The sequence below is a fragment of the Oncorhynchus nerka genome, linkage group LG4, assembly GCF_034236695.1.
Source record: "Oncorhynchus nerka isolate Pitt River linkage group LG4, Oner_Uvic_2.0, whole genome shotgun sequence".
Taxonomy (NCBI): Eukaryota; Metazoa; Chordata; class Actinopteri; order Salmoniformes; family Salmonidae; genus Oncorhynchus; species Oncorhynchus nerka.
Window position 1 is genome coordinate 40948794 of NC_088399.1, and position 72089 is coordinate 41020882.

The 72089-nt window shown below is 42.0% G+C and overlaps 4 protein-coding genes and 1 long non-coding RNA gene across 7 annotated transcripts in view; 2 read left to right on the plus strand and 3 right to left on the minus strand.

The window, feature by feature from the left end:
- LOC115124605 (calcium-binding protein 1-like) overlaps nucleotides 1-14356 on the minus strand; it is a 24049-nt gene extending 9693 nt beyond the window's left edge. For 2 of the 3 annotated variants that reach the window (XM_065017530.1, XM_065017529.1), the window contains exon 1: nucleotides 13429-14356. In XM_065017530.1, the coding sequence (XP_064873602.1) occupies nucleotides 13429-14112 (684 nt within the window). In that variant the 5' untranslated portion in view covers nucleotides 14113-14356. Of the gene's footprint in view, nucleotides 1-2287; nucleotides 2751-13428 lie in introns of those variants that run through there. The other variant, XM_065017531.1, reaches the window with a different exon arrangement.
- On the minus strand, nucleotides 11622-13418 carry LOC135571403 (uncharacterized). Its single transcript, XR_010463775.1, has 3 exons — nucleotides 12896-13418; nucleotides 12652-12764; nucleotides 11622-11974 (listed from the first exon to the last, which is right to left on the minus strand). It is a non-coding gene; the product is annotated as an uncharacterized LOC135571403 (long non-coding RNA).
- A 12700-nt stretch (nucleotides 14357-27056) lies between the features above and the next one.
- Nucleotides 27057-36593, plus strand: ggt5b (gamma-glutamyltransferase 5b). Its single transcript, XM_029654047.2, has 12 exons — nucleotides 27057-27327; nucleotides 31236-31363; nucleotides 31481-31576; nucleotides 31858-32053; nucleotides 32784-32944; nucleotides 33104-33250; nucleotides 33378-33508; nucleotides 34195-34379; nucleotides 34594-34685; nucleotides 34823-34935; nucleotides 35105-35215; nucleotides 35568-36593. Exons 1-12 carry the CDS (start codon nucleotides 27149-27151, stop codon nucleotides 35712-35714), a joined length of 1686 nt encoding a protein of 561 aa, XP_029509907.1. The 5' UTR covers nucleotides 27057-27148; the 3' UTR covers nucleotides 35715-36593.
- Nucleotides 36594-39058: 2465 nt separating this feature from the next.
- ggt1b (gamma-glutamyltransferase 1b) lies at nucleotides 39059-50958 on the minus strand. Its single transcript, XM_029654058.2, has 13 exons — nucleotides 50872-50958; nucleotides 44912-45082; nucleotides 44423-44553; nucleotides 44193-44282; nucleotides 43851-44043; nucleotides 43508-43668; nucleotides 43228-43377; nucleotides 42017-42153; nucleotides 40851-41038; nucleotides 40636-40763; nucleotides 40401-40516; nucleotides 40176-40289; nucleotides 39059-40090 (listed from the first exon to the last, which is right to left on the minus strand). Exons 2-13 carry the CDS (start codon nucleotides 45076-45078, stop codon nucleotides 39944-39946), a joined length of 1722 nt encoding a protein of 573 aa, XP_029509918.1. The 5' UTR covers nucleotides 45079-45082; nucleotides 50872-50958; the 3' UTR covers nucleotides 39059-39943.
- Nucleotides 50959-57193: 6235 nt separating this feature from the next.
- lrrc75bb (leucine rich repeat containing 75Bb) overlaps nucleotides 57194-72089 on the plus strand; it is a 65330-nt gene continuing 50434 nt past the window's right edge. The window contains exon 1 of the mRNA XM_029654069.2: nucleotides 57194-57815. Coding sequence (XP_029509929.1) covers nucleotides 57522-57815 — 294 coding nt within the window. The 5' untranslated portion in view covers nucleotides 57194-57521. The remainder of the gene's footprint in view (nucleotides 57816-72089) is intronic.

Here is a 72089-nt window from a genome sequence, read left to right on the forward strand (position 1 = left end):
ATAATGACCAATTAGTCTGTGGACCACGGGCAGCGGCAGGCCACACAATGCCCAGCCCCAATTACAGACAGAGCCTCAGGTTAATTAAAGAGGGGAACATCAGCCACCCTTGAAACCTTTACAAATATTAATCTGCACCAAGGCAAATAAGGGCCAACCTTTCTGCAGTCGAATGACAGACCAACAGAAAAGTGGCATCAGTGGACAGAGCTGAGCTGTGTTTAGAGACCGGAACGCTGACAGGCTTATGACAAAAGTGTCACTATACAAGGAACACTGAGCTGGCAACTTAAGAAGGACATGCTTCTATTTCCCTCCATTGTTTGTTTCCCCCCCAAAATAACCTTTCTCAGCAGCGAGACAGCTCTCTCTCTATCCCTGCCCCACTATCCTTCCTTCCCTCCCTTGGTGGGATTTGAATTAGCTTGGTGGGATATTTTGGGTGACCTTCATACTCCATCTGTTGCTGTGGAACTTCTAATGCCAGCTCCTGCCATGCTACAGTGCACCCCATCGCACTGTCCACTGGGTAATGTGAGCAAGTGATGCATGAAGCAGTGCAGATTTTCTTAAGGTCCAGTGTGTCACCAAAACCACTACTAACGCGGAGACGTTAAAAATGATGACGTTGAAATGGCAGCTAGAACCATATTGGAATGTGAGAAGCAGTCGAGAAGTAACTTCCTATTTACCAGAAGGCTTCAACTGTTGCTTGTCATATTGTACTGTACACGCTCAAGGATATACAGCTGCCGAAGGGGATTTAAATCCCTGATGCATGGTGTCCCAGCGCTCCCACTGAACATGGAATCCTGTCTTTATTGTGCAGTTATCATTGCACTAGATAGCTAAAGAACTGTGGCTGTCATTGTTGTACGCAGACTAAGCATGTCGCGCTGGCAGATACTGTAAAACTAAGTCAAATGTATCCATTCTATAGATACATGCCGCTCAGTCAAATCCAGTTTGTAGTCCACGTATGGAACAATGAACATCAGCCGGTTGCAAAAACAACCTGCGTCAACAAGGTTTCTGCTAAGATCAGGTTATGGTTTGTGGCGCTCCTGCAGGCAGGGTTAAACAGGATAGCGCCACCTGTTGGTTTGTCCGCGCCACTGTATCCCCTCTGAAGGGGTGAAGTGGTGATGCTGGTTTGGGGCTAAGTCCTTTGACTCATGTGGTTGATCTTGACATGAACCTGCTCATTGACACCACTCATCCCAGCGAGCGGGTTCCAGGACACCACTGGACACTGTCGACTACAGTTGAGTGACGGTTAAGCATCATTGGCTACACTGAGGACTCCAACACAGTCACTTCAGCTCAACTGACATTCAGTAGGGAAAAACAGTTATATGTCCATCTGGTATATATCTATGACAAAGAAATATGGAAAAACAGACACAATACAGTCCTAATGTGTGGTGGAGTGGTACTGTCGTCATCCAGTCCACAAATGATTTCAAGCATCACAGTCGGTATTCTATTCTGGTCAGCGGACTATTTTTAGTTACAGTGGTTCAGTGGGGTGGATGAGACAACAGCATGACACACTAGGTTGTCCTGTCTCCTCTAATATTCACAACTAGCCTATAAGAGCGGGAACACTGCTCCTCGGACCAGAAGTCTGACTGAGATGTCCCACAGTCAATACAGCAGTGTGCACTAAAACCGAGTCTCCCACAGTCAATACAGCAGTGTGCTCTAAAACCGAGTCTCCCACAGTCAATACAGCAGTGTGCTCTAAAACCGAGTCTCCCACAGTCAATACAGCAGTGTGCTCTAAAACCGAGTCTCCCACAGTCAACACAGCAGTGTGCTCTAAAACCGAGTCTCCCACAGTCAATACAGCAGTGTGCTCTAAAACCGAGTCTCACACAGTCAATACAGCAGTGTGCTCTAAAACCGAGTCTCCCACAGTCAACACAGCAGTGTGCTCTAAAACCGAGTCTCACACAGTCCAACACTACTGTAAACATTCCAGTAGAGTCTGCTGAGGGGAGAAGGCTCATAATAATGTCTGGAACGAAGCTAATGGAATGGCATCAAACACCAGGAAACCATGTGTTTGATGTATTTGATACCATTCCACTGATTCCGCTCCAGTCATTACCACGAGCCTGTTCTCCACAGTGAAGGTGCCACCAACCTCCCATGACACAATCCCAGGGTCAAAAAGGTCCAGTGTGGTCCAATAACCTCCAGTCAAGTTAAGGACACATAGTGAGACATGCACCACAGACAGTCAGGGGTTCAGGTGGACCACAGCCAGTACACAAAACCTTACCTTCTTGGAGAAGTGAGATTTGACAGAGTTCCCCATGGTGAAGTCCCTCTCAGTGTGTGGTGCGTCTCTAAACGTGTCTGTGTTAGTATGCCTGTGTGGTGTGTGTGCATGTGTTTGCGTGTGCATGTGCATGTGTTCCTGTGCATGGGATAAAGAGAAAGGGGATCCAGTGGGTCAGAAACCAAGACGAGGGAATTTAGGGGGAGAGAGAGACGCACAGAGAAAGAGTGGGAGAGTGAGGTTGCACAGGATCAACATAGGACCTAGAGGGAAGGACACTGGGAGTCACAGGAAGAGAGGGAAGAGGGGAGGTAAACCTAAATGGAGGAAAGCAAAGAAATACTACAAAGAATGAAAGATCAAAGTGACAAAGACATGAGAGGGAGAGGAGGCAGGCATGTCTTAGCGAGATGCATGCGCTCAAAGCAGAAAATGCAAGATTGCTTTATTCATTGGCTGACCGTCCTCTCTCTCTCTCCCTGTCTCTCCCTCTTCTCCCCCCCCTCTCCCGTCTCTCTCTCTCCCTCTTCCCCCCCTCTCCCTCTCCCATCTCTCTCTCTCCCTCTTTCCCCTCCTCCCTCTCCCATCTCTCTCTCTCCCTCAGTCTCTCCCTCTTTCCCCCCTCCCTCTCCCATCTCTCTGTCTCCCTCAGTCTCTCCCTCTTTCCCCACCTCCCTCTCCCGTCTCTCTCTCCCTCACTCTGTTGCACTGTTTCAAACCATCTCTGCAAAGAGAAAGTGGTGAAAAAGCTCAATAACATATTACCTTCCCCCGAACAACACACTGGAGACACTAATCCAAATACACACACATGCATACACTGGATTAAACCCACACATGCATACACTGGATTAAACACACACATGCATACACTGGATTAAACACACACATGCATACACTGGATTAAACCCACACATGCATACACTGGATTAAACCCACACATGCATACACTGGATTAAACCCACACATGCATACACTGGATTAAACCCACACATGAATACACTGGATTAAACCCACACATGCATACACTGGATTAAACACACACATGCATACACTGTATTAATCACACACATGCATACACTGGATTAAACCCACACATGCATACACTGGATTAATCACACACATGCATACACTGGATTAAACCCACACATGCATACACTGGATTAAACCCACACATGCATACACTGGATTAAACCCACAGATGCATACACTGGATTAAACACACACATGCATACACTGGATTAAACCCACACATGCATACACTGGATTAAACACACACATGCATACACTGGATTAAACCCACACATGCATACACTGGATTAAACCCACAGATGCATACACTGGATTAAACACACACATGCATACACTGGATTAAACACACACAGATGTGGGGCTATGGAGCTAAAAATACAACACACGCTCTCTCTTCCCCCTCTCTTTTTCTCCTCCCTCTCTCTCCTCGCTCTCTCCCTCTTCTTTCTCTCTTCATGTACATTTTAGTCATTTGTCAGATGCACTTTTCCAGTGCAATTTACAGGAGCAATAAGGTTAAGTGCCTTGCTCAAGGGCACATTGACTGATTTTTCACCTAGTTAGCTTGGGGATTCTAACCAGTGACCTTTCGGTTACTGGCCCAACGTTCTTAACCAATAGGCTACCTCCCCCTCTCTCGTACACACACATGTACACACACAGAAGAGTGCGCTCATCACAAAGGCATGCTAAACTAGAAGGGACAGTATTGAGATCAACGTCAAAGCTCTACAAAATATGCACGAAATGAACATAAAAGGCATGTGAATTATGGACCGACCACACACACACACACACACACACACACACACACACACACACACACACACACACACGTACATGTACTACACACACGCGCAAACACACACCACAAATCACTGCATATACTTGCTAGACAGCTACAGGGGTCTCAGCTTTTAGACAGCAAGCACCACAGGGATGCTGATGCTGATAGCAATCCTTGCAATCCCCTGCAGTGGCTGCCACTGGTCACATAATCAACGACATCATTTCCTGTTTGACTTTGTCAATTGTTTCCCATAGTTACACACACCAAGGTCCTATCTCTCGTCTATCCTCTCTCTTCCATTAATTTATTCTCACTCTGCCTCTCCTCTCACAATGAGCCCCCACGGAGGCTCATTGTGAACATCAGAACACATTAGAAATCAGACTCAGGAGCCGTCGGCTCTCATAATGTCAGTGCAAAGACACAGCACACACACACACAGCTTATTAAACCTACATAATGGTGACAATTCACATAAACAATAATGCTCACTGCATTCACACACCTCCTGATGTAGACTCATCCATACAAAAATCCCTCTTATAATGTGTGCTAATAACAATGAACACTCACAGTCATCACACAAAGGAAAGCATGCATTGGTATTTCAAGAAGCCGCACACATGCAGACACACTTGCACACACGCATACAGTTTGTCACGGGAGAGACAGGCAGCTAATTCCAATAGGAAATATCATGTTAATAATTGCATTCGCAGTTTAAGGAAGATTTGAGCTGGGAGAGAAGGGAGAGGGGTCTGGGACTGGGAGGGCTGATAACGTCATCTCTCATGATGCCGTCATGGTATGCCTTTTCTCATTCCATGTTTGTACTATACCCCATGTACTATACTATGGTACTGTATGTGAGTGTGGGCTCATTCTGTAACCCCTATACAACAATGAACATATTAGTCTCACAGTAAAAAGGTTGTACCTCCTCCAATGACCTATAATTATTACTGTACATTATAACGCTACATTGCCTCACATAACTATTCACATACAGATGTTCTTCTGAGAAAATAGATTCATAATGTGCTTTATTCTTTGTATTTTTGTTTCATCTGGGGGGTAAATACTGAAGAATGGATAAGCCTTAACTCTGTCTCTTTATGGAGGAGAGCTGAGCTTGAAAAAAACAGTTGAATCGGGACGATGACCTTGTAGCATGTTCGCAGCCTCACAGCTCTGTATGTGAAGATCACCAGAGGAGCATTCATTCAGTGACCTATAAAAGCGCCCCAGGCAGAGAGAGGCTACGGTGACCTTCATGGTGACAGGTCATCTCCTGAGGTAAAATATAACAGTCGTTTTAATTCAAGTGTGAATAATTGATTAGGTTGAATTGGTTGTTATTTTATGGCAAGGAAACTATCATCTTTCATTTGAGACTGATTCATTCCGTGCTAGGGATAGTGAAGAGAGAAGCTCGTGAAAAAAGGAGAATGGAGGGGGAGTAGTTTGCTGTCAACGTTTCAAATAGCAAAGCACATAGTATTTCATACAACCCCAGCCAATATTACACTTCTCTTTTTCTTCTGCATCTAATCTGCTTTAACCTCTGTGTCCCCTCTCTCTCTCTCTCTCTCTCTCTCTCTCTCTCTCTCTCTCTCTCTCCTCTCTCTCTCTCCCTCTCTCTCTCTCTCTCTCTCTCTCTCCCTCTCTCCCTCTCTCCCTCTCTCCCTCTCTCCCTCTCTCTCTCTCTCTCTCTCTCTCTCTCTCTCTCTCTCTCTCTCTCTCCTCTCTCTCTCTCTCTCTCTCTCTCTCTCTCTCTCTGATTTCCTCTTTCACTGGCTACAGACAGCATCAGGTTACGATGAATATTAATAATTAATATTCACACACAAACACACGCGTGCACGCACATGCGCACGGACACAGACGTCATTACACAGTCTCTTGAATTTCACGGTCTAATCCTTCCCATTTCAATGAGGATTTAACTGAATAGTGAAAACATCTAGCTCCTTCACAACCATCCGTTAATGGACTGTATAAATACCCATCCGTGGCTATAAATAGTCTTTGGGCTATAAACATATTGAAAACTGAAATGACATGGTTCATACGACAATACCTACATCATAACAGCTTATCCACATCTCCTTTCCCTTCCCCCTTTCTCTCTATTTTCTGTCATCCATGATCTCTCTCCATTTTCTCTGCCCCCCTCTATTCTCTTTCCCTTTCAGACCTCATCAAGGTCAGTATGACCCTGGCGGGAGAGAGGGAAGGGGGGAGGGAGGTAAAAAGGGAGGGATGGAAAGATGGTCAGAGAACCAATAAAAAAGGGAAAGGAAGGAGACTGACAAAGGAGAGAGAGAGAGAGAGAGAGAGAGAAAGTGAGGGAGGGGGAGAGAGAGAGAGAGAGAGAGAGAGAGAGAGATGTTGATTCAGTGGAAGAGTGACAAGGGAAGGTAGGGAGGAGGGAGAGAGAGAGAGAGAGAGAGAGAGAGAGAGAGAAAGAAAAGATGTTGATTCAGTGGAAGAGTGACAAGGGAAGGTAGGGAGGAGGAAGAGAGAGAGAGAGAGAGAGAGAGAGAGAGAGAAAATATGTTGATTCAGTGGAAGAGTGACAAGGGAAGGTAGGGAGGAGGGAGAGAGAGAGAGAGAGAGAGAGAGAGAGAGAGAGAGAGAGAGAGAGAGAGAGAGAAAATATGTTGATTCAGTGGAAGAGTGACAATGGAAGGTAGGGAGGAGGGAGAGAGAGCAACAGCAGGAAAAGGGAGCAAGGGAAAAGGAAGCCTCAGCTGTGATTTTACCAGAGAGCTGTCAGATGCTGTGACAACAGGGAGCTGAAGAGGAAAAATAGAGTCCTGTGTTTTTCTTACATAACCCAGGTCTATTAGCATGCCCGTCCGTCCACCTAGCTCAGATCCCTCCTCCTATTTATCCAATTCCTTAAATACCTGCTTATATGACTTGGTTTGACAACTGTGGATTTGCTCATGTGTGATTGTCAAAATCGTTAACACACAACACGGTTTAATAATGAGTAACTTATTAGCTCAAGCTGGATAAACTGCAGAACCAACACACGGATGTACACACAAATACACCACTCTGAATACATTGAAAATGCGTTGTGTTTGTATCCACGGTTTATAGTAATACACATCCTTGACACATATCTTACAAACAAACGCACACTCTCTGTTTGAAAAATTGTAAGCAGTCACCTCCATCTGGTGGTGTCATCTCAGAGGTGTTTTCTCATTGTTGAGAAACTATCGTCTATTTACTTCTTTTCGAAGACTTCCAATGAATATTTTCCTTTCCTCAGAACAGGTCTCTTTAGGTCAAATAAAGTACTCAATAAAGCAGTGAAAGCTGCAAATAGACTGAAAGAAGAGTTTGGCCCAGTCGTGGCTAAGAAGCGAGGCAGAAGGTCATTGGTGTTAATTCCAGGTGGGACACAGACACACTGCTGTTCTGTCCATGTCCAAGGTGCTGCTGCTACCTGGATTGGTCTATAAACGAATAGCGACGGAAAATGTAGCCTATATACTGTAATTAATGTGTGACGACATCGACATACAGTCTTGCTAGGTACAACACAGATGAATTGAAAGTATGAAAACAGTTACGTGTGCGATAATTATGTTCCCCATGAACTGAGAGTGTGAGTGTGAGGATGACGTTATTATGACTGACCAAAATGTGTGCTGTTTTATTTATTCATGCGTCTAGACCGCGATGTTGTTCTTAGATCAAGATGTTCCTCTACTGATTGGAATCATTCCTCATTAAACACTCATTAGTCTCATGACCTCATCGCCCCCCTAATTCAGTCATTCCTTCTGATGAAAATGAAAACCTGCTATTTATACGGATGCTTGAGATACTACGTTTGCTTATGCAGGAATCCCTGCTTAAGTCGCCAACTTGCAAACGGGCTTTGTCAGGTAGCGCATTAGCCAAAGGATTTGAATATTTTTACTACCACCATAAAAGGCTGCTCTCCTCTACTCTCTTATAATCAGGTCTTGGGAATGCTATATTTAGCTTCCACTGGCAGAAAATAAGTTCTGTAAGGATTGTATGCAGACCTTGATGGAAATATGAAATGTAGAATCTCAGTGGGTATAATTCTCACTCCGTATCAAAATATGTATTCAAAGTCTACTTGTACCAGTGCCAATAAAAAAAACACCATCAGATGTGACATATACATGTGGAAGGCAGAGTCCTCTAATAGAGTATCACAACCAAAGACCCAAACATGCACATTAGTGCAAACACACACAGAGAAGTACAAACCCACGCGCGCGCACACACACGCGCGCACACAGACGACCTTTGTATCAGACAAACAGAACATCTTGCAATATCTAGGCACCCAACTCTCAGGTGCATTGAAACTTTGCAACGACTTAATTGGACTCAACCATACTGCATATCCAGTTAGAGGTGTGATACCACTGAAAGAGTCTGAGAGCATTGTGACAAGTCTCTGATTTTCGGTCACTAGCATCAAGTGACACAGTCACCTTGCACACTTTTTCTACTTGAAAACTCCTCCAGCTGAGCAACTTCACAGACATGCGAGTGTTAACAGATATTGTCATTAGAGGTCCTTCTGTATTCCCATTTCAAGGCATAATGATTGGATAGAGTGATAGAGGGCTACTGTCTCACTACGGAGCAGATTGAGATAGGCAGTATAGAGCACAGTGGTGCTGCATAGATTGGGGTTTGCTGCCTGGAACTCCTGTGACTGATTAGAGCTCTGGCCTAGATTGAGTGGTTATTTCTGGCACAAATTAACACATGGGGAAAGTATTGCCTCCTGAGATTTACATCTTCTTCAGCACTGAGACAAATATGTCAAAGCACAGAAAGGAAAACTGGATATCCTATATGAAGAGCAACAGAGGCACAGTAGGAATGAGACTATTGTTTGAGGACTTTGAGGAGGGCTCTGGTATTTGTAGATGGTAGAGGAGATGGGATGGGATGCAGGAATGAAGAGATGGAGAAGCACCCTCCTTTTACCATCCACCCTCACCTCTCCATCTGCAGGTGTACATCCCCAAAGTATAGCGTAGATTATGCCTTTACCTTCCCCAATTTCTCACAGTGTTATCACTGTTCAATGTCACTTTCTTTTTTAAACACTTGATGTGAGTGTGACTTACCACAAATAGCTGTGTGTGTGTGTGTGTGTGTGTGTGTGTGTGTGTGTGTGTGTGTGTGTGTGTGTGCGTGCATGTTGGTGTGCGCAGTCGGGTGTTCAGCACAGCTACAATTTCCACAGGATTGGAAAGTTTATCCACCTGACAGACATGATGAGAGTATCCTTATTCATACCGCTATGCATGGTGGTCTGCCAACCCCTCCATCAAACTAATTATCAGATACACGGAAGTTCAATTTGGACTCAAAATGTGCATACATTTTTAATATGGTCAGCAGGGGTGAATGGGTGTCCGGTCACATTTTGGCTTGGGTTGCTGCTCTACCTGTCCCTCACCTTTGACCCTACCAGACCAACCTGACACTGTGAAGCATTACATTTTTCTCTAGGTGTGTATATCACGCATGTCTGAGCTGTCTGAGCCATATCATCTAACTTATAGGCTACTATTCATATGTCTCAAACTGTCTTGTTTCAAATATAGTAAGGCATTGGAATATTGGGGGCAAGTTCGAGACATTGTGTAGTGCACTGTGCAGTTGGAAAAATCCATAATACCTTCTCTGTTGTCATGCGTTCTACATTTCTGTATCATGAATTACTGTTAAAAAATCATTCAAAAACATGATTTCCTGTGATTATATATATATTTCCACCCTATGAGGTTGAAACAATACTGTGAAATTGTGAACATTATGATAAATAATTTTAGGTGTAAGAGAAAATAACACGTGAAATTTCATCCTGTTTTGGTGGGATGCAGTTTTGGCTTGCCTAGTGACATCACGGTAAATGTGTCAATAGACCAATAAGAAAGATAGTTCCAAACCTCTCTGCCAATAACAGCTAGTTTTCCGTTTTCCCCTCCCAACTCAGAACACTCCCAGACAGTCCAAACAAAATTCTTGCTGGAAAATTGCTCTTTGCTAAGAAGCTATTTTTTGTTTATTTTACCATTTTAATTGAAAACAATCACAGTAAGGTACTTATTTGTCACCCATAAATGATTTGATATTGAGATGAAAAAACAACAACAGCTGCATTGGACCTTTAAACGTGTTTTTTCCCCCCATCTCTTTGTTACACAACAAACACCTACGCGTTTATTCGTAAGATTAACGGGACAACGGTGTAAATTAAGTTGAATATTTTTGCATTTTGTTAGAGACAAACAGTTTTACAGTATAGTGATGGTGTAGCCTATGAGGGTTGTCTAAAATGACAATTAGAAATTACCCTTGAATTAAAACAATACATAAATTCCTATTGAATAAAAAGGAAACTTCTGTCACGTTTTTTGGTAATGGGCTTATGTATTGATAATGACTATTAATCCCCAGTCTAATTTACTTGATGAATCCTTGTGCTGACTTTGAATGTTTGTTCGATAGTAATCATGTGTTGTAGGTCTGTCTAGCCCTTTCACACGTACCATCACACGGGTGTGATCGTTCTACAGTGGTCCCTGAAGCGTACGATCACACCTGTGTGTTTAGAACACTCATTTAGAATGCTCTTTTAGAACGGCAGTTTCGGAATGACGCAACAATCAGCGTTTGAGCTGGCCACACTTTTTTCAGAAACTATTTACACAAACACAGTCCTTACAAAGTTATGTCCAGAATGTCAGCAGTTTATTTTTGGATGGATTGTTCAGATATTCACAGAAGATATAGCATAACACAATCATCCTAACCGGAAAAATGTAGGCTACATTTGTCCTAGCGCTGAGGAAAGATTGACCCAACACAAGCAGTCATATTTTCTAACTCTCGGCTGACGTAAACTACAATATGAATTAGCTAATAGCAATTACTGTATATAATTAATCACATCACGGGTGAGTGAGCTCACCATTGATCGAAATAACTAGGTAAAACACTTTATAGAAATCGAAAGTAATCCGACATTAGTTTCAGTGCGCAGCCATGCATTTTTTCCTCACAGAAACCGAAGATAATAAGAGAAGACGAGATGAGTTTGGTCTGTTTGTAGTATGCATGTTGAAGGGGTGTGTCATCTACCGTCGTTCACATTCCACCATGAATTTCCGGAAGTCCTCAAAAATTAGTGAACTCTTACTCACCTCATTTTGTTATAACATCTTTGGTCAAACAGACGTGAATCCCAGAATGCATTGTATGTCAACAAACATGGATACACAGCTGGAATTAGCGTAGCTCATCATAATCAGTACAACCTTCAAAAAGGTATTTTACACACATAATATGTGCCCATTACAATCTGTGCAAGAATCGGAATGCATGATTTGTCACCTAGAATTGAAAACATGTGAATAAAATCGTAAATACACAAATAATTACCACACAAAACATTTTCTGATAGTGATTTATTGATACAAGTAGCGTGCCGGCAGTCAACCACGTAACCTCCCACTCTGCGCCATTCAGTGTTGTTGCAGCCATGATACTATGCCTTAGAGATGGGGGTGGAAATGCAGTTGTTGTTCAGTCACTGCATGGATATTAAATATGGGTTATGCATATTCAGTTTTTGTCCTCTAGTAAAACAAGTTGTTGAACCAACTACCAGTACTGCAATAAAATAGATTAATATTACATATTGGCATATGTGTTTTCTTGCTGTGTTTTCATCCAGTACAACTGTTAAGGAGTGTACGTTAGCATACAAAAGCTGTCCTCATTCTTCAGCTCCAAAGATGTCCAGCTCCAGTTATGATATTGACAAATAATGTTTCTGGTTTCTGAAAGTACAGAATAAAGAGGAATTATTCATTAGAATACAATATAAGGATATAGCAATAAAACAATACTACAAAGAAGTAACATAATAAACACTGCTATAAAAAAAATAGTTTATTGCATTGACAAAATCACAGATTTGAGTTATAACAGTAAGAAATTAACTTTTGAGCTCCACAAGGGGCAAGGCAGGGCAGAACAGAGCTATGCTGAATAGACCAAATAAACAAACCATGGTCATATCTTTTATTTATTTAACTAGGCAAGTAATTTAAGAACAAATTAGTATTTACAATGATGGCCTACACCGGCCAAACTCGGACAACGCTGGGCCAATTGTGCGCTGCAATATGGGACGCCCAATCACAGCCAGTTGTGATACAGCCTGGATTTGAACCAGGGTGTCTGTAGTGCCATAGACCGCTGCGCCACTTGGAAGTCATAAGGCCAGGGTAGCTTCAAAATACAACACAAGCTAATAGTTTTCTGACGCAACTAGCATCGTTTTACAGAGCTAATAGAATAATGTAGCTAGGTAAGCATGATTGACAATAACACCATAAAGGTTATAACATGTGTAACGTTACCTCACGTGTCCGCAGTTATAAGGAATATATTATGATCTACAGCTACAGCAGAAACTATTATTATAACTATTATAACGTAATAAGGCACTTACTTTGATGGAAACGCAGCCTGGATTTGAACCAGGGAGTCTGTAGTGACGCCTCTAGTACTGATGTGCTGTGCCTTTGACCGCTGCACCACTTGAGAGTCATAAGGCCATGGTAGCTTCAAAATGCAACACAAGATAATACTTCTCTGACGCATTTAGCATTGTTTTACAGAGCTAATAGAAGAATGTGGCTACGTAAGCACGATTGACTATAACACCATAAAGGTTATAAAATGAGTAACGTTACCTCACGTGTCCGCGGTGATAAAGAATATACACAAATATATTATGCTCCATACATACAGTACGCTACAATAGAAATGTGGAATAGAAAATGTGAACACGTGTGCAGATCCTGTTCTGACGGGAGATGAGCAAATGTCTGCAGACGTGAACTGCACAAACAATTGGGTAGTGCTTGGGGAATTTTGTCCGTGTCAGAAATGTCCCAAAAATGTAATTATCCGCAAAAGTAAAAATGACTATTTTTATGTGAATGAATGAGGAGGCGTAACACACCTAAATTCAAACTGTTTTTAGAAAATAAAAACTTGTTTGAAAATCATTTGAAATTGAAGTTAAAACAACCTATAAATATAAACAGGCTGCGTGCTTTAGTTTGAGGGCAGCGCGGATAAAATGTACTGTTACGTATCAATCACATTCTGGAATGGAGAGAACATTCTAACATCACGTGCATAAAAAAACTCACGCTGGGGCGACCGTTAGAGATATTTGGAACTCACGCATGAAAGGGCTAGACACCGGACTACTACGTACCTGTCCGAAGACTGATTTCACTATCGGGTGCAGATTGGAGTCATGTTCAGGTGGAGCTGTGCTGAGTCTTTTGGAGGTGCGGCTGGTAGCGGGGCCGGTAACTGGCGTGGACGTTGCGGGTGGGACCGAGTTTAAACTCGTGGACGACCCAGTATTTATTCTGTCCTTCGATTCAAAAAAGTACGCAGTATCGTCGGATTGTTTAGTATAGGATGGAGTTGGCGAGGACCTCCGCCCCGGATGTGCGTTGCCGTGGTGATGAGCTGGCGGCAGGTCACCTCTTGAGGTGTGGTGGTGGTGGTGGTGGTGTGGGTGTGGGTGTCTAGACGACTTACTGCGGTCTTTCCCGCTCCGATCCACCCGCTCTCTAACTTCTTCCTGGCTGTAGCCGTCATTGTAGTGGCTGCTTTGTTGGTGGGAATGTCCCCGTTTATCACATCCATTCCTGTCTGTCCTGCCACCAGCATGCCTCGGTTGACAAAGGGGTCTGCGCGCGCTTGCCTCGCACTCATCGGTCCAACACGGCTCGTCAGGTACATCTTTACCTCCGTCGGGTTGATGGATGTGACTACAGTGGCTGCGCGACCCATAATGCTCAGAATGTTCGGACCTCCGACTCACCCGCACGGCCGGAGCTCTCAGCAGAGAGGTGGTAGATTCGCTTTTGGGAAGAGAGGAGCTCATTGTCCTATGCCGTTCCCTTAATGTATTACTGTGTGCAGATACCAGGACTAGACAGGAGGTCGTTAAGACAGATGCACCTGTGTGGTCGTGCTGAGCATTTAGCCAATGTGTAGTCAGGGCAGCCTGTTGGATCACCTCTGAGTAGCCTATTCGCGCGTCTCTAGCCTAGGCTACAATTCAAACTAGGAACACACACCTACACTCTCACTTGTGAAATTATAAAGTTCTGAATGCTACCTGCTCGCGCAATTGTAAATATGTCCAGGCGAAGTGAGGAATCAGTCGCTTATATAGTAGGGGACTAGGGGGTAACTACCCCCCCCCCCCCCGGCTAAGAACAATGTCTAATTGCTGACACAAAAAAAGCTAGTTTTGAAAAAAATTGGTATGTGGATGAAGATCATGCTTAGGCGAATACAATATCAGTGTTTACACTTTTTTTTGTTATTTCATGAAATGTTGTTTTTAAGAGAAGCGGCGTTACCCTGGTAGAATAATATGGCATAGAGTTTCACACAAAAGTGTGTTAAAATCCATTTGATCAGTTTTATTTAGAAATGGTTTGGTAAGTAATACTGAAAAGCTGTCTAGTTGTCTTATTTGAATGATTTACATACCATACGGGGAGGGGGTTAATGGTGTTGCACGTCACCATTAATATCCTCACTATGAGGATATTTGATGTAAAGTCCCTCTTTTTAACTCGCCTGCACATTCACTTTCTTTGTTCTTTCTTTGTTGTTCCTTTTCCATACAATCCATTATGTCCAATTGCACTAAATATCATTTGAATAATGCAAGATTTTAAATTCCAGCAGTCTTTAAAATTACATTCAGGAGCAAAAGGTTTTGAATAGTTGTTTTTAATTCATATAAAATATATTATATTGGAATGGAATGAAAATAATAACGCTGGAATATAACATTTAATTACAATAACTAATTACTCAGTGTAACATTGATGTGGAAACTCTATTATGCTATGCTATTGCACGATTCTAATTTTAAAGACAGGTGGTAAGGGTAGGTAACAACTTGAGGTCGACCGATTAAGATTTTTCAACGCCGACACTGATTATTGGAGGACAAAAAAAAAGTGGATACAGATTAATCGGCCGAATTTATTTATTTATTTGTAATAATGACAATTACAACAATATTGAATGAACACTTATTTTAACTTAATATAATACAGCATTAAAATCAATTTAGCCTCAAATAAATAATGAAACATCTTCAATTTGGTTTAAATAATGCAAAAACAAAGTGTTGGAGAAGAAAGTAAAAGTGCAATATGTGCCATGTAAAAAAGCTAATGTTTAAGTTCCTTGCTCAGAACATGAGAACATATGAAAGCTGGTGGTTCCTTTTAACATGAGTCTTCAATATTCCCAGGTAAATTTTAGGTTGTAGTTCTTATAAGAATTATAGGACTATTTCTCTCTATACCATTTGTATTTCATATATTGGATGTTCTTATAGGCACTATTGAGTATTGCCAGTGTAACAGTATAGATTATGTCCCTCTCCTCACCCCTACCTGGGCTCGAACCAGGAACACATCGACAACAGCCACCCTCGAAGCATCATTACCCATCGCTCCACAAAATCCGCGGCCCCTTGCAGAGCAAGGGGAACAACTACTTCAAGGTCTCAGAGCGAGTGACGTCACCGATTGAAACGCTATTAGCGCGCACCCCGCTAACTAGCTAGCCATTTCACATCGGTTACACCATCCTAATCTCGGGAGTTGATAGGCTTGAAGTCATAAACAGCTCAATGCTTGAAGCACAACGAAGAGCTGCTGGCAAACGCACAAAAGTGCTGTTTGAATGAATGCTTACGAGCCTGCTGGTGCCTACCACCGCTCAGTCAGACTGCTCTATCAAATATCAAATCATAGACTTAATTATAACATAATAACACACAGAAATACAAGCCTTAGGTCAATAATATGGTCAAATCCAGAAACTATAATTTTGAAAACAAAACGTTTATTCGTTCAGTGAAATAGGGAACTGTTCTGTATTTTATCTAACGGGTGGCATCCCTAAGTTTAAATATTGCTGTTACATTGTACAATCTTCAATGTTATGTCATAATTATGTACAATTTTGGCAAATTAATTACGGTCTTTGTTAGGAATAAATGGTCTTCACACAGTTCGCAACGAGCCAGGCGACCCAAACTGCTGCATATACCCTGACTCTGCTTGCACGAACGCAGGAGAAGTGACACAATTTCCCTAGTTAAAAGAAATTCATGCAGGCAATATTAACTAAATATGCAGGTTTAAAAATATATACTTGTGTATTGATTTTAAAGAAAGGCATTGATGTTTATGGTTAGGTACACATTGGTGCAACGACAGTGCTTTTTTCATGAATGTGCTTGTTAAATCATCACCCGTTTGGCGAAGTAGGCTGTGATTCGATGAGAAATTAACATTTACATTTACATTTAAGTCATTTAGCAGACGCTCTTATCCAGAGCGACTTATAACAGGCACCGCATCGATTATATGCAACGCAGGACACGCTAGATAAACTAGTAATATCATCAACCATGTGTATGTAGTTAACTAGTCATTATGTTAAGATTGATTTTTTTTTATAAGATAAGTTTAATGCTAGCTAGCAACTTATCTTGGCTTCTTGCTGCACTCGCGTAACAGGTAGTCAGCCTGCCACACAGGCTCCTCGTGGAGTGCAATGTAAGGCAGGTGGTTAGAGCATTGGACTAGTAACCGGAAGGTTGCAAGAACGAATCCCCGAGCTGACAAGGTAAAAATCTGTTGTTCTGCCCCTGAACAAGGCAGTTAACCCAATGTTCCTAGGCCGTCATTGAAATTAAGAATGTGTTCTTAACTGACTTGCCTAGTTAAATAAAATGTTTTAAAAAACCGGCCACAATCAGTGTCCAAAAATGCTGATTACCGATTGTTATGAAAACTTGAAATCGGACCTAATTAATCGGCCATTCCGATTAATCGGTTGACCTCTAGTAACAACACATCCGCCACGCTGATCCTAAGCACGGGGGCCCCTTAGGGGGGTGTGCTCAGTTCCCTTCTGTACACCCGGTTCATTCATGACTGCATGAGACAGCCTATAGGGAGGAGAACAGAGACCTGGCCATGTGGTGCCAGGACAACAACCTCTCACTCAACATGATCAAGACATAGGAGATGATTGTGGACTACAGAAAAAGGAGGAACGAGTACGCCCCAATTCTCATCAACGAGGCTGTAGTGAAGTAGGTTGAGAGCTGCTTTGGTATCCACATCACCAACAAACTATCCTGGTCCAAACATACCAAGACAATCATGAAGAGGGCACGACAAAGGCATGGGTCCTCAGATCCTCAAAAAGTTCTACAGCTGCACCATCGAGAGCACTGGTTGCATCACTGCATGGTATGGCAACTGCTCGCCCTCTGACCACAAGGCACCACAGAGGGTAGTGCGTATGGCCCAGTACATCACTGTGGCCAAGCTTCCTGCCATCCAGGACCTCTATACCACGCAGTGTCAGAAGAAGGCCCTAAAAATTGTCAAAGACTCCAGCCACCCTAGACATAGACTCTTCTCTCTGGTACCACACGGCAAGCTGTACCGGAGCACCATGTCTAGGTCCAAAAGGCTTCTTAACAGCTTCTACCCCCAAGCCATAAGACTCCTGAACAGCTAATCAAATGACTACCCAGACTATTTGCATTGCCCACCCCTTTTACACTGTTGCTACTCTCTGTTTATTATCTGTGCATAGTCACTTTAAATATTACCTCAATTACCTCGACTAACCAGTGCCCCCGCACATTGACTCTGTATTGGTACCCCCTGTATATAGCCTCGCTATTGTTATTTTACTGCTGCTCTTTAATTATTTGTTACTTTTATTTTTTTATATTTTACTTATCTATTTTTTACTTAAAACTTACTTTTCTTAAAACTGCATTGTTGGTTAAGGGCTTGTAAGTAAGCATTTCACTGTAAGGTCTACACCTGTTTTATTCAGCACATGTGACAAATAACATTTGATTTGATTTGACCTGTAGGTCACAATTAAAGCTATCCCCAGTACAATTGGAGCTCATGAGCTCACCTCCTGCACTGCTCACACCTAATCCAGTAGCCACCTGTGACTGAAAACAGGGGGTGAGATACCAATTGAAAAGCTCTCTCTTAAAAATGTAGATAGCTATCTAGCTATATTATATAACATGCTGTGTAAAATAGCTAAATGGCTATACATTTGCATTAACTGTAAAGCTATCAGTCACTAGTGGAATCGTTTGCAACTGAAATTAAGTTACTTTATCTTTTTTTAAATGTATTTTACCACAGACGATTGCTAGCTAGTACTCCTAGCAGCTTATGCTAACTAGCTAGCTGGCTAGCTTTTTACTTCTGTTGAAGATGCTAGCTAGCAAGTTAGCATAAACAAGCACTAACTGAGCTAGTCATTGTCTAAATGACAGGTAGAAACACTTTCATAACCTTAAGGGGGCAACTGGTCCCCAACACACTCATCCAACATATTACTACTTTACAAAAAAATTCTCAAAATGTTTCTCTTTTAACAAGTCGATTATTTATCTTAAGGCTTTTTTTTACTTGTATATTTAAAATATATATATATATATATATATAGATCTAACTTCATTGGAATATTTATATCGAAAACTTTCTCAAAATTGCATTTTTTTAATCAACTTAACACAAAATAATTTTGTTGAAATATCTCAAAAAGTTGTGATGACACAAAGCACATTTTTTGCTCAGCAAGAACAGTGACAGTCAGGGAAAGTTTTGGGTTGACCGTGATTGGTCAGTGGCAGAACACTGACCAATCACTGTGCAAGTATTTTGGTCAGTTATTGATTATAGGCAACCTAAGTGGGACTGCATCTCTTGGACAAATACATAAGGCCTATTCATGTCAAACGAAAATATACTGAACAAAAATATGAACACAACATATAAAGTGTTGGTCCCGTGTTTCATGAGCTGAAGTAAAAAATCCCAGACATTTTCCATATGCACAAAAAGCTTATTTCTCTCAAATTTTGTGCACACATTTGTGCACATCCCATTTAGTGAGCATTTCTCCTTTGTCAAGATATTCTATCCACCTGACAGGTGTGGCATATCAAGAAGCTGATTAAACAGCATGATCATTACACAGGTGCACCTTGTACTGGGGACAATAAAAGACCACTCTAAAATGTGCAGTTTTATCACACAACACAGTTTTGAGGGGGGTGCAGTTGGCATGCCGACTGCAGGAAAGTCCACCAGAGCTGTTGCTAGAGGATGTAATGTTCATTCCTCTACCATAAGCTGCCTTCAATGTCGTTTTAGAGAATTTGGCAGCACATCCAACTGGCGTCACAACCGCAGACCCCATGTAACCAGTATTTCTGTCTGTAATAAAGCTCTTTCGTGGAGAAAAACTAATTCTGATTGCCTGGGCCTGGCTCCCTAGTGGGTGGCCTGGCTTCCAAGTGGGTGGGCGTATAACCTCCCAGGCCCACCCATAGCTGCACCCCTGTCCAGTCATATGAAATCCATAGATTAAGGCCTAATTTATTTATTTCAATTGACTGATTTCCTTATGTGAACTGTAACTCAGTAAAATCTTTGAAATTGTTGCATATTGCGTTTATATTTTGGTTTGTATACATTAATATCATCACAATATTCTCAATTTCATAATGAGTCATACTGCAGGGAAGGAATTGTCTCTTCTCTCCTCTACATCTTTTGTCTAGTATCTTTCCGAGGACCATTGGGAACAGGCCATTGTAGCCTACCACAGTAGAAAGTTGACAGCCTGCATGGAATTCCAAGCCAAACTATCCTCCCCAGTCCTATCTAACTGTCCCAGCTTTCCATACATCTTGTATAGCCTAGCCTACACTAAACATTTTCAAATGATCGAGCTGATGAAACCCTAGAGGCTCAATGGCCTCAAAAGAAATCTCTATATATTCATTTTCATCCACAATGTCTAAATAGGCTATTACCACTCCTGTTGGCAGATTGCTCTTTTTACAGTGACCTCAGTCATTCTCTGGCCTCTCCCCCTGTGTGAGCTCCCTTTCTCTCTAGGGTAAACAGATGCTCTCAAGCTGAAAGTCTTATGTAACATTGTACATTCACCTTTCAACCCAATTACCACACTGTAAAAACATATTTGTTTACTCAATTGACAAAAGTTTGTTACAAGTCCAATCAGGATTTCAAGTTGAGTTAGCTTAATCTAAAGTTACTTCAACCTAGTAGAGTAAGTGGAACTGACACATTTGGATTTAATAGCTTGTTGAGTGACCATGATACTTGTAGTCAAATCAATGTGCTTCAACTGTTTGTTTTAGTTGTGCTAACAAATTTATTTAAAACCTCTCTGGGATTATGTGGGGCGGTAGCGTCCCACCTCGCCAACAGCCAGTGAAAGTGCAGGGCGCCAAATTCAAAATAACAAACATCTCAAAATTAAAATTCCTCAAACATACAATTATTTTACACCATTTTAAAGATACAATTCTCGTTAATCCAGCCACAGTGTCTGATTTCAAAAATGCTTTACAGCGAAAGCACCACAAACGATTATGTTAGGTCACCACTAACTCACAGAAAAATGCAGCCATTTTTCCAGCCAGAGAAAGGAGTCACAAAAAGCATAAATAGAGGTCAAATTAATCACTGACCTTTGATGACCTTCATCAGATGACATTCATAGGACTTCATGTTACACAATACATGTATCTTTTGTTCGATAAAGTGCATATTTATATTAAAAAAATCTAATTTTACATTGGCGCGTTACATTCAGTAGTTCTAAAACATGCGGTGATTGTGCAGAGAGCCACATCTATTTACAGAAATACTCATTATAAATGTTGATGAAAATACAACTGTTATACATGTGTAACGGATGTGAAACGGTTAGCTTAGTTAGCGGTGGTGCACGCTAAATAGCGTTTCAATCGGTGACGTCACTTGCTCTGAGACCTTGAAGTAGTAGTTCCCCTTGCCCTGCAAGGGCCGCAGCTTTTGTGTAGCGATGTGTAACGAATCTTCGTGGGTGACTGTTGTTGATGTGTGCAGAGGGTCCCTGGTTCGCGCCCGAGTATGGGCGAGGGGACGGTCTAAAGTTATACTGTTACATTGATGCTGTTGACCCGGATCACTGGTTGCTGCGGAAAAGGAGGAGGTCAAAAGGGGGGTGAGTGTAACGGATGTGAAACAGCTAGCTTAGTTAGCGGTGGTGCGCGCTAAATAGCGTTTCAATTGGTGACGTCACTTGCTCTGAGACCTTGAAGTAGTAGTTCCCCTTGCTCTGCAAGGGCCGCGGCTTTTGTGGCGTGATGGGTAACGATGCTTCGTGGGTGACTGTTGTTGATGTGTGCAGGGCAAGGGGAACTACTACTTCAAGGTCTCAGAGCAAGTGACGTCACCAATTGAAACGCTATTTAGCGCGCACCACCGCTAACTAAGCTAGCCGTTTCACATCCGTTACACTCATCCCCCTTTTGATCTGAATTTAAAATTTGTTATGTTGCTTCAGTTGATTTGACTTCTTAGTTTTCAATTTATATGTTGTGTAAACATCGTTTTTTGCTAACTCAACTTGAGTTCATAAGTTAAGACTATTTGATGCGTTGTAGTTATCTTAAAACTTGACATTTTTTGTCAGCACAACTGTTATGTTTGTTCAGTTGATTTGACTTCATGGTTATGCATTTCTAAGTGGAATAAACACACATCTCAACTTGATTGAATATGTTTTTGACATTTTGAGTGAGTTGAAGTCAACTCAATTTTTGAACAAAAGGTCAACTCAACTAATTTAGTTGACTTGGCTAGTTTAAACAAGTCATTTTGACTGAATCCTTATATCCTTTTTTACAGTGCATACATTTTTTTAATGGTAAAATAAAATGTGACATGACTAAGACAAACGTTTCATAAAAGATGAAGTGCTATCAGTGGTTGAAATTGTGTGATCGTTTGTGATTGCTGAAAATAATGGTGTTATATGTAGCTGTTATAATTAAATAAATAAAAAAAATATATATATATACTGTCTTTGCAACTTTTGCAAAGCCTTTATAAAGATACAACAGGTGAGGGACAGTAGATCTGAGGCTCTTTATCAATAGCAGTTCTTCAGATAAGAAACTTATAACCTATTTCTGTTTATGATTGCATCATTACATAATGAAAGAAAAACTATGTTGTGTAGCCAGATAGATGCAGTAAAACCTGACAGTCTTGCAAACCCATCTGCATGCCCATGGTCTTGAATCAGAGCAGATGCCCAGGGATTCAGGACAGAAGTCCATATGTGAAGGATTTTTATATAGAGACCCAATTAGACATACAACCTCTCCCTCCTAACTGTGTTTGAGTGTGCAGTCCTAATCCAGGCTCTTGTCATCTCCTTTCTAGACTACTGCAACTCTCTGTTAGCTTGTGCCATCAAACCCTTGTAACTTATCCAGAATGCTGCAGCCCGCCTGGTGTTCAAACTTCCCAAGTTCTCCCATGTCACCCGCACCTCCGCACACTGGCTTCCAGTCGAAGCTTGCATCTACGACAAGCCCATGGTTATTGCCTATGGAGCAGCAAGGGGAACTGCCCCTCCCTACCTAGGCTATGTTCAAACCCTAAACCCGAGCACTCCGTTTTGCCACCTCTGGTCTCTCGGCTGTCCAACCCCTATGGGTCAGTTCCCGCTCAGCCCAGTCAAAGGTCTTCTCTGTCCTGGCACCCTAATGTTGGAACCAGCTTCCCCCTGAAGCTAGGACAGCAGAGTACCTGCCCATCTTCGGAAAATGCCTGAAACCCTACCTATTCAAACAGTATCTTAAATGACCCCCCCACACACACACACACACACAAATATATATATTTTTTCCTACTGGCACTGACTTTGCTGATAACTATTTTGTTGAGTGGAAATGTACTTGCTATGACTGTAGTATGTGGTTGTCTCACCTAGCTATTTTAAGAGGAATAAAATCTGGATAAGAGTGTCTGCTAAATGACTCAAATGTAAATGTAAACTATAAGTGGACTCTGTCTCCCCCATCTTCCCTCCCTCTGCCCCCTGTCTCTCTGACATCTGTTTCTCTGTCTCCCCTGCTCCAGGGATAGGCAGCAGAATATCTTGCTTATCTTTTCGTCTCTTTCCCATCCCCTGTTTTCCTCGCCTTCTTTTCTTGTTCTTGTTCATGCTATTTCTAGTCCTCTCACCCTCCCTGTCTTTCCTGTTTCTATGTGTCCTTCTTTCTTTGTAGAAAGTCTACAACCCCCTTGGAGTACTTCATACTTTATTGTGAAAATTTTGTAAAAAATTTATGAAATACAAAACACTAATATAACTTGATTAGATAAGTATTCACCCCCATGAGTCAAATTGTTAGCAATACCTTTGGCAGTGATTACAGATGTGTCTTCTTGGGTAAGTTTCATAAGAGCTTTGCACACCTATATTGTGCAATATTTTCCCAAGCTCTGTAAAGGTGTTGAGGATCATGACTAGACAGGAATTTTCAGGTCTTGCCATAGATTTTCAAGCAGGTTTAAGTGAAAACTGTAACTTTACCACTCAGGAACATTCACTGTCTTCTTGGTAAGCATCTCCGGTGTAGATTTGGCTTTGTTTTGATTCCAGGCTGTATCACAACCAGCCGTGATTGGGAGTCCCATAGGGCGGTGCACAATTTACCCAGCATTGTCTGGGTTAGGTTTTGGCCAGTGTAGGCCGTCATTGTAAATAAGAATTTGTTCTTAACCCTTAACAGACTTGCCTAGTTAAATAAAGCTTAAATATACAATTCTAAAAATATATATAGTTATGTGTGGTGGATGATACAGTATGTGTGGATGGTGTTCGTTGTTGTCCATGTAGCCCTCTCCCTGCTGTCTGTCTCTTATCTCTGACCACATTTTGCACCTCCATTAACCCAGTCCCCTGGCACAGTTTGGTACCCCTGAAACATTTATCCGTTGCTTTATAAATTAACCACACACAAGCTTATGGCATATACAATGAGGACAGAATGTGAATGAACGCTCTTATCTGATACTTTGCTTCTCAGGTAGAAGCAAATCTCTATGGGTTGAAAAGACACTGTCACTGAAAGTGACGTTATTACTAAGTGCCTGCACGTGCTCACAAATAATGATTACTGCAATGTAACTTACTGATTAGTTTAGAGGGTTTTAGTTTATATTGTACTATATCATGATTTATAATTGAATAAACCATTCACTTTTACTTCTACTTAAAATAATTTTTTAGTTCAGTCCTCCAATAGCTTGTTATTTCTTTCACACTGTTTTGTGTACTCTGTTTCTCCACTGCCACAGGTTCTAATCTTTCCCCCTCTCTCTCTCTCTCTCTCTCTCTCTCTCTCTCTCTCTCTCTCTCTCCAGGAGTGACTCAATTGGACAAATATTCTTTCGGAACTATATATCCGCCTCAATGGACGAAAAGCAGATTTTTGCTCACTCATCTGTTTGGCTGTTTATCTGTTTCCAAGTACACTCGAAAGTAATGCTTGTTGGCATCTCATTAAAAAAATATCCCAAATTCCCAGAAAAACAAAAGAGCAAACAATATTTTTAAGTGTTGAAGAGAGGAGAAAGTGGTATATTATTTACGATTAACGGAAGAAGTGAAAGGGGATTGAAAACTGACAACTACAGGAGAGGTGGGGAAGAAAGGGGGGTTGGTGGAGATTTAGAATGACGCAAAGAGAGCAGAATAATAACTAGTACTATTTATAGAATCACAGAGACCTTTGTCTCTCTGCTAAAACACATACTCCTACCCCGTCTCTGGGTGTTCTTTTGAATGGTAAATAATGCATGGGGCTTGCAGATACCCTCGTTTTAATGATACTAGGTTAACACAGGGGCAATTCACTTTGTAATTATACTATTATAGCGCCTTAATTACAATATTTACTTCAATTGAAAGATTTTTGTTGAGCTAAATCCTACAATCACTCTGTAAAAATGTCAGCCTAAATTGTGGTGCAGATCACCATCTTGTGCATGTTCCCAATTAAAAAGCTACACACCATCTCCCCCTGGTGCCAAGATCCCATTTAAGAGTAGTCCAACAGAAAAATACAGTACAGGTAACTGACAAAATAATGGAAACACTTGCAGAAATGAGGGCTACGAAGTATACTGAATGCAGGTGCTTCGACACAGGTGTGATTCCTGAGGTAATTAAGCAATTAAGATCCCATCATGCTTAGGGTCATGTATAAAAATGCTGGGCAGGCCAATACTTTGGCTACCATGGCTGTGCCCCCCATAGGATGACAACGAACCCATCCACAGGACACGAGTGGGCACTGAATGGCTTGATGAGCATGAAAAGATCATATCCCAAGGCCGACTCAGTCAGCAGTTCTCAACCCAATTGAACCTTGCGACTTTACGTCTTACAGGAACGCGCTCACCGGCCAAAACACCAACTGTCGTGGATGTAGAAGGTCGCATCACTTCTGACACCAGTGTAATGAAACAGGCACTGGTTGTTCAGGTCTCCAACTCCTCGGTCCAATGCAGACATTTTTATCTCGAGGTCCGGCGCACTATCGACTGTGCCGCTTAGCAAAAGCATGCAATAATGTTTCTGACTGTCTGGGAGTCGAAGGGGCCTAATATATGTGACCCAGGGTCGTTACACTAATATATGTATTTATTTCTTTTTTGTGGACCCCCTGCAGTGCTTCTTGGCATAGATTCTGTCGGACCCGGGTTGAACACCCTGCTTTAAAACATGGATGAAGATAAGCCTATGAAATGTATAATATGCCACAAACCATTCAGTGCCCACTCGTGCCCTGTGCATGGGTTCGTTGTCATCCTATGCCATGGTAGCCAAAGCATTGGCCTTAATTGCTTATTAATTCACTCAGTAATCACACCTGTGTCGAAGCACCTGCATTCAGATTGCTCAGTTTGGCCGTGTCGCCAGCTCTAGGAAGAGTCTCGGTGGTTCCAAACTTCTTCGATCTTTGCAGCATTCCACCAATCCGGCCTTTGTGATAGAGTGGCCAAACGGAAGCCACTCCTCACTAACCCCAACCCAACTCCAGTGAGTGTACTTGGCTCCAATAAGCATAATTTGCTCAATATTAGTAGTTAGGAAATAGTTGACATCATTAGAAAAAAATATATTCTCCTCTTTTCTACCGTAGGTAAATAAATCAAATTTCGTTTATGCTGTTGTTGCTAGCGATATTCATATATATAATGTAATGAAACAGGCAGGCAGCAGGTCTCGAACACTCGACCTTCTTTGCCCGAGGTCCGGCGCGCTATCGACTGTGCCGCAAAAACATGCTCGTGCAGCAGAGTCGATTTCCGCGCTTATAAACACAGGGTCGTTACACTACTCCCTCCTTCCAAAGAGCGCGTCCTCGCGCTAGCTTGCGACTTTACGTCTTACAGGAACGCGCTCACCGGCCAAGCACACGCACTGTCGTGGATGCAAGGTCCGATCACTTCTGACACCAGTGTAATGAAACAGGCAGGGAGCAGGTCTCGAATCCTCGACCTTCTAGCCCGAGGTCCGGCGCACTATCGACTGTGCCGCAAAAGCATGCTCGTGCGGCAGAGTCGAATTCCGCGCATATAAACCCAGGGTCGTTACACTAATATATGTATTTATTTCTTTTTTTGTGGACCCCCTGCAGTGCTTCCGTCTGCGGACCCCGGGTTGAACACCCTGCTTTAAAACATGGATGAAGATAAGCCTATGAAATGTATAATATGCCACATTCCCTATAATGTCATCTAATATCTGACGTCTCAAGAGAATACCATATTTACTTTAACTTCTTGAGGACTGATTTCCTTTTTTTTACGCGTGGGGGAGGGGGATTTGGTGCATAAATAGGAGGGCTCATTGGCTACTGTACCACGCGCTCCTGTGACGGGACTATACAATACCATTCTCCGCTGGGCAGAAAGTGCTCTTGGAAAAGTTTTACTCCTGAAAGTATGGCCAGATATAAGCCCTGGCAGTTTGGTTGCTGTCTCTGTATTGGTTTATTGGGTGCTATAATATCCATTTGTCTCTGCATAGCCTTCGATGTATTTATCCACCGAGGATGCTCGGAGGACACCTTCAAGAACGCGGCGGTTTCTGCGGACTCTCAACTTTGCTCAGAGATTGGCAGGTGAAGTAGAGTACGGTTGCTTTGCTTAGTTAGATACGCTCTTAGAAAAAAAGGGTTCCAAAACTGTTCTTCAGCTGTCCCCATTGGAGAATCATTTTTGGTTTCAAGTAGAACCCATTTTGGTTCCAGGTAGAACTATTTTGGGTTCCATGTAGAACCCTTTCCACAGAGTACTACATGGAACCGAAAAGGGTTCTTCCTGGAACCAAAAATAGTTATTCAAAAGGTTATCCTATGGGGACAGCTGAAAGCACCTTTTTTTCTAAGAAGGTACAGCTTGTGAGGTACATCTTATTTGAAGTTTTCACTGTTATCAATAGGTGTTTGGTCTAAACAGGTGTTTGATGGTTCGGTAAAATGGCTCAACTGGTCTCTTTAGGCTACAGGTTCAAGCCATGTGCCTTATCCTGTACTGTACAACAAATTGAAATGTCAATATTGCAGGGATACTCAATCTTTACTGCAGGCATTAGAATCTTTGTAGACGATTTATTTTCAACCGAGCCAAGGTGCAGTGAGATATAAGATGTAGACTAGTGAACTGTAAACGGATTAAGAGATTTGATAGTCTGTCATGGAGATTATGGGCTGAAGAACATTTCATTGAATTGCATTGAAGCCAAGTGACTTGATTAAACTGTGACTGATCAGATCTATAGCTTTACTTGTATTACAAAAAAAAAAAAAATCAAGTGTGCCAGTCAACGGCAATGTCTGTAAATTCAGAAAAAGTCCTACAATAAACATTTGTTATGTTTTATCTGTGATTTTTTCCCATGTATTTTAAGCACACGGACATGTTTTGTGTATTTAATGGCTTGAGCTTTACATTCCTTCGATATAATCCCTAACTTTCCATTGTATCGGCGTTCGTCTGTTGAAGGAGAGTCGGACCAAATTTTTTTAATTTTACCAGGCAAGTCAGTTAAGAACAAATTCTTATTTTCAATGACGGCCTGGGAACAGTGGGTTAACTGCCTGTTCAGGGGCAGAAGACAGATTTGTACCTTGTCAGCTCGGGGATTCGAACTTGCAACCTTTCGGTTACTAGTGCAACGCTCTAACCACTAGGCTACCCTCCCACCCAAAATGCAGCGTGGTGGTTACTCATGTTCTTTAATGAAAATCGCACGATACATGAAATAACAACTATATATATATACAAAAACAACAAACGGAACGAGAAAACCTAATTACAGCCTATCTGGTGAACACTACACAGAGACAGGAACAATCACCCACAAAATACACAGTGAAACCCAGGCTACCTAAATATGGTTCCCAATCAGAGACAATGAGAAACACCTGACTCTGATTGAGAACCGCCTCAGGCAGCCAAGCCTACTCTAGACACCCCTACTCAGCCGCAATCCCAATACCTACTAAACCCCAATACAAAAACACACCACAACATAAACCCATGTCACACCCTGGCCTGAACAAATAATTAAAGAAAACACAAAATACTAAGACCAAGGCGTGACATCCATTACCATCCATTTGTTAATGTGAGGGCTACCATGACCTTAAATAAGTAACATCAAATCAAGCTTCAAGTCAGCTCCCCAAGCAACAGAAAATATTCATCTTTTTTAGCTGAACAGGTAGTGGTAGAGCACACACCATGCTTTTCTGTGTAGAAGGTCATAATATGTCCCCGATTGGCGAGATGCATCCAGCGAGCAAATAATTACAGGAAAGGAAAAATGAAGTGAGGAAAGTGCGCTAGGAAAGGTGGAAAGGAGCTAGGACAGGAAAGTAGATAAGGAAAGGGAGGAAAAGGAAGCTTGAAAAGAAAGGAGATAAGGAAAGAGAGTTGGGGAACGAGGAGAGGAAAAGGAGGCTGGGAAGTTGAAAAAGTTAGATCCCATGCTTTAAAACGCTCTGGATAAATGATGTAAATGAGTTCTCTTGTATGTGATAGGGATTAACCACAGCCAGTAAATGGCGATATTATAGGTTAGTTTTAGTGACAGGTTGCTGTGGTGCTGCAGCTAGATACTATTACGATCGGCTGCAATGGTTGTCGCTCTTCAGCAATCCATTTCCTTCTTCAGTTGTATGAAACTATCTTTAGCCTTCGCAAACAATGAGACATGAAGACACTCTAGGGGTACAGATTACCCAACATGCACCACCTGACTGAAGGAGAGAGGATGTAAGAACTATTATAGTTGGACATACTTCTGTTTGGTGGGACATTTGCACTGAATGTACATGTATAAACCAAACAAGCTGTGTGATGACACCATGGCCTCAGATCTCCATACTGTCCCCTTTATGGTTGTTTAACAAAGAGAGGAAATGAGAAAGGACACAAGGCTTTTAATACCTGAGTCATAATATTTTTATGACCCTATTTTAATTACCCGGAAAAGTCCCGCCAGACATCAATGAGGGGTCCTGGCTTTCATCTGAATTCACTTGGTCAGCCTTTATCATGGAAAGAACCAAACAGTGTTCTTATTGTTCTGTATGTTCAGTGTAGATGTAGGATCTGTTCCACCAGTGAGCCCATGCCAAAAATGATGTTCCATTAACAGGAAATGGCGAGACAACAGTAGAAACAGATAGAATTGCAGTGAATGCTTCACTTGACCCTGTGTTCTTAGACTGAGGAGAAAAGTCTTCAAAAGTTTTGAATTCTACTCCCATAGAGAGAGGTTATATAGGCATATTCGATTATTTTACTGGGTCCTCTTTGCTTTCTATCTGAAAGATCTTTTTTTTCTTCATTCAATGACCCCCAGGCAAATTCATCAGTTGGCAAATGTTTGTCATCCTCAGTGATTATGACCATCTTTAATGTAACCCTGATCAAACCTCTGATTTAAAATATCCATATGTAAAAAAAAAAAACTCCTCCTCAAGCGACCAAAGTGAAAACAAGGACCCATATAAAAGTAACGTGTTAGATATGATGAGTGATATTCAGAAATAGTCGGTTTCCTCTGTTAGCTGTGCTCTAGGGGTTGAGACATGCTGCATGGCCCAAACTTGCCTCCTGGCATGGGATTTGTCATTCTGACTTTCTCTTGAACATAACATAACTTAAGTTTCAGTGAAATTACTCAACTACAGGAAGCTGTGAAGAGCGTGTGTGTGCGTGTAGCCTATGTTCACACAGTCAGTGTTACCCTGTCAAGTATTGTTTATAGTGGAGCATTGAAGTTATACTGTAATGCAAGGTATCCCAAACTCTGTCCTCAGGACCCCAAGCGGTGCATGTTTTGGATTTTTCCCTAACACTACACAGCTAATCAACTAATCATCAAGCTTTGATCATTTAAATCAACTGTGCAGTGCGTAGTGGAAATTCTAACCAATAAGGAGAGACTTTGTTATTTCTTCAAACAATCATACTTACAACATTGATTAATTATAGCAATAATGGAGCTGGTCAACGAACCACCCCATAGGTGATTAGTTGAGAGCCCGATGATACAGGAAATGCTGATGTGTTATATACTAGACCTAAAAATGCTAAGTCATGGCTCGTTCCACCCCTCCCCAGCAGACCAGGGCATCGTAAGCTACCTTGTTTTCTTCTTGTGGCTGTGTGTATCGGGTGTGTGAGGTCATAGCGCACAAACAAGTGATAACGTTAGTTCTGTTGCTCCTCTCTGTTCAAGCCAGCATCTGTTCACCTCATATCTCCACACAGAGTCAAAGTGAAAAAATGCCTGCTCCTTCTTACAAGACAGTGGAAATGTACAGCGCATGTGCATAACAAAGTTAACCATTAAGAAATATTAAATTCATTACATTGTCTCTGCTAAACAAGCTTAAAGAGGTTATACAGGATTTTTCCCCTTACAAGTGTTAGGGCAAAAACCAAAACATGCACCCCTTGGGGTCCTGAGGACCGAGTTTGGGAAAAGCTGCTGTAATATGTGCTGTGTTTCCAGAGACATACTGCTAGAAGGAGGGTCGGCAGTAGATGGGGCCATTGCAGCTCTGTTATGCACCTCACTGGTCAACCCTCAGAGCATGGGCCTGGGAGGAGGCTCTATATTTACTGTTAGGGATACATTTGGTGAGTCTGTTCTTTACTGTTCTTTGCTTCTGTGTTACTGTACCGTGTAGGGTTTAGACAATAATGTTTGTGGTGGAATTGTGTGACCTCTACATCTCTTTATCAATCTATTCTCAGGTAAGGTGAAAACCTTCAGTTCGAGAGAGACTGTCCCACAGTTATTCAAAGCTGACCTGCTGAAGGGCTGTCCCACATCTGTCACATTTATCACAGGTAGGTAGACTTGCCAATCAGTGGAGGAATGAATGAATGGCTTGATGGAAGGATCAGTATTCAGTATGAATATGTAAACATTGCATGACAACAACTGATTCAAATTACTCCAAGACCACTAAAGTAGAAATGTCTTTTAGTCTTTCTTACATCAAATGTGAACAAACCACAAGCCCATTTCTGTAACCCTTTAATATTGCTCTCTGTCCTGGAGTGTGGCATCACATGTCTCTTCTCGCTTTTGTGCTTTACGCCTCTTCTGACTCTGTGGCCCCTGGTAGGTAGTCAATGGATTGGCGTTCCTGGAGAGTTGCGTGGGTATGAAGTAGTTCACAGACAGTATGGGAAGCTGCCCTGGGCCCGGCTGTTTGAGCCCACCATTAGACTGGCCAGAGAGGGATTCCCTCTGCCGCCCTTCCTGGGACGCCTCCTTAACTTCCCAATCATAGAAAACCTGGTGAAAGCAACATCACTCTGGTAGTACAACATCTCACACTGACACACAGGAACTCAAATGTGTTCCATTTGTTTTCATTCTAACTGTACTCCTTCCTAAAACAGGCATTTTCCCAAATGTAAAAGTCAACCAAGTTGTTTCAAAGTGCATGTATCTCAGTCAGAGAAGTCCAGATATCCTGCCAGATATCCTGTCCTATTACCCTAGCAATGAAGCTAATAATAAACTTGCTCTGCTGTAGTCTTTATCTGTTGGCTCAGACCAAGTTCTCATCCGTACGGTTGTGCGGTACTATACACAGACAGACTGCAGAGGCTTTCCTAAAGCCCAGCCCTGGGATTAACATCAAAGGGGGTTGTCTCCCCTCAGCTCCCCGCTCTCCTCCCCTCTCTCCTCCTCTTACAGAACAGAAGTCTAAGCAGTAGCACAAGATCTGCATAGAGAAAGTGCCCTTGGCACCCCGGCAGATGGACAGGGGGATTCACATATAGTCAGGGATAATTTGAGATGCTAATGAGTTTCCACAAGCTGCTTAGGAAGGGAGATATTTATGAAATTAGGTGGTAAACAGAGATGTAATGTTTGTTGGCGGTAGCTACTTCTCTGTTCTATCTCTGTAATCCAGTGAAGTCGCTTAATATCCAAGTAATAGGCTATGGCATTGGCTACATGTGCATGTTTATGTTTGTTCTATTGTCTTTTCCCAGTTTATGGTTGCTATGGTATAATGAATGCATTCCCCTCTTCCAGTGAGGTGTTCTGCAACAAGAACAAAACGGTGCTGGGCATGGGGGACATATTGAAGTTCCCTAAGCTGGCGGAAACCATGGAAACCATTGCAGAACAAGGAGCAGATGCCTTTTATACTGGCCAAATTGGACTTGACTTGATCCAAGATGTAAAAGCAGCAGGTGGGTGAGGTTTGTATGTGTAAATGAGAGAGAACGAGAGAGAGAAGGAAGGAACAAATTATATCCCCCAAAAATGTATATGAAAACTCCAGCTTGTTATGTTTTCTTGTCTGGATTGCTCACATGGATAGACATACTTTGTTCCCCATTATATTTTAGGTGGGACCCTAACCATGGAGGATCTGAAGTCATTCCAAGTCAGAGTTGAAGATGCCTGGACTGTTCCTCTGGGAGATTACCAGATACACATCCCTCCACCTCCAGCAGGGGGAGCCATGCTTGCCTTTATTCTCAACATCATTAAAGGTGCATGATCAAATACTTTCTCAAGTCTTTCAACTCAAATCATCGTGGTAGCTCATCATTGAACAGTTCCAAAATGTCCCTTCATCGAGTAGTAGAGATTTTAATGGCTGTTTGTGACCTTTCCCAGGGTTTCATTTCACCCCCAGGTCCATGGAGGGGGACCAGAAGGTCCTAACCTATCACTGCTACATTGAGGCAGCTAAATTTGCTACCGGACAGAGGAGACGCGTCCGCGATCCTGTCTTCAACCCTAAAAAAGTAAGGATCTGAGAAGAACGGCCTCTCTTTAAGTGTATTCTGTACTTTTCACCCACCTACATTTACATTGCATTACATTTAAGTCATTTAGCAGACGCTCTTATCCAGAGCGACTTACAAATTGGTGCATTCACCTTATGACATCCAGTGGAACAGTAGTGCATCTAAATCTTTTAAGGGGGGGTGAGAGGGATTACTTTATCCTATCCTAGGTATTCCTTAAAGAGGTGGGGTTTCAGGTGTCTCCGGAAGGTGGTGATTGACTCCGCTGTCCTGGCGTCGTGAGGGAGTTTGTTCCACCATTGGGGGGCCAGAGCAGCGAACAGTTTTGACTGGGCTGAGCGGGAACTGTACTTCCTCAGTGGTAGGGAGGCGAGCAGGCCAGAGGTGGATGAACGCAGTGCCCTTGTTTGGGTGTAGGGCCTGATCAGAGCCTGGAGGTACTGAGGTGCCGTACCCCTCACAGCTCCGTAGGCAAGCACCATGGTCTTGTAGCGGATGCGAGCTTCAACTGGAAGCCAGTGGAGGGAGCGGAGGAGCGGGGTGACGTGAGAGAACTTGGGAAGGTTGAACACCAGACGGGCTGCGGCGTTCTGGATGAGTTGTAGGGGTTTAATGGCACAGGTAATCCACCACTGGTGGCAGGGAGCCCTCCGTAATTTGTGAAATATTTTTTTTTCATGTAGGATGCATCGTATATGGTGGACTCAGATTTTGCTGATCGGATCAGGTTATTGATCAGTAAAAACCGTACCTATAACAACTCCTACTACAACATCACACCTTCCCCTGACCGCTTTGGGACCACACACGTGTCAGTCCTGGCTGAAGATGGATCTGCAGTCTCTGTCACAAGCACCATCAACCAAATGTGAGCCTCTACCCTCACTGAGATAGAGAACATTACAGAACAGTAGCTACATCCCTCTAAATAGAACACTGTCTACTGTATTAGAACACAATCTCCTTCTAAATATGAATAGGAGGACAGTCCTGACGGCAAACGAACCATCTAACACTGCAGCTTTTGGAGTTGTGTACTCTTCCCTTGGCTAACAAAACAGTCTTTCTTTCTCTTCCCGCAGTTTTGGTGCAGCGATTTACTCTCCTAGAACAGGCATCATCCTTAACAATGAGCTGGCGGACTTCTGTTTTAGAGCAGAGAGAGTCAGTGCAGGTAGATTACATGTTTTTAAATGAATGCATCACTTAGGCCTACCTGTCTAACCTCTAACTGGTATTCATGGGGTGACATCTTATTATATAAGTCTATGGGTGATATCTGTGTATATGATTATATCTCATTTCTCACAGGTGAACAACCTCCCTCTTCAATGGCTCCAGCTATACTGAGCTCCAGCTCTGGAAAGAATACCCTTGTAATTGGGGGATCTGGGGGCAGCATGATCACCACCGCCATGGCCCTGGTGAGTCTAAATTACATTTCTACCAGTTTTACAAGTCTGACCGTTCCTTCTCCACCCATTACCTTCTGAAAAACTGAGAAAGGGATCCATAGGGCCTCATCAAATCCATCCATCTCGCTCTCTCTCACGCTCTCTCTCTCTCGCTCTCTTTCTTTCTCTCTCCTTTCAGTCAATCATGAACCACCTTTGGTTGGGGATGAGTTTGAAAGAGGCCATTGCTGCTCCTGTAGTGTTTGTTGACGGCAATAACAACGTGAACTTTGAGCCTGCCTTTGATAAGGTAATTCCCATGTTCGTATCCTCTCAGTAAACCAATGAAAATGACAGCCAAGGTCACTGCAATTGACTGCCTGAGAGCAGTGACCATTTGAGAAATGTAAGGAACTTGTATGTCAGCCCTGTATTAAAGAACATAAATGGTTAAAGAAAAGTTTGATAAATAAAAACAGATACCAATTTCAAGAAACATTCTCTCCGCAATATTAAGCTGATCCACCTCTAAAAAAACCTGTTTTTTTTAAATGTACACTGAGTAAGTGTTGCTTCATCGCAATCAAACCATAACGTGGAATAGGTAAGGATTGCGAGTGGTGCTTGTTTTACCCTAACTAACTGTCTGTCTGTGCTTTCAGTCTGTGATAGAGGCCCTAAAGGTAATTGGACACAGAGTGTCAGACTACCCATACTTCTTCAACGTGGTCAATGCTGTGGCCAAGGAGGACAAATGCATCACAGCCGTGTCAGACGGCAGAAAGCAGGGCAAAGCTGCTGGCTACTGATCAATAGAAAACCAGGACATTAAGAGGTTCCCGGGACCAGGTGTTCCCTTACTCAGGTCTACAGCCAAATAGTGGGCCTCAGTAGATCACTGCAGTAGATCCAAGGGGATCATCATTTTAGTGAGATGTATTTTTATAGTTCATTTATTTTTATATATTAAACCAACAGTCCAGGAGCCTTATTCTAAACCAACAGTCCAAGAGCCTTAAGAAGAATCAAATGTGCCTCTTGACATAATAGTTTGGGCTTTTGTGGGGGGGAGGCCTCTCACTTTGGCACTCAAATGGATGGAGTTTCACATTTTACAAAGTACATACAGTACATATTTGTTCTTGAGGACTTACTGCACAGTACACATACAGTATAGTGAGGTCCTGAAGGAACTGACATGGGAACAGAAGGTCGGTACAGCCTGTCAGCCTGTGGTATCATGAGGCTCTTGCTGTGACCACAAGGACCTGTCAGATTCAGGCAGAACATGTAACAACACAATCCTCCAAGTTAATTTATTAGTCCTTCTCTGGAGTGTAGTAGCAATACTCTGAGACTCACACATTCATTAAGATAAAAACAGGTTTTCTGCAGCCCCCTTTCACAGTACATTGTAATAGAATCAACATCTGAAATAGCAAGTAAATCGGTTAGAGGGGCTGAATGAATTCTGGTGCGATAGTGATTAGTGTGCAATCTTGCAAAAGCTTTAATGGCACGTATTACCAAAATGTGAAAAGTAATGAGCACTGATATTGATACTGTGAGAGTACTGTGATAGCTTTTTATGTATTTAATTGACCTCACCAGGGCCTGTTGTCACAAATGTACAGATTTATATAGGTCCCCTCCAGGTCTATTAAAACTTCAACCAGTGTTAACTTTCAGCATGTTGTGTCTGAGATGATTACTAATTAGTTCTATTTTTTCTGTTTGCCCTAAAAGAGGTGAGAACAGCCCCCCCCCCGACAGAGACAAAGGCAATAGTAATGAGATGTGTTTCAATAGTGGAGCTTATGAATGAGTAATGATCTCCGAAGTGGATCCTCCCAGGCGCTAGATGTGAATTATGAAAACATGCAAATCTGATACCCAGTGTTAGGTGCTGGGGTCTGGTGTTCATGTGGGATAATTTGGAGTAAAGGAGCTCAGTCTTTGGTATGTGGCAGAGTGTTTCATCAGGTTTAGCTGAATGATAGTAAGGCTCTCGTGAATCAGACCATCTCGAACACTCGTGGAAATGCTTGACTAAAGCCTTAATCAACTCTCCAATACAGCATATTCTCTGTCCAGGGCATGCCAAAGCTGTAGTTGAAAATAGTTGTTAAAAGCTTTGCCTCATAGTTTTGTCTCTTTTGTATCCTGCTCTCCAAAGGTTTAAGTGCTTTATGGTCCTTTCCCTCCAATAATACAGTGAGAGATGTGGTATGACCCTGTCAGAGGAGACAGTATTGTTGAGGTCATGTCATGAGCGTTTACTGAACTCTTGTTGATGGGAAATGATTGTTAAAGTCATAAACTGTAGCTCTGTAGCACTTTGCCCCTTTGTCCATAGTACGTCACATAGACTATGTCCGAAACATGACGCTAAAGACAATAGACACAGGTTCAATATTTTCTGACAGACCTGGTCCCTTTTTGTTTGCTATATTTGGTCATATAGTATATGGTCTATGCTACACATTCACTATATCCCTGATATGGTGCCACTGAGAATAGTTTCAGGTTTGGTTTACATTAGTTTTCTTGTTATCCTCTATGCTATTATGACATAATGGTTTCATGTTTACTGTCCAAATAACATGCATCAAGTAAACGCATGCAATATATAGTTTTTTTAAGTGTGGGGAAACAGCTATGTAACACTTAGCCTTACAAGATAAAAAATGATCATCAATAAATATGTTGTCATGGTATAGGCAATGTGACGCAGAAACGTTGGTGGTTTAGCAAATAGATTTCTGGTAGCTTATACAGTGCTTTTTTCCCCACATTTCTTAACGTAACAGCCTTGTTTAAAATGTATTAAATTGTCCCCCCCCCCCATCAATCTACACACAATACCCCAATAATGACGAAGCAAAAACAGGTTTTTAGAAATGTTTGCAAATGTAAAAACTCAAATATCACATTAGCATAAGTATTCAGTCCCTTTACTCACTACTTTGTTGAAGCTCCTTTGGCAGCGATTACAGCCTTGAGTCTTCTTGGGTATGATGCTACAGTACAAGCTTGGAACACCTGTATTTCTCCCATTCTTCTTTGCAGATCCTTTCAAGCTCTGTTAGGTTGGATGGGGAGTGTCACTGCGCAGCTATTGTCAGGTCTCTCCAGAGATGTTCGATCGGGTTTAAGTCCAGGCTCTGGCAGGGCCACTCAGGGACATTCAGAGACTTATTCCAAAACCGCATTGTCTTGGCTGTGTGCTTAGTGTCGTTGTCCAGTTGTAAGGTGAATATTCGCACCAGTCTGAGCGCTCTGGAGCAGGTTTTCATCAAGGATCACTCTGTACTTTGCTCTGTTCATCTTTCCCTCCATCCTGACTAGTCTCCCAGTCCCTACCGCTGTAAAACATCCCCACAGTATGATGCTGCCACCAACATGCTTCAGCATAGGGATGGTACCAGGTTTCCTCCAGATGTGACGCTTGGTATTCAGACCATAGAGTTCAATCTTGGTTTCATCAGACCAGAGAATCTTGTTTCTCAAGGTCTGAGAGTCCTTTCGGTGACTTTTGGCAAACTCCAAGTGCTGCCATGTGCATTTTACTGAGGAGTGGCTTCCGTCTGGACACTACCATAAAGACCTGATTGGTGGAGTGCTGCAGAGATGGTTGTCCTTCTGGAAGGTTCTCCCATATCCACAGGGGAACTCTGGAGCTCTGTCAGTGACCATTGGGTTCTTGGTAATCTCCCTGACCAATGCCTTTCTCCCCTGATTGCTCAGCTCTAGGAAGAGTCTTGGTGGTTCCAAACTTCTTCCATTTAAGATTGATTGAGGCCACTGTGTTCTTGGGGACCTTCAATGCTGCAGAAATGTTTTGGGACCCTTCCCCAGATCTATACCTCATCACAATCCTGTCTCGGAGCTCTACGGACAATTCCTTCAACCTCATGGCTTTGTTTTTGCTCTGACATGCACTGTCAGATGTGGGACCTTTATATAGACAGGTGTGTGAATTTACCACAGATGGACTCCAATCAAGTTGTAGAAACATCTCAAGGAAGATAAATGGAAACAGGATGCACCTGAACTCAATTTCGAGTCTCATAGCAAAGGGTCTGAATACTTATGTAAATATGGTATTTCTGTTGTTTAAAATATATATATATAATCAATTTTAGAATAAGGCTGTGGGTGAATCTATTTATTAGTATAGCCTACATGGTGTATTTTACCAACATAAATTAACAAATGGCAAACAAACATTGCACTTTGCAGTCGTATCATGAGAACAATTGAACCATGAAGTAAGCCCTCTGTTATTATTTTAAACTTTGTTTCTGTCTTCCTGTGTTTTCATTGTTGGTCAATGCTTATAAGATTGTTGCAGTCTTGTTAACATTACATCATAAAACTGTTATATGGGAATGGCTTGTGAATTATTAATCTTGAATCTTCTCAAAGCAACACAAATAAAATAAAAACATTTTTTTACAGAATATAATATTTGGTTTAAGGCAAACAGTGATTATAATAATCTATTATCTCAAAATGAAAATCCTGACTGAAAATCCATGAAAGATTGCAGTGAAAAAAAACATTGATATAGTGTTGGCACAGTTACTTTGAAGAAGAAAGGAATAAGGTCATACTGTAGGTTGTAGGTCTTTGCTGAGATGACAGGAATCTGAATGTTTTTCTCTTGGTTTGTAATATAGTCTATAGAGTAGGGCCAGGACGATACCAGTATCACGAAGCGGATTAACTTCTTCAGGAAAACAGCCCTAATGTTGGAAACAAATATCATTATGTTGTCATCCAGAGTCCGATGTATATGTTTTCTATCTACAACAATATTTTACAAACAGTACAGCAGGTTTGTAAAGGACCAAAGAGAGATCTGCTTCATGTATTCATTTTTGCCATGGAAAAAATATTGCAATACTGGTATTGTCACAGCCTTATTGTAGAGGTGGCTTTCATCTGAATCAGAAGCCCAATCAGCCAGCCTGTCTGTGGGAGCAGAGGTGTGTGGTTTGCCTCAGTTCGTGGGAGCAGGGGTCTGTGGTTGGTCTCAGTACCCAGCAGCGTAGCTCCATTTCCTGGGGTCGGATTCAGCATGGAGCCGGTCTCCCTGGCGCACCACTGCCTGAACCACAGCCCCTGCGGCTGTCAGGAACTCTGTCTCATGGTTCTTCAAAGCCAGACCTGCCATCACCATCTGTAAGGAAAGCTTACTCATTGTGACACTCCTTTTTATGCACTGTAGAGTATGTGAATTCACTGTCGTCAATCTTCTAACCCACCTCGTCAAACCCGGGCTCTCCCAGTGTGGTGTTAGGACTCAGCTGGTTGTGGATTCTAGGATCTGCCACAGCTTTCTTCAGGTCGTAGTTAAAATACAGCGTGTTGAGAATCACCTGCAGAATGAACAGCCAACAATTCAGTCACAGACGACAACTTGGTAGAATGCAAAGAAAGTATTAGAGTACTTTCACACAGCAATGAAAGGGCATTGTAGCCTGATGTACCGTGGCAGTTGCCGTGGTGATCTTTGTTCCTCCTGAGCCCCCCACCACCATCTTGACATTGTTGCTCCTCTTGTCAAAGAGAATGGCTGGACACATAGAAGACAAGGGCCTCTTACCTGGGGAGAGATAACAAGGCAGTTAGGCCCATCCTTACCCACCACTAAGTACCAATTTCTGCTATTAGAGCCGGGTGGTGAACGGAAAAGTGTGGCGTCTGTACAGATGTAGCCCTTACCTGGTCTGATGAAGTTGTTTGGTGAAGGAGGCACTCCAAAGCCATTGGTGATGAGAGGGGAGCTGAAGTCATCCATCTCATTGTTGAGGAGGATTCCTGTAGATTGTGACATGACTTTGGAGCCAAAACTAAGGAGGAAATAGAAAAGAATGATAATGAGGACTAGCTCCAGTTCATGTTTCTAATCAAATGTTTAACTGGGACATGATTCCTACAATTGATTGATGGTGCTGGTGGCTGCCACTGCACTCCCGTCCTCTGCCACCACAGACAGATGTGCTGTCCCGTGGTTCTCGGGGACAAAGTACTCTGGCTCATAGTAGTTCATGTGATGGGTGGTATCATCTGTAATCTTCTGACGGAGGGCATCGGCAAAGTAGTCTGAGGTCATGTTGCGGATGAGCTGAAGAGGCGAGGGGACAAGAGAATGAGTCTCAAACGAATGCCCAATAATAAAACGAACCATTTAGAACAGTCTAGACTCTAGAATGATGAAGCTGTACTGGTTTGCATTTACAGAAATTCCAACATAGCACCTGTACAAATAGTCTCTTGGTAGACAGAAGTTAATTTCAATCAATAATCCAATCAACTCTCTTATATGAGCATATTTAATAAAAGGGCTTACCAAGAAAACAGGATTTCAATGTTGCTTCATCTATGATCAGGCTATTAGCTGGCCAAATGTAGGCTACATTAAAAGTGCAATACTTTTAATATAACCATGTGTTAGTGTGGGTTTTCAGTGAATTTATGTAAATCACGAAGCTCATCTGTATTTCCTTTGCAGGAATAGGGGTTAAACTATGATTTTTCATTGTCCTCGTGTTTTCACAGACACCCAAATATCCCCTTTGTTTATTTTGATATGGGCCTATTAATCAACGAGACACCTGATATTTGTTACTCTTATTCTGTGTTATTATTAGCCATTGACACTGTTATTGTTTCATTTCACATGGTTGTGTCTCAATAGGCCACTCGGCTAAAAATAGGAGTTGAGTGCAATTGTTGGGTCAGTCACCTGTAACTGCTCATCCAATGGATTAAAGCTGAGAAAAACAAATCCATGCCTTTTTTTGTTGAGTGCTCCAACTCCTTTCTACTTCGAATTAGTCCTTCTGTAAGTTTTTCTTGGCAAGCCCTTTTGTTGGATTTTTTGACATTGTTACCAAGCATCCCTCTTATCTTTATTTATTTGCTGTAGCTCGGAGGCCTACCTGAAATCATATCCATATTAACTGTCTCCAATGAACATGAACTTATTGACCCATGACATTCCAACACATACAGTACTCTGAGCCGTTGATTGAATATGATCAGTAAGTGATTGAGAGTGCTATTGAATATAAACTCTGGGGAAGATGGGAGTGAGACTTACATCAGAGATATTGAGGAAGTTTGGATCTCCCAGCATGCTTCGCTTGGCGTAAGCAAATCGGAAGGCCTCAACCATGCGGTGGTACGTGAGGATCTTCTTCTCAGTGCTGGAGACACTGTCTGAGGTGAAGTTGTATCCTGAAAACAGTAACCAGTTCAACCATAGCCACCATCTTTACATTTATTAAACAATAATAGAGTACGTTCAATTTGATCAGGTGAAGTTGACATTCAAAGGGTTTTACTCTCGATATAAAAGTTCTGTTCATTCTGTTTCCAGACTCTCAGTGTTAGAACTGCTTTAGCTCACAGCCATAGAGGAGGAGAGGATGGGAAAAAAACGAAAGAGAACTGTAACCAAATGGAATTGTTTGATGAATTTCAGCTGACAGGCAGTAGCAGAAGTCATGGTGAACTGTCAGGATGAAGGGCTTGAGCGGGCCCTGGCATGCCAGCGTTATGTGATTCCCCCACCACTCGTCTGTGTCCAATTAGAGGTAAATTGGTCAGATTAGTGTTTGCGGTAGAGGCAGAGAGCCACTGTAAGTGGGGCGGCCAGGCAGTGGAGCCACAGGAAGAGACGGTTTAGTTTAATTAGGTAGTTTAAATACTCTGGAATAAAGTTTTCATCTAATCCCCTGACAGACACTGTCATATTATATAGCTACTGCACTGGGAACCAGCAGAGAGAGGGAGTCTGGAGGAAGTACTCTATTGACTAGATATCCAATAGACCCCGGGCATTAATGTGAAGCTGAAACAGAGCTGGGGATGAGAAGAGGAGATGTATTTTTTCACCCCAATTACTGGTCAGTCAGCAGCACCACCACCGAACAGAAGGTGGTTATCTATCTGAATATGCATGGTCAAGAGAGAGAGATACATGGAGCATACAGTAACGGGATGAGATAGACCAGGGCTGCTATAATGGTAATGAACAGTTCAGCATCATTTTCCGCAGTTAACAGTGCTGACGGAGCACCAGGCCTGCAGAGCAGAGTGCCTCGGGTGTGATGGCTCAGAAAACAATTATCTTTGGTTCTTAATTACTCCTATCTGGAGCAGCTGCCACATCTCTAATACATTTGTACTGTAGCACGAGAGTGACAGGCTGTCCAAATGTGACTCAAATATTTTTCCAAACCTCCTTAAATAGAACAGCCACAGTTTGATGTTGAATTACAACTCTGTGTCATCAGGTTGAAGACTTACCATCCAGGATGTTGAGCATGAGGGACAGGACAGGGCCACTGGCTGGGGCGTTGGGCACATACATGATGTACTCCCCCACATTAGAATTGAGAGGACTCTCATCCAAAAAAGGCTTGTAGTTCTTTAGGTCGTCCAGTGTGATGATACCATCTGAAACACATACCGGTAAACAGACAATAAGACACTGTTTCTGTTAAGATGTTCAGCCAGCAGACCCTGAATGAAATTCAATCAAAATTGCGGTTTGTTAATATTTGGTAGATATAAGGGAGAAGCCAACCTGCTGACTGAATGTCCCTCACAAGGTTCTCTGCCAGTGGGCCCTCGTAAAAAGCATTAGGCCCCTTATTTGCTATTGTTTCATAGGTGTCAGCAAGTTTAGTAAAGGTGATGGTGTCGTTTTCCTTCAGGATGGCACCATTTTTGTCACAAAACACCTCACTTAAAGAGAGACCAAAAACAGAGATGTCAGAGACAACATATGAGACACTGAGCTCTCATGTTTGGGAATAAGGGCAAAAATCATCTTAAAAGGGGAGTATCTCCTCATGTGAAAATTTGACCCTCTGTACAGTAACTCAGATCACCACTCCATATTATGTCTCCCTTCTAGGCATTCTTACCATAAAGCTGTGTCACTAGTGATGGTTTTTCTGTTCTTGGCGATAGCAGTGGCCAATGCCCTGCCCAAAGGAAAGCCCTTCCGTGCCAACTGGATTGCAGGCTGGAACAGCTCTCTCCATGGCAATTTTCCATGGCGATCGTGTGCCAGCTCGTACCCACGGATCTCCCCTGGTATGGCAATGGACAACCCTCCTGCCAAACGTTACTGCCATACATTACTGCCAAACGTTCCTGTACAACTCTTATCTCTGTATCTTTGACTCTTATCGCAAGGCCATCACTCATTGTAAACATACGCCTTTCAACCATTTTCTGGTGTTAGGTAACTGGTAAAACATTACCTTTCTTGGCTAACTGAGAGCTATTCCCAAACATGTCCTCTGTCGCGGTGGCGGGAGCCGTCTCCCTGGAATCAATGGTCTCTACCTTTCCTTTGAAGGAAGTCAAAATCATCTTTTGAACATCACACCAAGGTTTTACATTTCCTGTTTTTAGTTCAGGCGTCATTGTTGACATCAATAATGATAAATATGGTGTAGTTTTAAGTCAAGGATTAGGGCTCTGACTGTACCAGTTTTGGCATCATAGATAGTGAAGAAGAGTCCTCCACCAATGCCCATGCTGTGGGCGTTCATCAGCCCAACACACAGCAAGGCAGCAATAGATGCATCCACTGCAGAGCCACCTTTTTTCAATGTGTCTCTGAGATTTACAGACACACCCACGCAGAAAAAAGTTTATATTCAGTGGCCCTAATTTGCATACAAATGCACTAGTTCATAAAGAAATAGCAGGTAGTTTACACAGACAAAATGAATTATCATGACAAAATGGGAAGGATTTGAGATGACGGATGAACATAAATAGACTCAGAAGCAGGAGCATATTTTTATGTTCAGACCAAGAAAAACTTATTAGGCCTGCTTGGAACAGCATGCTTTGAAACCGGTATCTTTTTGTCTGGATGTCTACAAAAACATTTCAATGAGTCATTTGTTGGTGTGGAAATGTATGAGACTGGTACTGTATATACTGTATGTGTTTGCGTGAGAGTTCTTACCTGCCGATTTCTGAGCATGGGCCAGCATCAGCTGCCACGGCAGCCCTGGAGTAGGAATGGTCATTTGAGGTCGACCTGCTCCCCAGCCCAAAGAACACACCCACGAAGGTGCTCACGGCAGCCACCAGCAGCACCACCAGACCCACCACTATGGACTTATGGACCATCTTTCTGTCAGGGAAACACAGGACATCATATTACAGTCAATCTCAAATGAAGATAGTTATATAAACACATAGAAACACCCCCACACAAAAGTACTCTCAAAATTGCAAAACACATGAGCAAAGGCAAAAGACAGTGCATCACAATTGTACAGTGTGAGTTGTTGGTCAATTCTTACATTCTGTTCAGATATGAAACCATGCCATTACTACTCACCTCACTCCTCACTGACACAAATGACTGATGACTGGCTAATATTCATTTATAATAATACGATTGTGGTAGCTTTTTTGTTGGACTTCAGTGCAGCTTTTGATATTATTGATAATAACCTATTGCTGAAAACACTTGAGTGTTATGGATTTACATCCTGTGCCTTATCATGGATTGAGAGTTAACTATCTAACAGAGCACATAGGGTTTTCGTTAATGGAAGCCTCTCTAATGCAATTACAGTTGAGTGTGGTGTACCGCATGGCAGCAGGCTTGGGCCATTATTGTTTTTCTGTTTTTACTAATGACTTTCCGCTGACCTTGAATAAAGCCAGTGTGTCTATGTACACTGACAATTTAACAGCATACATGTCGGCTACGACATTAAAATAAATAACTGACACCCTTAACATAGAGCTCCAGTCAGTTTTAGAATGGGTAACTAGCAATAGGCTGGTGCTAAATATATTTTAAAAAGCAACATTTTTGGAACAAATCACTCACTCAAACCTAAACCTCTAGATATATATCTAGATATATTATTGAATAATGTGGTGATTGAGCAAGTTGAGGAGACTAAACTGCTGGGTGTAACCCTAGATAACAAGATGTCATATAGACTCAATGGTTGCTAAAATGAGAAGAGGTCTGTCCATGATAAGGCTTGCTTTGCTTTCTTCACATTGCTTTCTTCACATCTCAGTCAACCTATTTTTGTCGCACCTGGCCTACTGCCCAGTTGTATGGTCAGGTGTGGCAAAGAAGGACATAGGCAAACTGCAGTTGATCCAGAACAGAGCAGCAGGTATTGCACTTAGATGTAGTAACATGAGAGCGAATGTCAGTAACATGCATGTCAATCTCTCCTGGCTCAAAGTTGAGGAGAGATTGACTGCATCACTTTTGCTCTTTGTGCGACGTGTTGATATGTTGAAGGCACCGATCTGTCTGTTCAAGTAGTTGGCACACAGTTCAGACACTCACTCATTACATTTATTTTTATTTAACCTCTCTAGGGCAGGCGTTCTGCTAGCGGAACCCCTCCACAACATTCTGCTGAAAAGGCAGCATGCGAAATTCAAAAATATATTTTTTAAATATGTAACTTTCACACATGAACAAGTCCAGTACAGCAAATGAAAGATAAACATCTTGTTTATCTACCCATTGTGTCCGATTTAAAAAATGCTTTACAGCGAAAGCACAACATATGATTATGTTAGGTCATAGCCAAGTCAAAAAAACACACAGACATTTTTCCAGCCAAAGAGAGGAGTCACAAAAAGCAGAAATATAGATCAAATTAATCACTAACCTTTGATGATCTTCATCAGATGACACTCATAGGACATCATGTTACACAATACATGTATGTTTTGTTCAATAATGTGCATATTTATATCCAAAACCTCAGTTTACATTGGCGCCTTACGTGCAGTAATGTTTTGATTCCAAAACATCCGGTGATTTTGCAGAAATACTCATAATAAACATTGTTAAAAGATACAACTGTTATTCACAGAATTAAAGATAGACTTCTTCTTAATGCAACCACTGTGTCAGATTTCAAAAAAACTTTACAGAAAAAGCATAATCTGAGGACGGCGCTCAGAACCCCCCAAAAAAACAGAGGAATATCCGCCATTTTGGAGTCAACAGAAGTTAGAAACAACACCATAAATATTCACTTAAGCCCCTCCTTTATAGTAGAATCCTCATTCAAGTTTCTAAAGACGGTTGACATCTAGTGGAAGCCGTAGGTAGTGCAATTTTGTCCATATCTCAATGTGTTTCTAAAACTATTTTAGGTAGACCAAGCTTTGAAAAACTTTTTCTCAGGTTTAAAAAAAAAACTCAGGTTTTTTCCTGCCATATGAGTTCTGTTATACTCACAGACATCATTCAAATAGTTTTAGAAACTTCAGAGTGTTTTCTATCCAATAATAATAATAATATGCATATATTAGCATCTGGGACAGAGTAGGAGGCAGTTCACTCTGGGCTCGCTATTCATCCAAAAGTGGAAATGCTGCCCCCTATCCCAAAAAACTTTAACTAAGTAAGTCAGTTAAGAACAAATTCTTATTTACAACGATGGCCTAGGAACAGTGGGTTAATTTCCTTGTTCCGGGGCAGAACAACATATTTTTACCTTGTCAGCTCAGGGATTCGATCTAGCAACCTTTCAGTTACTGGCCCAACACTCTAGCCACTAGGCTACCTGCCACCACAGCTTGCACTGTACTGTATAGATATTGGACAAATAGTTCATTCGGAAAGTATTTAGACCCTTCCCTTAATCCATATTTTGTTACGTTACAGCCTAATTCTAAAATGGATTAAATATTTTTTTCCCTCATCAATCTACACACAATATCCCATAATCACAAAGTGAAAATTGTATTATTTATTTTTTATACAGTAATTACACAAATATTCAGACACTGTGCTATGAGACTTGAAATTGAGCTCATGTGCATCCTGTTTCCATTGGTCATCCTTGAGATGTTTCTACAACTTGATTGGAGTCCACCTGTGCTAAATTCAATTGATTGGACATGATTTGGAAAGGCACACACCTGTCTTTATAAGGTCCCACAGTTATGAGAGTCATAACCACAAGTTATGAGGTTGAAGGAATTGTCCGTAGAGCTCCGAGACAGGATTGTGTCGAGGCACAGATCTGGGGAAGGGTACCAAAAAATGTCTGAAGCATTGAAAGGTCCCCAAGAACACAGTGGCCTCAATCATTCTTAGTTTGGAACCACCAAGACTCTTCCTATATCTGACCGTCCGGCCAAACTGAGCAAACAGTTGAGAAGAGCCTTCGTCAGGGAGGTGACCAAGAACCCGATGGTCACTCTGACAGGGCTCCAGAGTTCCTCTGTGGATATGGGAGAATCTTCCAGGAGGACAACCATCACTGCAGCACTCCACCAATCAGGCCTTTATGGTACAGTGTCCAGACAGAAGCCACTCCTCAGTAAAAGGCACATGACAGCCTGCTTGGAGTTTGCCAAAAGGACTCTCAGACCATGAGAAACAAGATTCTCAAGTCTGATGACACCAAGATTGAACTATTTTTCCTCACTGCCAAGTGTCACATCTGGAGGAAACCTGGCACCATCCCTAAGGTGAAGCTTGGTGGTGGTAGAATCATGATGTGGTGATGTTTACCAGAGGAAGGGACTAGGAGTCTAGTCAGGATCGAGGTAAAGATAAACGAAGCAAAGTAGAGAGATCCTTGATTAAAACCTGCTCCAGAGCACTCAGGACCTCAGACTGGGGCAGAACAGGACAACGACACTAAGCACACAGACAAGACAACGCAAGAGTGGCTTCAGAACAAGTCTCTGAATGTCTTTGAGGGACCCAGCCAGAGCCCGGACTTGAACCCGAACGCTCCCGGTGCAACCTGACAGAGCTTGAGAGGATCTGCAAACAAGAATGGGAGAACCTCCCCAAATACAGGTGTGCCAATCTTGTAGCATCATACCCAAGAAGACTCTAGGCTGTAATCGCTGCCAAAGGTGCTTCAACAAAGTACTGAGTAAAGGGTCTGAATACTTATGTAAATGTATTATTTCCGTTTTTTTTTTTTTTTACATTTGCCACCATTGCTAAAAACCCGTGTTTTCATTTGTCATTATGGGTTATTGTATAGATTGAAGAGGGGGGAAAACGATTTAATCAATTTCAGAATAAGGCTGTAACGTAACAAAATGTGGAAAAAGTCAAGGGGTCTGAATAATTTTGGAATGCACTGTACAGTACTGCATAGAGCTGCAACAATTTCTTGACGGCAGCAACTTCTTGATTTTAGGAAACTTTACTTTAGAATCCGAAACCATCTCCAAATGAATTTCCTGGTGTTCCATAAGTCAAAATCTTATAGTCCCCCTTTGATGCTCTTTCCATGACGAAGACTGACCAGGTGAAAGCTATGATCCCTTATTGATGTCACTTGTTAAATCCACTTCAAACACTGCAGATGAAGGGCCAGGCACACCGGTTTGATTTTGTTAAGAACTGCAACGCTTCTGGGGTTTTCAATCTCAACAGTTTCCCATGTGCATCTAGAATGGTCCACCGTCCAAAGGACATCCAGGCAACTTGACACAACTGTGGGAAGTATTGGAGTCAACATAGGCCAGCATCCCTGTGGAACGCTTTCGACACCTTGAGAGTTCATGCCCCGACAAATTGAGGAAGGTGTTTTGTACACTTTGTGTAAGTAATAACAGCAGAGCGAATAAGTAGGCCAAATTAAAATGGGGAAAAAACAGGCACTCTTCAAGTGTGCCTATTTCAAATCAACCAGTCATAACCCACACTATACAAGACTGACCAAGAGATTACATTTTTTTTTTAATAAGAAAGGCTTTGTTCTGTGCCCATTCAGTAACACATCTATTTTTTGGTGTGGTTTATTGTGTTTCTCTTTGTGTTTGAAGAAGCACTTTTGAATTGCGAATAAAAAATGTTTTATTGATTTATATTATTTGAATTAGCAGCATATGATAAGCAACATGTGATAAGCATTTTTCTTTATTTTTTTATTTTTAACATGTAATAAACAACATTTATGGGGAATGTCTGTGTCTGTGTTGAATACAGAGCAGATTTGATACTTTAACAACAACAGTCGATGAAAATGATTTGCTCTTTATCGCTGTGTCACATTCATCGGTAGATACTAGCACCAGGTGTAGGTGAGTTACTGTTGAATGTAGGATGATAGATTCACATACAGACACATCTCAGCTTCAGTGGGCAACAGTGAACAGTCACCCACGCACCAAACTGCCCATTTAGTGTTGCCAAAAGATATGACCCGTTCTAGCTGACCATAACTCTCTCACCATTGCACATGATCACAACTCACATACACAACCCCCATCGTTAAATACTGTCATCTGCAATGCTTTAAATAACATAGAAACACATTATGTTTTCAAACCCTTTTTATTTGACAAATGTCATATCATAAGCTACCAATTACCCATCATTGTTAAGGAAGAATATTTCCTCTGAGATGCAGACTTTTTACAAAGACTGATTGACACTATTAGCTATTTAGTTAAAGACATTTGGTAAATATATAGACACTGAATCATTTATTGACTTGACTGTTTCCCAGTAACAGAGAGACCTGTTAATTGTTAGAAAAGCGCGGATGTGTTGCCTGCATCAAACCCTACCTCACTGCAGAACTGTAGCTACAATATATGTGAGCACACTGTAATGCAGCACATCCCTCTCTGTGAAGCTTGTGCTGCCTGCAGCCAACAAAATTAAACCAGCAACACAAAAGACTGGAATTTCTCAGCCAGATAATGTATTTACTGTATTTACTGCCATGCAAATCCCTCAGCCTTCAAAGCAACAGTGTTCAACGCGTGTAACATCTCTGGACACTTCCTTTAGCTTATGTAGCACAGGTGCAGTTGATGAAAATACACAAACCAATCAGACTGAGTTATTCCCTGTCCTCACTCTTTATAGCATTTTTGTTGTTGTTGTTGTTGCCACGATTGAGCCGTCCATCACCCAAATAGTAAAAGATCAGATCCTTCTCTTACCTTGGTGTCTCTCAGGCCTCTGGAACAGACTGGTTGCCAGTGGGTTTCTCACAGTCCTCTGAGCAAGTTTGAGCAGTACATAGCACCATATAGGCAATAGCTCTCAATGTGTAACTATTACAATGCCATTAAACATTAACCTACGCCTCCATAAAAGCACCTCATCGGTGGTACTGTGGCAAAAGCAGACAGGAACATTCAGAAACCACAAAAATAAGACCCACCTCTCTTATGAGGGAATTAATTTACAAATTAACATCAACATAAAACCATCTATGATGCTGTTTTGTTGCCCCAGATACTGGATATCTGACCAATAGGACAAATTATCTCTTTAACAAATAGACTGCTCTTGTGCTTGGCTACACACATGAAAGATTAACCACATGAAGCAAAATGGTTGTTGGAGATGAATTCAAACAGGTTAGCTGCCATGATTTGAATGTTTAATGTGCTTCTAGAAGCTCTATCTTTTAGCACATTAACAATGCAGCATTCTACCACATGAAAAGGTATAGCAGGGTGGTACACTGCCTGTAGATCTCTTCTCTTGTAGTCTTTTCTGAGAACAACACAGCTGGATTGGTTTTAATGTTTAAGTTCAATGGGTGCAACAAAGGTTGAGATGGTATAAAAATCTTTAATAACACTCCTATATTGCTGAGTTTTATAGATTCTTCATTTTTTAAATTCGAGAATGACATAACATCACCTCATTTCACAACAGAATTGTGGTTTTATTTCTTCTTGACACGTAGAATATATTATACAGTAGCTGCATAATTGATTTTCTCTTTAGGTTTAACTCGCCTATTAAATGGGAATACCAATAGTTAGTTAAATTCTTTTACTTTTACATATTGACTGCATGGGAGTCTCATTACCAGCCTGATTCACGGCTCATAATAAACATTAATTTATATTATGTGAGTATGTAATACTCTGGAAATATCCATATAGCTAAATGAAAAGGTTGGTGAGAAAGAGAGTGAGATATAGAGAGAGAAAGAATCTGAAAAAAGTCTGCATTGTAGGTCTGCAAGACAACATATAAAAAATGGAGAACGGAGAACGGAGTGGAAGACACGTTTCCTTTATATTGTATGTTTTGTATGCATTGTTGTACTGTATAAACAAAACAAAAACATCTACATTGATTAGCCTATGTGATAATATGGATTATGATCATTAATATCACAATTTACATTCCTGCACTCTAAAAAATGCTGGGTTAAATATAACCCAATTTGGGTTATTTGGTAAATTAGTAACCCAGCGCTGGGTAAATTATGGACAGGACACAAGCTGGTTATTTTTACGTGTTGGGGTTGCTTGGATTACCCAAACGGTTAATTTAACCAACAGTTTTTTTTACCATCAGTTGGGTCGACTCAGCAGCTAGGTCTTTTTTAATGTAATCAATCTGTTATTTCAGGGGGCGTGGCCTAGTAGGGGCGTGGCTTTCACATTATTATTTTTGGCCACCCGTAAGTGTAAATGTCATTCCTGTTCATCATTTTAAAGGTGCTACACCTAGAATCTCTCTTAATTTCTCCCCTATGTGGAAGCTAGGTGAATTGCAACAGCACTAGGCTATTTTCAAAACAAATCTCCCCCAATTCCGCCTCCTATTACCCCGTAACATGGTGGAGACTCGTGCTTGAGCCTTTTACTTTCGGTTTTGTTCCACCAGCTTCAAAAAGCTGTTAAAACTATAATTGTTGTTATTGAAAATATATTTCACAGCGATTTAGATGATACAATGATTCCCTACACTATTCAATGATTGTTTTCTCACCAGGAAATGAGTGATTTCTACATTGGCCACTCAACCTAATTTCCACTGGATAGCACAGCCACAAAGTCAAAACAGCTTTTCCATTTTGACAACAGATGCCGCGCCGGGAATATCACACCCAATCACAACACTGGCAGGTAAGTAATACAGTGAAATACTATAATTCCACTGTTACTGCAGATATATTATGGAATTTTTTTCTGAAAATACAATGCAAAATTGAATATATCCTATATGTAGCACCTTTAAGTTTGTACACTGCAAATTTCAATTTTCCTTGAATATTTTTGCACGTTACATATTATAATATAACATTCATAACAATATTATTTACATATCCCAACACTGGGATATGCATAGGCTCCTGGGGCCCGATTCAGAACTGGAAACGTAGCGCATTTCCTATTCACATCTTTCCTATGCACTTCCCAGTAGTTGGTATTCAGACTTACCTTAACTGATTTTCTTGTGGAGTTTTTATTCAATAGGGTTTTCACTACATTTATCTAAAGCCATCTATTTGAATTTGGTGTACCTTTAATTAGAATTTTCTCACCAGACTCACTAGAATATAGGGAGAGAACGGTTCAGAATACAAGGTGAAAGAAAACAGTGAAAGAAAGCCATCTAAATATATGCATAGTTGTCTCCGTTTCAGCATTTCAGATTTAAAATACTCTGATCTTGTAGATTATTTGGGCAAATTTCAGGGTTAGGAAAGTATGTATGAATCATAAAATAATTCTTTGGAGAGCCTTTGCGCATGACATATATTGATGAATCAAATATACAGTGGTTTGATTCATCTTGAAAGTTGCCATATTCAAGTTCAATCCATGAAATATTGTAAGGTGAAAAAAAAAGTACACAAGGGGTTTATAACCATAGTCCTATAAATCTGGCGTCCTGTGTGATCTTATGTATGCTCCCTCTAATTCTCCCATCTCTCTCTCTCTCTCTCTCTCCCTCTCTCTCTCTCTCTCTCCCGGAGGACCTGAGCCCCAGGACCATGCTTCAGGACTACCTGGCCTGACAACTCTTGGCTGTCCCCGTCCCAAGTCCACCTGGTCATGCTGCTTTCTGCTGTTCAAAACCTGCTGTTTCGACCCTCACTCTTTCTCTCTTCTCCCCCGCACCTGCTGTCTCGACCTCTGAATGCTCAGTTATGAAAAGCCAACTGACATTTATTCCTGAGGTGCTGCCCTGTCGCACCCTCTATAAGCACTGTGATTATTATTTGACCCTGCTGGTCATCTATGAACGTTTGAACATCTAGAAGAACAATCTGACCTTATACTCTCCACCTGGCACAGCCAGAAGAGGATTGACATGTACACTACCGGTCAAAAGTTTTAAAACACCTACACACCTATGCTTTTCCTTCACTCTGCGGTCAGAATCATTCTAAACCATCTCAATTTGGTTGAGGTCAGGGAATTGTGGAGGCCAGGTCATCTGAACTCCAGGTCATCTGCGCTCCATCACTCTCCTTCTTGGCAAAATAGCCTTTACACAGCCTGGAGGTGGGATATCACTGGATGGGATATCACTCCAGAATGCTGTGGTAGCCATGCTGGTTAAGTGTGCCTTGAATTCTAAATAAATCACAGACAGTGTCACCAGCAAAGCACCCCCAGTCCAAAACACCTCCTCCTCCATGCGTCACGGTGGGAAATTCACACCAACCCAAAATCTCAAATTTGGACTCCAGACCAAAGGACACATTTCCTCTGGTCTAATGTCCATTGCTCGTGTTACTTGGCTCAAGCAAGTCTCTTCTTATTATTGGTGTCCTTTAGTAGTGTTTTCTTTGCAGAACTCGACCATGAAGGCCTGATTCACAAGGTCTCCTCTGAACAGTTGATGTTGAGATGTGTCTGTTACTTGAACTTATTTTTGGTTGCAATTTCTGAGGCTGGTAACTCTAATGAACTTTTCCTCTGCAGCAGAGGTAACTCTGGGTCTTCCATTCCTGTGGCAGTCCTCTTGAGAGACAGTTTCATCATAGTGCTTAATGGTTTTTGAGACCTTCCTGTCTTAAAGTAATGATGGACTGTCATTTCTCTTTGCTTATTTGAGCTTTTCTTACTATAATGAAGCTGATTGAGAGAATGCCAAGTGTGAAAAGCTGTCATCACGGCAAAGGGTAGATATTTGAAGAATCTCAAATATAGCATATATTTTGATTTGTTTAACACTTTTTTGGTTACTACATGATTCCATATGTTATTTCATAGTTTTGATGTCTCACTATTATTCTACAATGTAGAAAATAGTAAAATAAAGAAACCCTTGAAAGAGTAGGTGTTCTAAAAGTTTTGACCAGTAGCGTATCTAAAACCCCAGAGAGCAAGCAATGCTAATGTAGAAGCACGGTGGCAAGGAAAAACTCCCTAGAAAGGCAGGAACCTAGGAAGAAACGTAGAGAGGAATCAGGCTCTGAAGTCAACCCTCAGGGCCTGGTTCCACTCTATGTTACTTACTCCCTAGGTTCTGTCTTTTCCAGGGAGTTTTTCCTAGACACCATGCTTCTGCATTGCTTGCTCTCTGGGGTTTTAGGTTCGGTTTCTGTTTAAGCACTTTGTGACAGCTGCTGATTTAAAAACGGCTTTATAATACGTTGGATTGATTGGTTGATTGAGGACCCCCTACTGGTGAAATAGTCATGATTCCACAAGCCTCTCGTTCACATGTTATTCCCCATAAAGGGCTTATTGGAGCTGTCATTTGTGATTGAGACTTGTAAAAGCATGCTTTAAACAATGTACATTTGTTGATTGCTAGGCCTACAAATATGATTATTTCTTGGTACATTTGACGAGATTGTGAACGACTCTTGGCGGAATGCATTGCTTGACTGCTGTGAGGGTGATAAGCACAAAATCATTGGTGAACCGCAGCACCCCAAATAATTTGTTCTTGAGTTTGCGTTTGTTGAGCAAAGGCTGTGTAGGTTTAGGTTCTACAAAGCTGTGTCCATCATAATAACATTCAATAATCAATAAATTGCATTCATTCTTGCACAATGCGATCAACTATCAACCCAGAGCTTGAAGAAGTATCATGTGCAAATATTGAACAATCCAGGTAATGAATTTAGAGGTTTAACCAGAAAGACTCACAGTTGTAATTGATGCCAAAGGTGATTCTAACATGCATTATGAACTGGGTGGTTCGAGCCCTGAATGCTAATTGGCTGACAGCCGTGGCATATCAGACTGTATACCACGGGTATGACAAAACAATTTTGTTACTGCTCTAATTACATTGGTAAACAGTTTATAATAGCAATAAGGCACCTCTGTGGTTTATGGTATATGGTCAATATACCACGGCTAAGGGCTGTATCCAGGCACTCCGCATTGGGTCGTGCATAAGAACAGGCATTAGCCGTGGTATACTGGCCTTATACCATTGTTGCTTGATTGACTCAGGGGTGTGCATACCTATGCAAATTAGATATTTCTGTATTTCATTTTCAATACATTTGCAAAAATGTCTAAAAACATGTTTTCACTTTGTCATTATAGGGTATTGTGTGTAGATGGGTGAGAAAAAAGATTGAATACATTTTCAATTCAGGCTGTAACACAACAGAATGTGGAATAAGTCAAGGGGTATGAATACTTTCTGAAGGATATGTCTGACAAGCCAGTTGACCGTCAGAGCACGTCTCCACAGAGGAGCAAGTATAGACATGGACAAGTTACCTGACAACATCACGAAAATGATGAGTGTGCTGCAATTGGTGTTGTTGTGATTCTGGATGGCCAGATAGCTACTGTAGCAACAATGCCAAGAAACTGCCATACGGGGAATCGTAGCAGGCTCGTTTCAGCAAGTTTTTATCTCGTCTTGATACCATGTCTTATTTTGAGGTGTTTTGTATGTGATAATATGGCAAAAATTCGCTAGCTAGCTAACCAACAACTGTAAGGATGTATTTGAGACAAGTTCTCATTGTGCAAATTAATTTATGTTTTCAATAAACACTGACGACGAAGTATAGTTTACATATTGTCAACAATTTAAGCCAATTATGTCTGTTTTGTACCCATAGTTATGCACGCATCGTTTTTGTTGCTAAACAACCTGTCAATTAATCCTGCTGTAGAATTCATTGCAGCCAAGTAGGTCAAACAAATGACTGAACGAGTCCCTCGGAAAACCGAATCAAACCTCTCAGTCACTAAAACGAGTCGTTCAAAACGAAGAAATCGTTCATGACCGACCGACACATCACTACTCAATAATCCAGCATCAATAACCTAGCGGTCTTTAAAGAAAAGAGCCCAACTAAATGACCCATAGCCTGCAACCCAGCAGTTGGGTCAACCAAACAACCAAGCATTTTTGTGTGTACAAAATGTAAAAGCATCGATCTCTCAAATCGAGTTAGTTCGTCGTGAGCTAAACAACAAAATTAGCCTTGGACCTGTATGAAGAGAGAGTAATCGCGCGACCTTGATCTAGGCAGCGTGGGTTCTGATTGGACGCAAAGACCACGAGCTCCGTGTGATATTGTATTACTGCACGAGCTCTGCTGTGGCAGTGCGTGGTTATTACTGGAAGACGATGGAAACTATTTGAAGACGAATTACGAATAGAAAGCTATGCAATACTGACGGTGTGATGCTCTATATTTAATATAATAGAGAATATAGTCATTTATCAACCTCTGCTCATATCTTGTCCCTTTGTTTTCATACTGTAAAGATAAAAGTACATGCGTGCGTTACTCAATTTCCAAGTTTAGGCTACTGTGCAACTGTTATGGCTACATTCAGCCAAACGTTAATGATACATAGTGTCAAGGAGCCGTTGTTCAAGTGAAACATTATTCTGTGAAGTAATGGGTTCTAAGTTGACCAGGCAGAGTAGTCTGGACCAAATAGAAACCACATTTTCCATGAGGAGACGCCAGCGGCATGACAGCTCCAGAGAAACCGAGAGGAGTGGAGGCAAGGGTGGCGGGGAGTTCTTGTTTACATCCCTGATGGTCAAGTCCGACAAGCTTCCAGGGATGCTACGAAAGACCAACCACAGCCCCTACGTGAGACGGGTGGCATGGATCCGGGAAATACAGAAGCTTATCCGAGAAGAGAAACAAGAACAAGCAGTCGAAGTGCTCAAATTGCTAAGAAAGGTAAGAGAGAATGTTTAACACTGAATATTAACTTCTCAACTTCATAAGACGTGCTCTCTGTAAGTCACCTGCTGCACCTGCAGAATATGATGCTGCTTGTTCAGCAGTATCCACAGGTTGTCACTCAAGTCAGTGCCTGATAAATTATTACAAATGTACTGGTAAAAATGCTGCATCTATTATTAGTATTAGATTATTATACTGTAGGTTTGTTTTTACGTTAGGCTGGGTTTCCTTCTTATTTTGGGGTTTCCCGTTGAAAATGATTTACTGTATGTCTTTAAATATTTTGGTTCATTTCATTGTCAACCTTTATTAAGTGTCTTAGCTTTATAGTTTACTCTACTCTAGATTGCTTGCCTCAGGCTCAGGTACAGTGCCTTCAGAAAGTATCAATTTGAAATGTTTTGTTATTTAGCAGATGCTCTCATTCACACCCGTTTACTTTTTCCACATGTTGTTGTGTTACAGCCTAAATTTAAAATTGATTCAATTCAGATTTTTGGTCACTGGCCTAAACACAATACCCCATAATGTCAAAGTGGAATAATGTGTTTCGTAATTTTTACTAATTAAAAATGAAAAGCTGAAATGTCTTGAGTCAATGAGTGTTCCACCCCTTTGTTATGGCAAGCCTAAATCAATTCAGGCGTAAAGATTAGCTGAACAAGTCACATAAATTGCATGAACTCACTGAAAAACAGCTTCTATCTCAAGGCCATCAGACTGTTAAATAGCCATTACTAGCCAGCTACCACCCTGTTACTCAACCCTGCACCTTAGAGGCTGCTGCCCTATATACATAGACATGGAATCACTAGTCACTTTAATAATGTTTACATACTGATTTACTCATTTCGTATGTATATACAGTATTCTATTCTACTGTATTTTAGTCAATGCCACTCATATATATATATTATTTATATATTTCTTAATTCCCTTATTTCACTTTTAGATTTGTGTGTATTGTTGTGAATTGTTAGATATTACTGCACTGTTGGAGCTAGGAACACAAGCATTTCGCTACACCCACAGTAACATCTGATAAATATGTGTATGTGACCAATAATATTTGATTTGTGTGCAATAGTGTTTAACATGATTTCTGAATGACTACATCATCTCTGTACCCCACGCATACACATCTTGAAGGTCCCTCACTTGAGCAGTGATTCAACCACAAAGACCAGGAAGGTCGCAAAGAAGGGCACCTATTGGTAGATGGGTAGATAAAAGCAGACATTGAATATCCCTTTGAACATGGTGAAGTTATTAGTTACACTTTGGATGGTGTATTAATACACCCAGTCACTACAAAGATACAGGTGTCCTTCCTAACTCAGTTGTCGGAGTGGAAGGAAACTACTCAGCGATTTCACCATGAGGCCAATGGTGACTTTAAAACAGTTACAGAATTTAATGGCTGTGATAGGAGAAAACTGAGGATGGAGCAAGAACATTGTAGTTACTAACCTAATTGACAGAGTGAAAAGAAGGATGCTTGCACAGAATAAAAATGTTCCAAAACATGCATACTGTTTGGAACAAGGCGCTAAAGTAATACTACAGAAAATGTGGCAAAGCAATTCACTTTTTGTCCTGAATACAAAGTGTTATGTTTGAGGCAAATCCAATACAACACATTACTGAGTACCACTCAGCATAGTGGTGGCTGCACCATGTTATCTGTATTCTTGTAATCGTTAAGGACTGGCCAGTTTTTCAGGACAAAAAAAGAAATGTAATGGATCTAAGCACAGGCAAAATCCTTGAGGAAAACCTGGTTCAGTGTAATGTTGACGCAGGGAGTCAGGAAGCAGGTGTAGTTAGTTAATTTAATATGAACGAACATAGAACGATACAAAACAAGAGACATCTGACAAGGAAACACAACCAATAACGCCTGATGGGAAATAACACGGAGTGCTATTATATAGTAATTATGGTAATGAAGGGTTGCCAGGACCGGTGGTTTGTAAACAGATGCACAGCTCCAGAAGGACGGCCCTGAGGGTGAGGAGCGGGCCGGATGATCTCGGATAATGTTGGGATCTATAATGTTGTCCACCGGGACCCAACACCGCTCCTCTGGACCTTACCCATCCCAGTCCACCAGGTACTGGAGCCGTCCCACACAACATCTGGAGTCTAGGAGGGATCTGACGGCATAGGCGGGACCTCCCTCGATGTCCAGGAACCATCAGCCTGAGGAGGGAAACATGAAAGGAAGGTGAGATCCCATACTCAGTGGTGAGCTGTAATCTGTATGTCACCTAATTGACCCTCTGGAGGACCTTGAACGGCCCCACAAACCAGGGTCTCAGCTTCTTGCAGGCAAGGCGAAGTGGGAAGTTCCTGGTGGAGAGCCGGATGCATTCACCAGGATGGAACACGGGCGCCTCACTGCGGTGGAAATCCGCCTGCTACCTGGAGAGCGGTAGGGAGACTAGAGGAATGAGGATGCCTTTGTGCGTAGGTGCAGTGATGATAAAGGGTAGGCATTCCTGGTACCACAGTGAGGGTGAGTGGTGCTGTCCTCCAGGACACACCCGCTCACACCACCAGGTGTGACATTTCCAGATGCCAGTGCTCGATCATCCAATGCTTGAACCGGAAATGGAGAGAAGAGCGGGTATGAGATGATGTTAAGTGATGAGGCAAGCGCCTGGTCAATGAAATTCCCTGCGGCACTGGAGTCCACTAGAGCAGTAGATACAATATATGAGGGACAGCCAGCTAGTAATATTGATACTAGAAAGGGTTTGGCGGAAAGTGAGGATGGTGGAATATTCATGCCAAACCCAGGAGAGGGATGATCACGGGACTGTCCCTCTGCTCTTGTGGACCCCGGGTTGGGACATACCGGACACGGCTGAACCTGTGGCCCCTCTTGTCCACAATAGGGACAGAGCCCCAGCTGTCTCTGGCAGTGTCGCTCAGCCGCGGTGAGGCACGTGGCCCCTACCTCCATGGGTTCAGGCTCTGACTCAGATTGGTCAACGAAGGAGGCAGAGCGGTGATGGTGGTTTCCGACGCTTCCGCAGAAGGTTATCCAGACGGATGGCCATCACGATAAGTGCGTCCAAGAGAGTGTGCCATCATCTTGGCACGCCAACTCCATCTGGATCTCCTCGTGCAATCCTCTCATCCGCTGGATGCTGCCACTGTCCTGAAGATGAGGGCGTACTCCGCAGCGGTCTGGTCTTCCTGCCATAGGTGGAGAAGCGCTCACCTCCATCTCTGCCCTCTAGTGGATGGTCAAAGACCCTTCTGAACATAGCCATGAACCCTTCATACGAATCCAGCTCCTCCTCTCCTTTCTCCCAGATGGCCGTAGCCCACTCCAACTCACGTCCAATCAGCAGGGAAATAACCATGGCAACCTTGGACCTCTCGTGGTGGGGGCTCCCATCTGAAGAGCAGAAATCGAGGGAGCACTGGATTAGGAAGCCACGGCATTTTGATGGAGTCCTATCGTATTTGTCCGGGAGGGACAAACTGACCTCGCTGACCTGGACGGACTGCTGGATGGGCTGGGATGCTGGGTCGACACATAAGAAAGAATCCTCCGCCTGAGGGAGGTGACGCCCTTTTGGCAACGTCGAGACATTGAAGAACACGGAGGATCTCATCCATAGCTGCCCCCATTTGAGCCAGCTGGTCATGGTGTTGGCGAAGTACGTCTCCCTGTTCGTTGACCATCTGTAAGATGCCTTGATCAACTACTACTTCCATGTGGTGAGGCATTATTCTGTAACGTCGACGCAGGGAGTCAGGAAGCAGGTGCAGTTAGTGAGTTTAATATGAACGAACATAGAACGATACAAAACAAGAGACACGCCTGACAAGGAAACATAAGCAATAACGCCTGATGGGAAATAACAACGGAGTGATATATATATATATAAGGGGAGTAATCACGGAAGTCCAGGTGTGCCTGATGAGGCGCAGGTATGCGTAATGAAGGGTTGCCAGGACCGGTGGTTAGTAAACCAACGACGTCGAACGCCCGTGGGGAGGAGCAGGAGTAGACGTGACATTCAATCTGCTTTCCACCAGACGCTCTGAAATGAATTCACAATAACCTAAAACACAAAGCCAAAGCCAAATCTACACTGGAGTTGCTTACCAAGAAGACGGTGAATGTTTTGCTTAAAGTTAACCTTTTCACATGTGGGTTCCTGATAGAGGAATTCTAAATTCCTTTATGTTTTAATTGCCAAAACCAATTTCGCACTCGTTTCTAATTCATTAATGAGGTGTAAGTTCATTAATTATGCATGAAGTAGATCGAGACCAGTCTTAAAAGCCAGGTAAGAGCGTTTAATTCCAGAGAGTACTAACTACATACACAGATTTCCACAGGTTATAAACTCAAAATGACATCATCAGTTTCCCACGATAGCCCCGTTGTTTTTTGTTTAGGTCCGGAGATGCTTTCTACTCCACTCATAAACCAGACATTCCAATCTGTCTAAAATATATACTTTTCTCCCACCAATGGAACATAATCCAAACATTCTTATCTTGTCTGAAAAGCTATATCTTTTCTCCCCCTTAACCTGCCCAAGAGGCACAGACAATTAATTTGTTCTGCTTACATTTTCAGTAACAGCTTAACCTGTTGCTTCTACTCGGGACGCTTGCGTCCCAACTAGAGCTCTGGAAATGCAAATGCGCTACGCTAAATGCTAATAGTATTAGTTAAAACTCAAAAGTTCATTAAAATACACATGCAGGGTATCGAATTAAAGCTACACTCGTTGTGAATCCAGGCAACAAGTCAGATTTTTAAAATGCTTTTCGGCGAAAGCATGAGAAGCTATTATCTGATAGCATGCAACACCCCAAAAGACCCACAGGGGACGTAAACAAAATAATTAGCATTTCTGCGTTACACAAACCGCACAATAAAATAGAAAACATTCATTACCTTTCACCATCTTCTTTGTTGGCACTGCTAGATGTCCCATAAACACTATTTGGGTCTTTATTTCGATTAAATCGGTCCATATAAAGCCTAGATATCGTTATATGTAGACTGTGTGATAAACGAAAAAAACATTGTTTCAAAACGTAACGTCATTTTTTTAAATTCAAAAAGTCGACGATAAACTTTCACAAAACACTTCGAAATACGTTTGTAATGCAACTTTAGGTATTAGTAAACGTTAATAAGCGATAAAATTCATCAGGAGGCGATGTAAAGATCATTAGCTGTCCGTCTGGAAAAATGTCTGGCTAGAAACTCAACGAAAATATCCGGTCCTAGACCGGATTAGATACGGTGTCCTGTATGTGTTTGACCAAGAAAAAACTCGAAGGGAAATGACAAGACTCTAGACACCCTGTGGAAGCTGTAGGTACTGCAACCTCAGTCAATTAATTGTGGTTCACGTTTATCAATGGGTTCAAGTAGCGCATGGATATATTTTCCCCATTTTCAGTGATCAGTTTTTCCTGTGCTTTTCGATGTAAATGCCGTTCTGGTAAAGCCACAGCAGTGATTTAACCAGTTTTTTAAACGTCTGAGTGTTTTCTATCCACACAGACTAAGCAAATGCATATACTATATTCCTGGCATGAGTAGCAGGGCGCTGAAATGTTGCGCGATTTTTAACAGAATGTTCAAAAAAGTAGAGGGTCGACTGAAGAGGTTAACCAAGAACTCATAATAGTATTAGAATAAATGGTTCTAATCAATAATGTATACATAATTAATCATTTCAAATATAATTTCCTCTATCAGTTCCAAATATCTCTTAACTGTCACGGCAGCATGAGTTGTTTTATCAAATCAAATCAAATGTATTTATATAACCCTTCGTACATCAGCTGATATCTCAAAGTGCTGTACAGAAACCCAGCCTAAAACCCCAAACAGCAAGATGCAGGTGTAGAAGCACGGTGGCTAGGAAAAACTCCCTAGAAAGGCCAAAACCTAGGAAGAAACCTAGAGAGGAACCAGGCTATGTGGGGTGGCGGGTGGAGATTATAACAGAACATGGCCAAGATGTTCAAATGTTCATAAATGACCAGCATGGTCGAATAATAATAAGGCAGAACAGTTGAAACTGGAGCAGCAGCACAGTCAGGTGGAAGTTGAAACTGGAGCAGCAGCATGGCCAGGTGGACTGGGGACAGCAAGGAGTCATCATGTCAGGTAGTCCTGGGGCATGGTCCTAGGGCTCAGGTCAGTTGAAACTGGAACAGCAGCATGGCCAGGTGGACTGGGGACAGCAAGGAGTCATCATGTCAGGTAGTCCTGGGGCATGGTCCTAGGGCTCAGGTCCTCCGAGAGAGAGAAAGAAAGAGAGAAGGAGAGAATTAGAGAACGTACACTTAGATTCACACAGGACACCGAATAGGACAGGAGAAGTACTCCAGATATAACAAACTGACCCCAGCCCCCCGACACATAAACTACTGCAGCATAAATACTGGAGGCTGAGACAGGAGGGGTCAGGAGACACATCAGTGTGGATCAGTGTGGATGACGGATCACCACCTCAAGCTGAACCTCGGCAAGACGGAGCTGCTCTTCCTCCCGGGGAAGGACTGCCCGTTCCATGATCTCGCCATCACGGTTGACAACTCCATTGTGTCCTCCTCCCAGAGCGCTAAGAACCTTGGCGTGATCCTGGACAACACCCTGTCGTTCTCAACTAACATCAAGGCGGTGGCCCGTTCCTGTAGGTTCATGCTCTACAACATCCGCAGAGTACGACCCTGCCTCACACAGGAAGCGGCGCAGGTCCTAATCCAGGCACTTGTCATCTCCCGTCTGGATTACTGCAACTCGCTGTTGGCTGGGCTCCCTGCCTGTGCCATTAAACCCCTACAACTCATCCAGAACGTCGCAGCCCGTCTGGTGTTCAACCTTCCCAAGTTCTCTCACGTCACCCCGCTCCTCCGCTCTCTCCACTGGCTTCCAGTTGAAGCTCGCATCCGCTACAAGACCATGGTGCTTGCCTACGGAGCTGTGAGGAGAACGGCACCTCAGTACCTCCAGGCTCTGATCAGGCCCTACACCCAAACAAGGGCACTGCGTTCATCCACCTCTGGCCTGCTCGCCTCCCTACCACTGAGGAAGTACAGTTCCCGCTCAGCCCAGTCAAAACTGTTCGCTGCTCTGGCCCCCCAATGGTGGAACAAACTCCCTCACGACGCCAGGACAGCGGAGTCAATCACCACCTTCCGGAGACACCTGAAACCCCACCTCTTTAAGGAATACCTAGGATAGGATAAAGTAATCCTTCTCACCCCCCTTAAAAGATTTAGATGCACTATTGTAAAGTGGCTGTTCCACTGGATGTCATAAGGTGAACGCACCAATTTGTAAGTCGCTCTGGATAAGAGCGTCTGCTAAATGACTTAGATGTAATGTAAATGTATCCGAGGACACCCCCGGACAGGGCCAAACAGGAAGGATATAACCCCACCCACTTTGCCAAAGCACAGCCCCCACACCACTAGAGGGATATCTTCAACCACCAACTTACCATCCTGAGACAAGGCTGAGTATAGCCCACAAAGATCTCCGCCACGGCACAACCCAAGGGGGGGGCGCCAACCCAGACAGGATGGCCACAACAGTGAATCAACCCACTCAGGTGACGCACCCCCTTCAGGGACGGCATGAGAGAGCCCCAGTAAGCCAGTGACTCAGCCCCTGTAATAGGGTTAGAGGCAGAGAATCCCAGTGGAAAGAGGGGAACCGGCCAGGCAGAGACAGCAAGGGCAGTTCGTTGCTCCAGAGCCTTTCCATTCACCTTCCCACTCCTGGGCCAGACTACACTCAATCATATGACCCACTGAAGAGATGAGTCTTCAGTAAAGACTTAAAGGTTGAGACCGAGTTTGCGTCTCTGACATGGGTAGGCAGACCGTTCCATAAAAATGGAGCTCTATAGGAGAAAGCCCTGCCTCCAGCTGTTTGCTTAGAAATTCTAGGGACAATTAGGAGGCATGCGTCTTGTGACCGTAGCGTACGTGTAGGTATGTACGGCAGGACCAAATCAGAGAGATAGGTAGGAGCAAGCCCATGTAATGCTTTGTAGGTTAGCAGTAAAACCTTGAAATCAGCCCTTGCTTTGAAAGGAAGCCAGTGTAGAGAGGCTAGCACTGGAGTAATATGATCAAATTTTTTTGGTTCTAGTCAGGATTCTAGCAGCCGTATTTAGCACTAACTGAAGTTTATTTAGTGCTTTATCCGGGTAGCCGGAAAATAGAGCATTGCAGTAGTCTAACCTAGAAGTGACAAAAGCATGGATTAATTTTTCTGCGTCATTTTTGGACAGAAAGTTTCTGATTTTTGCAATGTTACGTAGATGGAAAAAAGCTGTCCTCGAAATGGTCTTGATATGTTCTTCAAAAGAGAGATCAGGGTCCAGAGTAACGCCGAGGTCCTTCACAGTTTTATTTGATACGACTGTACAACCATTAAGATGAATTGTCAGATTCAACAGAAGATCTCTTTGTTTCTTGGGACCTAGAACAAGCATCTCTGTTTTGTCCGAGTTTAATAGTAGAAAGTTTGCAGCCAATCACTTCCTTATGTCTGAAACACATGCTTCTAGCGAGGGCAATTTTGGGGCTTCACCATGTTTCATTGAAATGTACAGCTGTGTGTCATCCGCATAGCAGTGAAAGTTTACAATATGTTTTCGAATAACATCCCCAAGAGGTAAAATATATAGTGAAAACAATAGTGGTCCTAAAACGGAACCTTGAGGAACACCGAAATGTACAGTTGATTTGTCAGAGGACAAACCATTCACAGAGACAAACTGATATCTTTCCGACAGATAAGATCTAAACCAGGCCAGAACATGTCCGTGTAGACCAATTTGGGTTTCCAATCTCTCCAAAAGAATGTGGTGATCGATGGTATCAAAAGCAGCACTAAGGTCTAGGAGCACGAGGACAGATGCAGAGCCTCGGTCCGATGCCATTAAAATGTCATTTACCACCTTCACAAGTGCCGTCTCAGTGCTATGATGGGGTCTAAAACCAGACTGAAGCATTTCGTATACATTGTTTGTCTTCAGGAAGGCAGTGAGTTGCTGCGCAACAGCCCTCTCTAAAATTTTTGAGAGGAATGAAAGATTCGATATAGGCCGATAGTTTTTATATTTTCTGGGTCAAGGTTTGGCTTTTTCAAGAGAGGCTTTATTACTGCCACTTTTAGTGAGTTTGGTACACATCCAGTGGATAGAGAGCCGTTTATTATGTTCAACATAGGAGGGCCAAGCACAGGAAGCAGCTCTTTCAGTAGTTTAGTTGGAATAGGGTCCAGTATGCAGCTTGAAGGTTTAGAGGCCATGATTATTTTCATCATTGTGTCAAGAGATATAGTACTAAAACACTTGAGCGTCTCTCTTGATCCTAGGTCCTGGCAGAGTTGTGCAGACTCAGGACAACTGAGGTTTGGAGGAATATGCAGGTTTAAAGAGGAGTCCGTAATTTGCTTTCTAATAATCATAATCTTTTCCTCAAAGAAGTTCATGAATTTATCACTGCTAAAGTGAAAGTCATCCTCTCTTGGGGAATGCTGCTTTTTAGTTAGCTTTGCGACAGTATCAAAAAGGAATTTCGGATTGTTCTTATTTTCCTCAATTAAGTTAGAAAAATAGGATGATCGATCAGCAGTAAGGGCTCTTCGTTACTGCACGGTACCGTCCTTCCAAGCTAGTCGGAAGACTTCCAGTTTGGTGTGGCGCTATTTCCGTTCCAATTTTCTGGAAGCTTGCTTCAGAGCTCTGGTATTTTCTGTGTACCAGGGAGCTAGTTTCTTATGAGATTTTTGTTTTGTTTTTAGGGGTGCAACTGCATCTAGGGTATTGCGCAAGGTTAAATTGAGATCCTCAGTTAGGTGGTTAACTGATTTTTGTCCTCTGGCGTCCTTGGGTAGGCAGAGGGAGTCTGGAAGGGCATCAAGGAATCTTTGTGTTGTCTGTGAATTTATAGCAACGACGTTTGATGTTCCTTGGTTGGGGTCTGAGCAGATTATTTGTTGCAATTGCAAACATAATAAAATGGTGGTCCGATAGTCCAGGATTATGAGGAAAAACATTAAGATCCACAACATTTATTCCATGGGACAAAACTAGGTCCAGCGTATGACTGTGACAGTGAGTGGGTCCAGAGATGTCAGAATGCACTCACTGTTCCAAAATGGGATTGTTGTGCAACAGGAAAGTTAACACGCGCTGCCTGATAATTATCAATAAGCTATCTCTCAGTTTGTAAATTTCAAATGACTTTCTAACAAATGTTATTTTCAAACACAGTTTCCGCCTTTTTTGAAGGTTGTATTGATTATGATGAGCTAATACTAAGCTATTTACCAGCTATGTGTGGCACCATTTTTGTTGACATTTTACAATGCGTTCTGGGTGTCACGTAACATAACTTTGTAAGTACTGTGTTTGTGAAGAATGTTTCTTTGAAAAAACTGTCTGGCCAGCTCAAACGCTGACGGTTGCATCAATCGAAACTGGACGTTCTAAATAAGCTTTCTAATCACACCGGTTTGAGGGTACGCTGCAGGGACCACTGTAGAATGATCACACCCATTTGTTGGTACATGTGAAAAGGTTAATCTTGCAATTTACCAGAGAAATATAGGCTGGCTACACGAGAAACGTATTGGAGGCAAGTAGCTACACATCAGTCAGAGCGCTGTCTGCTGAAAGAATTCTCAGTCATGAATTCTCATCCGAGTTTAGAAGTGCAAGGGAAGCACAACATTAGTCTGATGCTGAGCAGAAATTACAATAAGAAGCCTTTTAGATCTGTGTTTACAAAATGCAGCAAGCTATTTTCTATGCATAAAAAAAAAATCCTGTGTGGAAAACGCAGAATTATGTGTTAACACGACCCCGAGTTTAACTTGCTATCTAAGTAATTGGCTGAATCAATAAGGTGACGGAGCATCATATTTTGTTAGCTTTCTGCCGTGCTTGAGAAGGCAAAGCCCTTTGGTTGAGTTATTTGACCAGCTGCCACTTATATCTTGATTTTCATGCATTTTTTCTCCTCTTTGTTCTCGGCCCGTCTGCTCCTCCCCCCTCTTTTCCAAGCAGAGCAGGCCTGTGACTCAGACTCCACACAGACACAGCGTGTAGACATGCTGCTGGAGAGCCAGTACTGCATGCGTCAAAATTTTGTTTGTTTGAACAATGTCTCTTGTTCACATTTGCTTGGAAATGTCCAAAATCACAAAAAAATGACATTCGGTAGTAGCTCCTACCTATATATGAAAACTTTATGAGCTTGATTGCCTGACTTTGCAATTAATTTATTTTTGTTTGGGCTCGTTAGCATATTTAGCTAGCAGCCTCCATGTAAATGTGCTATTACTTGTGTAAATTCTGTTAGCATTCTGGTAATAGATGCCAAATTAGCTTTTTTATTGGGTTTCCTGGTGCCCCCTTGTGTATTAAACCGGTAATACCATATATCCCTGGGTGAGAGAAGGGCGATATGAAAATGTGGATACCGCCCAACCTTAAATCCTTCCCTTCCCTAACCTTTACCATTTAACCTAACTCCTAAACTTAACCCTAACCCCTAGCCTAGCTAATGTTAGCGAGCTAGCTATACATTATGCAAATTTGTAACATAATATACATTTGCAAATTCGTAATATATTGTACATTTTGTAAATTCGTAACATATACTGTAATACGAATTGTAATTTGTGAGATATCATACGAAATAGGTGATGAATATCCTCAAATTCATACATACCATACCGTAACATATACTAAATGGAGTGGGCATATTTACGTACAGAATAATACAAAATGCTCTGAGACCAGGTTGGTCACACAATAATCTTTGCCAGTGTGTGTGCATGTGTAGGCTACCTGCCCCTCGCTCTCTCCCAACCCGCAAAGTTTAAGTAGTATCTCGCGCCTACACTTGTCTGACCATCACGTATGTAAACAACTAGCATGCATGTTCCATGGCAAACTGCTCTATCCACACTGATTGGTGAAGTAATTTAATGAGCTAAATGGAAAAAGCTGTAGATTTCACAGGTTTAAAAGGAACAGAAAGGAACAATATAAACCAGTCCTTTTTTGGGGTTCAAACCAGTTCAGAACTTTATTTTGCTGGTCGGAACAGTGGAACGGAACGGAAAAATTGTGGTTCTGTTCAGAACGCTACGATTGGAAAGTTTTGGTTCCAACCCCTGATTGTGTTGCCATGCAGAATGGATAATGTCTATTGCACAAATTAATGAACTATATCTGAGCCACGTGCCGCACATCAAACCTTAGCACCAGCAAAAAGCATAACCTTGTCTAAATGACGTCACACTGACACTTCAGGATTAATCATTTACACCCCCTGCGCTACATTCACCCCTCAAACTTACTCAACAGTGACCCCAGCGTTGAGCTGAGTGTAACTGTAAATCCGGATCACCACTGTAAAGGTCGTCACACTTCTTGCTTAGCCAGTACCACATCCTCCTGATTCAGCTCACGCTGAGATTCAAACCTTGGACCTCTGCCTTGCTAGCACACGAGACCGCCCTCCTAAAGCATCTTACCAGTCAGCGAGACACTTCAGGCTGAGTTTCACACATCCACATGTGCTACACTTGCACTGATCTGCTTCCCTGTAACACTGAAGTTACATTAATTAAAACATGCTCAGCTCCACCTTCTCTTGTCAAGTCCTTACTTTTCACAGATTCGTCACACAACTAACAGTGGGTATTTAAAATCAGTGTCTGTAATTAATGAATCTGGGCCTTGCTGTGGGTTTTATTGCGCTTGGGTAGCCACTTATATTGATCTTACAGGAAAGCCTCTTAAAGTTCAGAGATCAAGACAACTCCTGTTGAGAAGACTCCCTCCCATCATTAACATACCACAGAGGAGACAAATAGTACTGTACTGCCATACAGTATATGTCCCTATCTGAAGAAAACTATGTATCTATTAGGCAGGGCAAACATATTATCACGATTTCACATACGGTACACTGTATATCATGAAAATCAATACATTATAGCACGCTTTTTTTTGGCTCATTCAGTAGTTTATACCTAATTAAGTAGTTATTATCTTAAAATAATATTTTATATTTCTAAAACATAAGTTTAACTTGATACTGTGGCTGCTTCCTGTTTTCATGAATATTACATGTATAGCCCAGTGTCAAAACACCGGTTTTAGATGTCCAAATTCAAAATCAATATGTTGAAATAAACTGTGATGTGTTGAAGACAAGGAAAATTACCCTACACACATCACACCTGTCAATTAGTACCTTGTAAACTGCTTTCACCACCAATTTTTTACCAGGGGGCCACTCTAGACTGGAATTGATTAGCTTGTTCTACTGTAATCAATAACGTGTGCATATTAATCACAAACATCAATATTTGTATTGAAATCAATGAAACTGGTAAAACAAAAACTGCGTAGATATGTACCGCTTGCGCTCTTCTAACAGGCAAAACTCAATGGACTTGGGTATACTACATATACCAGCAGATAAATGAGAGCCTGTTGCAGCCATTTATTAACTCATATCTCTGTGAGAAAAATCTTTACGGCAGACAGCCAATACGAATAAGGTATCACAACACTCACTTTTTGACTGAACAATTTCAAGGGAATCAACACCTCACATTGGTTTCTAAATAGCGACAGGGGTTGGCTTTCATTTGAATGATAGCTTAACCCTCAAATCTGCAAATTCATGTGAGGCCAGAGATATTTATACATCATTTTTTCTTGCCACTATGGCCTTAAAGTCCCACTACAGACAGAAACACTGGTACTAAACCAAATACATTGATTTGTTTTTGTAAGATTGTGATGATTAGAAACTTTTATACTAACACCACCAATCTGAGGTAAAAATGTGTTTTTCCTGTCATTTTTGTGTGGTGATTGTACTAAGACGTTCTGTCTACCATGGGGAATTTAGCCTAATACATTTTTTTAACGTATGTCAAAATAATTCAATATTTAGATTTAAGATTAATCACACTTTTACATCTATATCTTACTACTTTAACATGGAGAGAGTTTAAAAATGCTCCTAACCACAATTTAACAGGGCACTCTAGACTATAGCTTCCATAGTGATTGTGCAGCAGGCTGAACGTTTGACATCTCTATATCTATTCTGTACAACATAGATAGACAGTTAGTCTCTTCCCACTTGCTGTGTCGACCCATTCCACCTTTGATCCGATGATAGATCATTTTAATGAACACATCAATGCAACTTGATAAGAAA

Excerpts from the sequence above, each read along its gene's own strand:
- ggt1b (XM_029654058.2), bottom strand. The coding sequence starts at position 45,078 with ATGGTCCATAAGTCCATAGTGGTGGGTCTGGTGGTGCTGCTGGTGGCT. Across the intron at positions 44,554-44,911 it reads CCATGCTCAGAAATCGGCAG|AGACACATTGAAAAAAGGTG; the intron begins GTAAGAACTCTC and ends TGTAAATCTCAG. Across the intron at positions 44,044-44,192 it reads CTCTCAGTTAGCCAAGAAAG|GAGGGTTGTCCATTGCCATA; the intron begins GTAATGTTTTAC and ends AACGTTTGGCAG.
- ggt5b (XM_029654047.2), top strand. The coding sequence starts at position 27,149 with ATGGCCAGATATAAGCCCTGGCAGTTTGGTTGCTGTCTCTGTATTGGT. Across the intron at positions 33,251-33,377 it reads TATTCTCAACATCATTAAAG|GGTTTCATTTCACCCCCAGG; the intron begins GTGCATGATCAA and ends GACCTTTCCCAG. Across the intron at positions 33,509-34,194 it reads CTGTCTTCAACCCTAAAAAA|GATGCATCGTATATGGTGGA; the intron begins GTAAGGATCTGA and ends TTTTTCATGTAG.